General features: G+C 35.9%; 2 protein-coding genes across 2 annotated transcripts; both read left to right on the top strand.

The window, feature by feature from the left end:
* Nucleotides 1–15,275: 15,275 nt before the first annotated feature.
* Nucleotides 15,276–20,154, top strand: LOC135088198 (general transcriptional corepressor trfA-like). The gene is made up of 3 exons (XM_063983089.1): nt 15,276–15,363; nt 18,131–19,573; nt 20,141–20,154. The coding sequence occupies exons 1-3, from the start codon at nt 15,276–15,278 to the stop codon at nt 20,152–20,154; spliced, it is 1,545 nt and encodes a 514-aa protein (XP_063839159.1).
* Nucleotides 20,155–20,445: 291 nt separating this feature from the next.
* LOC135088395 (uncharacterized) lies at nt 20,446–21,714 on the top strand. The gene is made up of 3 exons (XM_063983243.1): nt 20,446–20,579; nt 20,849–20,928; nt 21,071–21,714. The coding sequence occupies exons 1-3, from the start codon at nt 20,492–20,494 to the stop codon at nt 21,668–21,670; spliced, it is 768 nt and encodes a 255-aa protein (XP_063839313.1). The 5' UTR covers nt 20,446–20,491; the 3' UTR covers nt 21,671–21,714.
* The last annotated feature ends 50,375 nt before the right edge of the window (nt 21,715–72,089 follow it).

Raw genomic sequence — 72,089 nt, 5'->3', positions numbered from 1 at the left:
AAGTTTCACAAGCCACACACGATGGTTCCGAGCCGAACACTTAGCAATTATTGTTCTTTAGAGCTGTCTTGCACAAAATCGATATAAAATATAGGTCACGCACAAATTAATAAAGACACGTCTGTCTCAGCGTAGGCGCAAATTAGGAAGGGACGATGTCCACCGTATGCGTTGCACATTCGTAGATCGCGGTGACAGACGAAGACGGCAACAGCAAAAGTGCACATGTTGGAAAGGGATGGGAGATGGTAGGATTTAAAATATTTGCAAGCTTACCCTACAATAATTTTATTTTTGCAAACCGCAAAAATACGAAATCCAACAACAACAGTGATAGATAGACAGGCTTGATCGTGCCCTTTTAAATAACCAACAAGACATATTTTATGATGCACTTAACTAAAAATATTTTAGGAGAAAGGCGGTTATGGCGGTTATCACACTGCGCCGCGCTCCGCTGCGGAGCGCGTGATTTCATATAAAAAATGTGTGTTGTGCCGCGCGTGTTTTCTATACAAACTGAGGTACTTGCATACAATGATTAAATCTGTCATCTCGCGTACCGCGGCGGAGCGCGGCGCAGTGTGATAACCGCCAAAAGGGATAAGCGCGGTCTTTGTTTATTTTCGAGATCTAGCAGGTGACGTTACTGATGCGTTTCACAACGTAAGTAAATGTAAACAAACCTACTTATCTAAGCTGCTTTACCGCTATCTACCAACTATCTATTTCCCATTATAGTCAACAGCTTACTCCGATACCTCCCCAAACAATAAAAACATCGTGAGATAGTCGGGAGCCGTCGGCGATGAACCTCGTGTTCCCGCAGAGGTCGCTGTAGTGACGCACGCTCCTGGCTGAGTAAACCGTGTGTTTGCTTCCATTTCTATTGAATATTTACCGACGCACCGCTCTTATAAACAAGCCTGGCCAAAACAGACACGCCATGCGAAAGTGGAGCGATTGCCGTGAGCGCAGAACGATCGCGAGTGAGCGAGCCTTTCTGCTGACGGGATTTTGAAGGTTCGTTCGTTTCAGCCAAATGACGTCCACTGCTGGACAAAGGCCTCCCCCAAGGTTTTCCACAATGAACGGTCTTGCGTTGCCTGCATCCAGGTTCTTCCCGCGACCTTTACCAGATCGTCGGTCCACCTAGTAGGAAGCCTGGCCACGCTACGTCTTCCAGCCCGTGCCCGTGGTCGCCACTCGAAAACTTTTCTGTCCCAAAACGGCCATATTCGTGACGATGACGTTTGTCAATTTTTCTACAGAAAGAAAGTAGATAGAAATCTATTGGAAATTGGATAATGCTGCTTAATGTGTAGTAATTTAAGAATAAAAATGTAAAAACTAAATTAAGTAGATATTCTTGTTACATATTTCGTTCTTCGTTACCTTTATTTGTATAATTGTTATAATCGTTGTTTTCTAAATGGCTGGCTGACTTCGTTGGGCCGTGCCAAATCTCAGAAGCTTTGCGACCAAATGTTGTATTTACGCGTGTTACTTATAGATCCCGGGTACTGTACATACAAAACACTTATCTTTTTCTTGGGAGATATAAGATATGACAGTACAAGCGAGATATTTTATGGCACTCATGGAGTTTGTTATTTGGAAAAGTTATCTTTGACATGGAGAGATGGTTTTAATAACTTCGCGTAAAATCATTTTGTTATGATTTTCTTATAAGGTATTACAATTATTATTAGAAAAGATTACAGCGTAACATGTTAAGTAGAGGTTTTTTAAATTGGGTCTATGACTTAACATTCTCCAATACCCCATACAGTCCCAAACTAAGCAAGACTTGTAACTATGGCTACCAGGAAACGGATATAAATACACTAAAATACTATTTTTACAAACATATTATACATAGAGCAAAATGGAACCAATAATTTATGTTCATCGACACAATTGTTTTTACTGTGCGGAGATCGAACCCGTGATCCCCAGCATAGAAGTCCACTAAGGCCCGGTTTTTTGATTCGTAGTTAAAATAACCAATAGTCAAATTTGACAGAAGTCAAATGACAAGTGGTTAAATATCAGAAGAAAATGTTTTTCGAACAATGGTTAGCTTGACTTTTAGTACATTTTTTAACTATTAGTTAACATTTTGTTAATATTTAACCATTAGTAGCAAAAGTTAACAAGTAGTTATTTTAACTATGAATCAAAAAACTGGGCCTAAGCAAACTACTAGATCAGGCAGCCGTGGCAAAAATACTGAGATAAAATTACAAACTCTTCTACCTACAACATTTTTAATAGAGTGTAATCGCTACCGACCTGAAAAATATCAGCTAAGTAAACTTAAAGTGAGCAAGTAACTAAGTTGGAGAATGCTCTATTAACATCGCAGATTAAACTGCGGGGCGATAACAACTCGGATATAGGTCAGGGTAGCGGGTTCGATACCGCCCGGGGCCGTGGTCCTGCTCGGCGGACCGCGCCATGCACCCATGTGAAGCTCCTAGTTGATTGGTTTAGTTTTTATTTAGATGGCTTTTGCAGCAGTGTTATAGAGTTTTTAAAAGAGCTAAAAGAACGATATTGTACTTGTATTATACGAGTAATTGTCGACAAACTAGACTTAAAATATATTTTTATATCGTGTTAAAATATTGAAATCTTGCTTGAATTGAACCATCTGTTAGAGCTCGATTCTAAGGAAATCCAGTTTTGTAGGATCCAGTAATGCATGATCCCGCATCTTGTGAACACATATTTTATTACCTATCTTTGTTTGAAATTCGAATTAAAAATTTGAACGGATCTGTATTTTCCGGGACACTGAAAACGGGATGTTTGTGTGAACGTTAATATTAAATTAACACGTAAACGATAATATTATGAGTACTACTAAACGGAATCCTGCAAAAAAACGGGATACCTCCATGGAAACAATTAAGCCCTTATGGTTAAACAATAATACAGATGGTATTACAAATCTAAACTTTATAATATGGACTATAAATTGTAATAAAACTACAAAACGTAAACGTAACAAGCCATAAATGTTTTACGAGTATTTGCTAACCATTAACCTCAAATATCAAATGTGTATTTTAATATTATTATTATTAATTGATCAACAAATTGACATAATATTATTAATGGATCTATCGATGCATTAGCCTCCGACCTGCAGTAACCAAATTCGATACTAATGCAACAATCCCCCGGGGCTTTGGCTTTACACCGCGCCATTATGTAGATAGGGTTATGCAACATCTGCTAACGCCAAGTTTGATTTATTTTGTTATATCAAGTTTATATGAGATTTTAAACTTTCGCGTTCCATTTCAATTAAAATAGTAAGACACGGGTCTTAACGCGACGACCGCCAGTCTGCTTGTGTGTGACCACGGCTGCAGCATCGCAGCCGAAACGTCAAGCCGTGAGTACATAATGTAACTCATTAATAAACATCGTGTTAAGACCCGTGTCTTACTATTTTAATATCAAATTTAATTTTTAGATCATATTAGTTTAATGTTGAGTTCTTTCTTGGTTCTAAAAGGTGCAATTCCCTTATGGAATCGGATTGCTCTCATTATAATTATGCTTTATAAGTAAGAAACAGATAATGTTATATAGATTTTAAAACATTAACAGCCTTTTTATTTATTTATTTATTTATTTATTTAAGGACAGCTAACAAGACATACACAATTAACAGGAAAAAAAAACATTGAAAACAATACATGTTTATAGTGTAGCCTTAATTAAAAGCTGCCACGACATGTGCATAGATTGCGTGGAAGCGTAGTATCGACTAAATTAAAAAACACAAAAATTTAATTGAACTACATTCAATTAAATTTTTGTGTTAATATATAAGAATTAAATTCAAGCCAGGAATCCAGCATATCAACTGCATGTCTTAGATAATAGTGACTGAAGGTAGAATATAGAATATAATATTTAAATGCAGTTTGATATCAGACCGCTGACTGAAATGTAAAAACCAGAAAGTAAACCAGTAAACCCAGAAAAGAAAGCATAAACACCAGCAAAGATGACAATATGCACAGCTATGAATGTAGATAGCGAAATATTACGAACATTTTACGAAAATGAGGAACCACAACTATGATTATTTAGAACATCATTAACACAAGTTTTAAAAGTACTAAACTTTGTGTATATATTCAAATCACTACACTTAGCTAATACTCCGAATTGATCCTGAAGTCTGTCCATAGGTGAATAGTGTCCTAGATTACTCCTGTAAGGCTTAGGAGAAAAAGGTTTAATAAATCGCGTGCTTCTAATATGCTTACGCGTAATTGTAAAATTAATTTGTTCCAAGAGAAAGGGACAGTCAAAGGAGGCATGAATAATTTTGTGTAAGAAGTACAGATCCAGCAACTGTCTTCTTTTCTGAAGATTTTGAATTTTGAAGTGTGACAGACGATCCGTATAAGAAGGCAGTTTTTTAGCCAAGTTATGTTGAAAGGATAGGTGCCAGAGAAATCTTTTTTGAATAGATTCAATGCGCTTGATATGTACCTCGTACCGAGGGGACCATATAACACTACAGTATTCCAGAGAAGATCTTATTAAAGCGTTAAAAATAAGAATTTTACTAAATGAATTATTAAAAGTTTTGGTATTTCTAATAACAAATCCAAGCATTTTAAAACATTTATTTACTAGTTTGTCTATGTGAATGTTAAAACTTAATTTTTTATCGAAATAAACACCAAGATCGCGAATTTCTGTAACTTCATTTATGGGTTCGTTATGAATTTTATATATGTAGTTAGAAGGAACTTTCTTTTTAGAGAAACGAATAAAATTGCATTTTTTAATTTTTAAAACCATAAGATTACTATTGCACCAGACATCAAACCGATCAATATCCTCCTGTAAACGCATACAATCCGAAACATCATCTACACGCCTAACAATTTTTAAATCATCCGCATATAAATAAAATGTGCTATATCTGAAACATTGTGATACGTCATTAACAAATAAATTAAAGAAGAGAGGTCCCAAATGAGATCCTTGCGGTACACCCGAAGAAACGTCAAAGGCATCAGAAGATTCCCCATTGATAACAACTCTAGATTTACGATCTGTCAGATATGACTGACACCATTGGAGGAATTTGCCATGGAAGCCAAATTGTGATGATAGCTTTGAAATGAGGATGCTGTGGTCAACCTTATCAAATGCCTTGCTGAAATCGGTGTAGATCACATCAGCACAGGCGCGAGAGTCGACAGCGGCAACTAGATCACTTACATAGCAAGCAAGGTTGGTAGCAGTGGAGCGGGAACCGACGAATCCGTGTTGTTGGGGTATAATATGCGATTTGACATGCCAATATATAACAGGGTATACAAGCGTCTCAAGGACCTTCCCAAAAATAGGAAGGATTGAGATCGGCCTATAATTGCTTATATCAGATCTATTGCCCTCCTTAAACAGTGGTAAGACGAGAGCCTCTTTCCAAGCTGAGGGGAATAAACCCGTTGATAAGCTCTTGTTGTAAATTAAGGTAAGAGGTAATGCCAAAACGTCAGCACATTTTAACACAAAAATAGCTGGGATTCCGTCCGAACCAGGGCCCTTTCTCCAGTCCAGAACCTTTAAAGCTCTTTCAACATCGTTTTCAGTTAAGAAAATATCATGTAAAGTAGCTGCAATATTGTGACTGATACATAAGCTAGACTTAGCATCCGATTTATTGCTGTTGAAAGTTGAAGAAAAGCAAGACGCGAAGAGATTACATATTACATCGTTGCTAGTGCCAGTAGAATTATTATAAAACATCTTAGAAGGATAAGAACTAATAAATTTTCTTTTTTGCTTTATGAATGACCAAAATATTTTAGGGTTGGATTTAATAGAGGTTTCAATAAGTGAAATATATGAGTGGTAGCAGGATTTTATTACATGTACAGCTCTCTGTTTAAATATATTATAGGAAATTTTGTCTAGAGGATTTTTGTATTTATTATAAAGAATTCTATATTTATTTTTTTGCTTGAGCAGTCGTTTTAAATCTCGATTGAACCAAACGGGATACCTTTGACTACGATAACAGGACATAGGCACATGAGATTTAATGATATCTTGTAGGGTACTGTAAAATATGTCTACCATGTCATTTATGTTGTCAATGTTATGGAATCTCTCGTGCCAATTTGTACCTCTAAGACAGTTAACAATACTATTATAGTCGGCTTTAAAGAAATTATATCTGTTGATTGTTTCACAACAAGAAGAATTAGAAGACCCAATATCACCATTAAATATAAATTGTAATGGAGGATGATGCAAATCAATGCCTGTAAGCGGAGTGTTACATTGTTTCAATTCGCTCAGTGCAACACTAGAAAGCACTAAGTCCAACATTTTATCATTCTGGTTGCTAACACAATTGAACTGTTTGAAGTTGGTGAATGATATAAAGTCTAGGAAAATGTTAATAAACATTCGTGAAATATAGATTAAGAAGAAAGATAACTTTATCTCAAGCATAGATTTTCAAGATATAAAAGTGCTCTTTAAAAGCCTTCTTACAGAAAATAAAATGAATTTGAGTGGTGATTGCGCGTTGTTTATTTTTAACCGACTCAAAAAAGGAGGAGGTTATTGCGCAAATAGTCAAGAAGTTGGTGAAAATTCAAGTATCGATCCTTGTAACTGCTTTATACCAGTGAAGTGGGATATTAGCGCGCACTTCACTTGCGCGCACACTTGACCTGCGCGGAGCCTTCAAAGAAAATATGATTTATGTTGGCTTTTTATCGCGCTCAATAATGACGGCATTAGGCAGTAACTTTGAGGGATGAGTGCGAATTTTTTACCCTCTTACAGGGAATTAAGTTGCCTCTGAGTATCTTCGGGTAATATCATTTAGATGAAATGATTGACGGCATCTTACGGCTTTCGACGCTTTAAATTCAGGTTGAAATGTTTTTATATTTTATTTTGAATGACATAAATATAAAAGTTACTTTGATATTTTATACCTTTTGATTATAACGTTGGTAACTATGCAAACAGAATATGTTGAAAGTTTGGATGGAGATTTGGTTTATAAACATTTTTTTTTATGTGACAGGAGGCAAACGAGCAGACCGATAGATATAGATAGAGATAGATATCCTAAACCGTATTATTTGGCTAAACACTAAAAACAAGAAATAATACAAACTATTTTAATTACTTGTGCACTCCTCGATGAACCTATCGGATCAATATATCATATCAAGTGAACAAATAATTGCAGCATGTAAAATAAGTTATCCGATCCAGTTTGGAATTAATCCAGATAATAGTTCGCGGTGAGTTTTGAACAAACGCAATCCAGTCTGCTGCTCTATGCTCCAAAGTCCAAAGTATACAGCAAATAAAACAAACAGTGCAATCCTAACATTCTGATCGGCGATCACATATGAGTTTACCATCGTAGTCTAGCGAAGAGTGAACTACCTAGTTCGATCCAGTGTGTATCTCTCGTAAACTCTACTAACGTATATAACAAGAGTTTTGTCGGTATATTCCTTTCTTTTGCGATTTGAGTAGTTTAAGTAGGTTTTAGGTGGCAAATATAATTTAAGTCTAACAATATTAACATTGAGATAAAATAAAAAGAATAGACAACTAAGAAAAAAATCTTTATATTTTGCTATGGTTGACATTTTTCCATGGTATAAGTATGTAAAATTCAATGAACTTCCAACAGTATACAGTTAGTAGAACGATTGCATTAAAATGGAAACATAGTAAAAGTCAAAATGGACAGTCCCATCGACAATTTGTTTCATAGGAGTTGCTGTTTTATTCAATCTACGTCATAACGTGTTCCAAAAGTCACGGGATATTTATGGGGTTCGCGCGGAGATTAAAACTATAGTCATTTGTGCCGCCATGCCGGGCCGGGGCGCGCCGTAATCCGTTTTTATTTCATGCGAGTTGTGTTCACTTTAACTCTATAGCCATTTGTTTAGAGATCCGACTTTCAATTGATATTTTCCATTTGTGGACTATTTATTTGTATTTTATTTTTCAAAGGATAACTTTTTCATAGATTTTCAATTTCAGATATATTTTAGTTTTTTTACTTATCCCAGTTAACGTAGTTATTAGTTAATATACTTACGCCCGTGCTCACAAGCGTTACTATGAGGTCTCACAGTGCGCTTGGACGCACAGGGTGACACATTAACCAATAACAGAGGTCTATTTTACGCTGTGCGTTCTATTTGCTGCTTCTCTTAAGCAAGCATCGTTTGGTAATACGGCTGTTAATCATTAAGATACACATACTTAATTGTCTAATTAATTTGATCCTTAAGATTATAGATAGATACCGCGTATTTTAGGCATAATGAAGGCATTGAGCACGTGAAACACTAACGCCTAGCTAATTGCTGGTAGGTAGGTAGGTAGGCTGGTAGGTGGAGCTAGAAATAAAGGGAATGGGATTATAATTTCATAATTAAAACAAATTACCAGGTCTTCTAGATTTCTACCATTTCAAGGTAACAACGAAATTTTTGTTATTAAAAAATATCTATCATTTTATTCACCGTATTTTTGCATGAACTCGTCCGAACCCACCTTTGTATCGTTTTTTTTTGCGCAATTTGGGTATGAAAAAGCAAATATAATTTACGCCGGTGTTTTAGCTGATTGCACTTTTTGTGGCAACTTTTGAAATATGAAACTGGCTCAAAAGCTTTTACTAACACCAAAAACGCGAATCTTACATAAAAGTCATCTAATGTGTAATAATGCCACGGCCGTTTGGCTGAAAAACGCAATGATCCATATTTTCGAAGTTTGCATTGTATGAATGTCCGATCGATGGGGACTTCAATTCATTTATAATAGTGTTCCAAACATTCGTATCAGTTTTCAGCTCTATGCGAATTATTTTGCATTTCTAATTTGAGCGGACTAATTTCTGTTTCACTATTGCATGACATCATCAAATCTAGAGGCTGCGAGTACGGCTAGACAGGTTCTCATCAATCCCATAACTGTAGGAGCGATAGCCTACACTTAGCCGTTGTTGCTTGGATGGACACGCAGCCTCGGTAATATGATGCGCACTAATGGTTCAATATAAATACAGAACCACCAAAATAATCCACGTATGGATTTTGAACACTCTGTCTTTGCTATAAGGTAAACAAATCCTTCGTTAATCTAGTAACGGTGTAATTTTGTGTCTTTTTGAGATGGTTTAGTTTAGCACCCGAGGTGTGCTAAGTTTAGTAGTCCTTTTACAAGCATAGCAAGTTTTTAAGCTTAAAGATTATTCAATAAGGTTTAAATATTATGGTAGGAAAGGAACCATGTTTGCATATTCTATTTATCGTTAGAAAGGGATTATAAATTATACGAAGACTTAGCCAAAAGCTATCAATATAATATACCCATGTATGCTCCATAAGAGCTACGGTGTCTGACTGCGGCGCCGGCTGCATAATCCGAAGCCCGAATATTACCGAATCCATTAGCCCGTCGGCCGTGCTGTGTAATCTCGGCAGCCACGGATCATCCCGGCATTGGCAGCGTATCGCACGGGAAGGTATATCCACAATATAGATAGGAGCAGAAGACAAACTACATACAAACGCCATTCATAAACGATGCTTGCTTAAGTGAAGCAGAAAATCGAACGCAAAGGGTTGAATAGAGCTCTGTGATTCGTTTATGTGTCATCCTGTGCGTCCACGCGCACTGTGAGACATCATAGTAATGTTTGTGAATACGGGCGAAAGTGCGCTCGGGCAACGCAAACTATAGACAATGCTCACGGATGCGATATCGCCAATATCTCGCGAAGTGTCGCGATCGCAAACCAGTCTAAACCAGTGCGAGCGCGAATGCCACTCGCTTGAGATACGCATCTGTGTGCGTATTTATGCAAAATGAAATACCTAGACATACAGGTGAATGTCTTCTGACACTATATATTTTGTGGTATGGGTATACGTTACTCGCAGCTAGAATTGGGTAGCAATGAATGCCTTTTAATGAAGTTTAGGTAGCCTATTAGTCCTTGGTGTACGAGTAATAGTCAAAAGGGCAACAGTATTCCTTTTTAGCCCTTAACCACCTAGCACCTATTTCTGTCCTTTAACCACCTACGTGCGGTCACAGAGACCGCTAATAAATTATTGCGATTATTTTGGGATCTGTCATAAGAAATTAAAGTTCGATTAAATAAAATGCATGTCTATACCTATTTGCTTTACTTAAGCGTCACAAATTAGCAAAAGTAATATAAAAGTTTTATAAAAATGGAATAATATCTATGAAATAAGGAATATGGCACCAAAAATAACTATACTAAGAAAATGAGATCTTTATTCTAAAATACTTAAAATTTTCACTTCTTTTTCTTATTTCTAATAATTTAAATAAACTAAACATAAAATCAAATAAAAAAACTAAACAAAAAATAAAAAAAATAACAAAATTGCAAAGCCTCAACTTATGCATTTTTTCGCGGCAGTAACAACTCATTTTTTGCGAACACTCCAAACAAATAGGTACTTTACACACGAAAGATAGGTAAGCCGTGTTGCGTTTCTTTTTTGGATGACACGTAAAGCATGTTTTACGAACTTCAAGTCATCATCATCATCATTTTCGTCGTCGTCACCCTCAATTTCAGATTTAGATCCACTCTCTTCAGCCTGCTCTTGATCAACGCTTACATCAGGTTTGACGTGGATGCAATCGTCGCCAGAAAGGTCATCTTCGTCCGAGATTTCTTGCTGAAGCCATTTTATAATATTTTCGTCATTTTTACTCATTTTGATTCTAAAACAGTAATAATAAAAAGTCACACAACCACCTACGTGCGGTCACGGAGACCGCTGGCGAATTTATTTTACTTACCCCGGCCAAACGCGTGCACGTACACACTCGCCGAGCACTAGCGCGACACCGAATGGTGTGTAGAAAAGGTACATGAACGCGCTTTGTTGCACGCCACTCACACGCAGAAATATTTGAATTTGAAAAATCGCTGCGGTCTCTGAGACCGCAGGTAGGTGGTTAAGGGTTAGAGTACGTCACCGCATCAAAAGGTGTGCTTCGGGGAATAATTTACGTGCGATTCGTTAGGCGCTTCGAAGAAATACCTCATACATCTAATAAACGTTTAAACAGTCTTTTTAGTAAGAAACTACCTCTATGGTAACCGGGACAAACTTGACCTTTACTGGTTTGGGTTTTTATTGGCGGTCAAGCTGTAGATCCTGGCTACACAGGAGTTGCAGTGGTGGGAACGAGAGGTGGGAATAGTCCCGTTACCTCTATGGTAAGAGTAATTAGAGTAACTTCATAGTTCATCAAATAAATTAATTCACTCCAAATATCTCATTCAACTTAGGTATAAATAGATTAAAACGATATCTACTGCTAACATCTTTAATAACTATTACCCGGGAATTCATTGTCGACTGTCTATAGTTTGCTTAAGAGAGACATACGAGTACCTAATATTACCTATTGTGGATAGAACGGTAATTGACACACACTGCTGTATACCCTGACCATAGCAGATTCTATTAGCCCTTTCGGGCGTGAAGTGTAATCTCAGGAACCACGGCAGAGCTGGCCCCGACGTTGCTTGGCGGCGTGTAGTGCCTTGGGCAATAATAATTATGGTCGATATGCATTAGTGTAAGGCCCAGAACAGACGGTGAAACGCAACTGCAACGAAACTGCAACTGCTAATTACTTTTGAGTTGCATCTAATTTTCTGCCATAGCGTCCGTTGAGAGACCACACATGACGCGACCAGTTTGAAACTTTCAGTTTCAGTTTCATTTATCAGAATCATCAGAAAGTTGCAGTTTCATTGCAGTTGCGTTTCACCGTCTGTTCTGGGCCTAAGACTTTGTGGAGATGTCAGTCTCACCGACGATAATTTACGTCGAACATATTGACATAGTCAAGTATTTTGGTAACATTGCTTACATTAGAGCAATCTGACATAATTGGTAGCGTCATATTTAGGTACTAGATACAGTAAAAATTAGTATGAATCAGTTTTTTTTTTTTTCAATGGCAATGTTAAGTCATTCGGAATTGCTACTGATTTATAAAATGCATATTATTTGGTTTATCTAAAAATGATACGGTGAAATAGACTTCTATTGTATTCTGCAAACAATGGGTATAAATAAAGCATAAGGCCTTAAGACGATCAAACGCTTGAACTTGTGCTCGAAGTCAAGCTTGACAACAAGTTGAATTATCTGTATTTAATGGTAAAAACTAAAATAATCATCAAAACTTTTATCAGATTAACGACAAATTCAATTGATGTCAGATGTAATTAATTGTACTCAAATAATAAATTCTTGTAAACTTCAATAATCTACTTATTTTAGTCCTTCCCTCCGTTAACATGCCATTATATGACTAAGATGTTATTTATACAGGGTGTCCCGTAATGTAACGTCAAGCCGGAACTGGGTGTTGAGGCAAGTTGTGCTGGTTATCAGAAAAATATAAAAAAAATCTATGTAACATATTTTCAAAATAATAGGCATTTAAAAAAAAATCTAAAAATTCTACTTCAGGTGACGGTCCTTTTACTCGTGTTGCCACAAATATTCACTATTTCCAAATTTTTTTTTGTTATGTAACCCTGAATAATGCTTCTCTAAATTGTTATCAAAATTACAAAACCAGCTGGTCCAGCTTGGATGAAAATAATACATTATTCCCAAAAAAAATTCAAAATAAAAATTTTGCCTAGTTTAAACTGACTGTACTGAAAAAAAAATGTACTACGCGAGTGTGGCAAGTGACATCATAATTTGGCGCAATTAGTAAGGATTCCAAAATGGTATAACACTTGGTAAATTTTTGCTGTAATTGTCGACAATTTTTGGTTTTTTGGAAATAGTCCCGTTTTTAACTTTATCTACCTTGGTTAAAAATTATTATTCTAATGTGCCCAAAATTCAAGTTTTTGTGACTGACTACCGTGCAGTCAGTCACAGAAATTTTTGTCACCATGACAGCAATTAGTAGTTGACATACTGTGACAAAAGTCACCCGTGCGCGCGCGCCTTTACTACCTGCTCTGCCAGCACTTGTACTTGGTAACAGGGATAATAAGGATATGAAGTTTCGGTTATGGATACGGTTACGGATATTAGAATAATATTATACCGGTTTCGGTTACGGTCACGGATATGAAATCATTTCAGATTATCCGAAAGTTTCGGATAATTTCGGTTACGGAATTATTAGAATTTCAAAAATGTAGGTATAATACAAATAGCAAGATGCTGCGTGAGCGTGACCCACATAGCTACTTATGTACCAACTAAGACGACACCTATGTATGATAAAGGTAAAACAGGCTGGCATATTAGATGGTGCCAGCGAATGCCAGACAAGTTGGTAACAAATATTAAGATTTAAGGTACAATTCCAAGACGGGCCGCAGACCGCAAACTGCAACCGCAAACTGCAAAACTATGAAATCGGCAGCGCGGCATTGCAGCTGCGGCGTATATACTGCAGATTTCATAGAGTTTTGCAGTTTGGAATGGTACCCTTAGACTCCGCCTTTATCCGAAACTATCCGTAACTTTTGAATCAGTTTTGGTTACGGTTATGGATATTTTTTTATTTCGGATATCCGATAGTTTCGGTTACGGTTACGGATATCCATAACATCCCTGCTTGGTAAGATGGCCCTCTCCGTCCCGCTCATACCTTTTAAAATGGCTTCTCCACCTCACTTAAGCCAGAAACTTGAATTTTGAGCACATTAGAATAATATTTTTAACCAAGATAGATAAAGTTAAAAACGGGATTATTTCCAATAAACAAAAATTGTCGACAATCACAGCAAGATTTTACAAAGTGTTATACCATTTTGGATTCCTTACTAAATGCGCCAAATTATGACGTCACTTGCCACAGTCGCGTAGTACAATTTTTTTTCAGTACAGGCAGTTTAAACTAGGCAAAATTTTTATTTTGATATTTTTTTTGGGAATAATGTATTTTTTTCATCCAAGTTGGAGCAGCTGGTTTTGTAATTTTGATAACAATATAGAGAAGCATTACTCAGGGTTACATAACAAAAAAAAATTTGGAAAAAGTGAAGATTTGTGGCAACACGAGTAAAAAGACCGTCACCGGAAGTAGAATTTTTTGATTTTTTTTAAATGCCTATTATTTTGACAAAATGCCACATAGATTTTTTTTTATATTTTTCTGATAACTAGCATAACTTGCCTCAACACCCAGTTTCGGCTTGACGTTACATTACGGGACATCCTGTATATCTACGAATACCCTTATCTGGCACCCTTTAATCCAAATCATTAAAACTACCCCTACGGTAGTGGTGAATTTGTTTCATTATTGAAGTCCTTCTGAAATACTGAATTTCATCACCACTCGCACCATTTTAAAAAGGTATTTACTCTGATTAAAATACAAAATGATGTAAGGTTTAAAATATGTATTTCCACCGATAAAATGGTGATTAATACCTTTTAATTTAATTTGATACGCTCTAATTGCCATTAATTTCTGTACGATTATGCTCTTAGTACAATGTCAAGACTAAAGTTATTTAGAGAGTTATGACGCATTAAGGCTAGCTTGCACGATCCGTTGATGCATGGTGCAAAACCATAATACCATATTAAGAGTTTCTATCAAAACTATCCATGAAAATCGCTCGAATCTGTGTTCGCAAACCACACTACACATTGTAACCAAAATTCTTACTTCAAGCTAAGTATAGGCTTTCTAACTATGGTGACTTGATAAAAATAAATCAGTCAATCCATTACAAATATGTTCGTTCTCAACCAACCTAACATTTGAGCAATATGATGTAGCACCCTTAGCTAATCGTGGACTTCATATTAAAGCATATTAAACGTCGTTGAGATTGTGACCAAGAGAAAACAATACAAGGCACATACGTTTAGGATGTGAAAGAAGGTGGAATACATGATTTTACTGAATTCACGACCTCAAATCATACATATTTACCAAATAAATACAATTTAAAAATTCCGGTTTCGCAAAGCTAATGATTCGGTTCTTTCCAAGAAATACTCTTTTTCATATTGAGCATGTTTATCTTAGTTCTAATTATTACTATCCAATTAATATGCATATTTAGCTATTAAAGTATGAAGTTTATGGTGTATTGTAGTTTCATTTGATTTACCACACAATAAGTATAAATAATGTATTGAACCAAAGCTTATGCTCAGAACTCGGGCAGTTTCAACATGACGCGTCGCACCACGCTTGGTGTGGCGATATTAGTGACACTCCTGACGGAAATTACTAGTGAATACTGCAATCAAGACTTTTATGGTAAGTGTGCAAATCAAATCAAATCAAAATTCATTTATTTGCTTGATAAGCGGCACGCAAATTTCCTTTAGTACATACATATGTCTAAATTAGGAAAACATAGTTTTTAGATAAAACAGACTATCCAAATCTTTTCAAACACTTAAATGGGAAAAAAATTACAAAGTTCACAAATAGAAATTGATAGAGGAGATCCTTAAACGAACTGAAGTTGCTGACATAGCCCGATGATTAGCAAACTAAAGTGGTAATGGGCAGGGCACATAGTACGCAGAACTGACGGCCGATGGGGTAGCAAGGTTCTGGAGTGGAGGCCGCGTACCGGAAAATGCAGCGTGGGACGTCCACCCTCAAGGTGGACCGACGACATCATAAAGGTAGCAGGAAAGCGCTGGACGCAGGCCGCTACCAACCGGGTAACATGGAAAGCATTGGGGGAGACCTATGTTCAGCAGTGGACGTCCTATGGCTGAGATGATGATGATGATGATGATGATGATGAAATAGTTATTATTATTTAAAACCGTCAAAATCTGCCCAGCCACACGTTTTGTTTAGTTTTCATTTGGACCTAAAACAATTGTTTGCGACTCAATCAAAACATAATAATAAAGGTTATCCTATATTTTGTACTTTTACAGGATATGCTCAGGGTGAACTAGATGAGCAAACCGCTTTCATTACTTTTCAAGAAAAAGATTCTTATAAAGAAATTCCCCTCGTAAGTGTAATTATTATGAGTAAAATGTCTTATAAACTATTTAAGATTACAAGCTATGAAATTCTAATGTTCTGTTTTTAAATCTACAGGTTTGTGGATATGCCCCAGCTGTGGGCGTTCAGGCATCAGGCTGTGACAAAAATCCCTGGATTTTGGAAATAACGGACTTAACTTCAATATACGTTCACCGGCAAGTTCCCCAAGGGGTGGTGAATGTTAAAATTGTAGTATTTTGCGCGTTGCCGTTTTATCGCGCTCGCATTCATCCTATAAATGAAAACGAAACATCAAGTGACCACAATCGCCCCAAGGTTCATGGTTTTGCAAATTATGTATCTTCAGAAAATGTTACATCAGAAAATATGACTTCAGAATATTATTCTTTTAGAAATGTTAGTTTCAGAGCTCAACGAGCTACATTTAATGTAACTTCTGATAATGTGACGTCAGAAAGTGGGAGTTCAGAAGATAATTTTAACAAATATTACAATTCAAAAGCCCATCGTGCTACAAGATATAACTCTTCAGATGACGTCGAAGTAAAACAAAATTATCACGATGGTTCCAGAAGAAAACGAGCATTGGAATCAGTTCTAAAACAGTTATATTACAATCGTAGAAGTAGACGTTCAACAAGTAAAAAAAAAAAACCCAAAGTTAAAACTGGGGCTTCAGAAAACATAACTTCAGTAAATGCTACATCAGAAAAAGTGACTTCACAACATGATTTTTACAATAAAAATTATTCCAGAGCTCAACGTGCTGTGAGTAATGAAACATCTGAAGAACTGACATCAGTAAATGTGGCTTCACAATATTATTCTTATAGAAATGAGAGTACCAACTCTCAACGTGAGAAAGAAAGTGATCGCCCGAAAGCACAAAGTGCTACAGGTGACGTGACTTCAGAAAATGACACTTCAAAAGAATATCTTTCTCAGAATGTAAGTTCCAGAGCTCAACGTTCTGTGAGTAATGAAACATCTAAGGAATTGACGTCAGAAAATGTGACTTCACAATATTATTCTTACAGAAATGAGAGTTGGAACTCTCAACGTGAGAAAGAAAGTGATCGCCCTAAAGCACGAAATGCTACGGGTGACGTGACTCAGAATGTAAGTTCCAGAGCTCAACGTTCTGTAAGTAATGAAACATCTAAGGAATTGACGTCAGAAAATGTGACTTCACAATATTATTCTTACAGAAATGAGAGTTGGAACTCTCAACGTGAGAAAGAAAGTGATCGCCCTAAAGCACAAAATGCTACGGGTGACGTGACTCAGAATGTAAGTTCCAGAGCTCAACGTTCTGTGAGTAATGAAACATCTAAGGAATTGACGTCAGAAAATGTGACTTCACAATATTATTCTTACAGAAATGAGAGTTGGAACTCTCAACGTGAGAAAGAAAGTGATCGCCCTAAAGCACAAAATGCTACGGGTGACGTGACTCAGAATGTAAGTTCCAGAGCTCAACGTTCTGTGAGTAATGAAACATCTAAGGAATTGACGTCAGAAAATGTGACTTCACAATATTATTCTTACAGAAATGAGAGTTGGAACTCTCAACGTGAGAAAGAAAGTGATCGCCCTAAAGCACAAAATGCTACGGGTGACGTGACTCAGAATGTAAGTTCCAGAGCTCAACGTTCTGTGAGTAATGAAACATCTAAAGAATTGACGTCAGAAAATGTAACTTCACAATATTATTCTTACAGAAATGAGAGTTGGAACTCTTCAGAAGCAGATTATTCTAAGAATTTCAGTTCTAGATCTCAACGTGCTGCAAGTAATGTAACTTTAGAAAATGTGACATCAGAAAACGTGACTTCAGAAGAATATATTTCTCAGAATGTAAGTTTCAGAGCTCAACGCGCTGTAAATAATGTGTCTCCGGATGATGACGTCGAAGTAAAACAAAATGACCATAATGTCTCTAGAAAAAAACGATCAATGCAATCAGCTTTCAAAAATAATCATAACAATCATAGAAGTAAACGTTCATCAAGTAAAAAAAATAAAAGTAAAGCTAAGCCTGTGGCTTCAGAAAAAGTATCCTCAGAAAATGTTACAACAGAAAACGTCACTTCAGAAAATGCAACATCAGAAATTGCAACATCAGAAAATGCAACATCAGAAAACTCAACTTCTGCAAATAATACTTCAGAGGATGTGTCAGAAAAAAAATCTAAGAAGGTAAAAAAAAGTGAAAACAAAAATTCGAAAAGGGTCAAGCGGTATCAAAAACATATCGGCAAAGGTTCAGTCACATCAGAAAATGAGACTTCAGAAAACGTGACGTCAGAAAACGTGACGTCAGAAAACGTGGCGTCAGAAAACGTGACGTCAGTAAACGTGACGTCAGTAAACTTGACGTCAGTAAACGTGACGTCAGAAAACGTGACTTCAGAAGAATATCTTTCTCAGAATGTAAGTTTCAGAGCTCAACGCGCTGTAAATAACGTGTCTTCGGATGATGATGTCGAAATAAAACAAAATGACCACAATGGCTCTAGAAAAAAACGATCAATGAAATCTGCTTTAGAAAATGATCATTATAATCATAGAAGTAGGCGTTCTTCAAGTAAAAAAACTAAAAGCAAAGCTAAACCTGTGGCTTCAGAAAACGTAACCTTAGAAGATGTCACATCAGAAAATATTACATCAGAAAACGCTACTTCAGAAAATGCAACATCAGAAAACTTGACGGCAGAAAATGAATCATCAGAAAACTCAACTTCTGAAAATAATACTTCCGAGGATGTGACCTCAGAAAAAACATCTAAAAAGGTAAGAAAAAGTAAAAACAAAAATTTGAAAAGAGCCAAGCAGTATCAAAAACATGTCGGCAAAGGTTCAGTCACTTCAGAAAATGTTACATCGGAGAATGTGACCTTTGAGAATGTGACATCTGAGAATGTGACGTCTGAGAATGTGACCTCAGAGAATGTGACCTCTGAGAATGTGATCTCTGAGAATGTGACTTTCGAGAATGTGACCTCCGCGAATATGACTTCCGCGAATGTAACATCCGCGAATGTGACATCTGCGAATGTGACCTCCGCGAATGTGACCTCCGAAAATGTGACCTCCGAGAATGTGAACTCTGAGAATGTGACCTCTGAGAATGTGACCTCTACGAATGTGACTTCTGAGAATGTGACCTCTGAGAATGTCACCTCTGAAAATGTGACCTCTGAAAATGTAACCTCTGAGAATGTGACCTCTGAGAACGTAACCTCCGAGAATGTGACCTCCGAGAATGTGACCACTGAGAATGTGACCTCTGAAAAAGTGCCCTCTGAAAAAGATGAATCTAAAAAAACAAAACAAATTGAAAAGCAAAAATTAAAATCTTCGGAAAACGATAAACAACCTGAAAAAGAGGCAAAGAAGGAGGACAAACAAAAATTTAAACAAGCAAAGCAAATTGTAAAAAGCTCAATTAAGACTTCGGAGAACGTTAAAATAAAAAAGTCTAAGAAAAAAGGTAAGGGAAAGAAATCCAAAAAAGTAAAGATTGTCAGTCAAAATGTTGTTATGAATGGAAGAAGAAAACGTGCAGCTGAACGAGTTGACTTATCATTTGCCTCAAGTTCCAGCTCAAGTTCAGAAGAATTTGATAACAATGATCCGTACTCTGTAAATAATGTTACGAATCAGAAGTGGAACTAGTCCTGTCCATTAATTATACTATAGTTATCACTCCTAGAACAATAAACAACGGCGAAACAAACAAGAAACAGGCAAGGTTAAACCGAACCAGCAACTTAGTGTTAGAGATTAGATATAGGTAATACTCAAAGTAAAAATGAAAAAAAAAAGTGAGTTTGGAAGCAAAACTCCCATCGATTTGCAAATAAAATAATTGCAATGTCTAAAGCATCGTTTTATTTATACTTTATCATTAAAACATACTACAACCTCAAAAATCCCCCTTTAATATAGGCTTGAACACGCTAATCTCCAGGAACTACTTGTCCGATTTGAAAAAAATATTTTGTGTTGGATAGCCCATCGAGTCCATTAGGATATAACATCACCCTTCAGCCAACAGGGGCGGAGCAGTAAAAGAAGATGTTGAAAAAACAGGAATATTATTCAAACTATTATATTTACACGCATTCGCAGTCGCGAGCTCAGCTAGTATTCTATAGACAGAGTAATTGCGTATTTTATTCAAGACAATGTAAACCAGTCCTTACTGATAACATACGAGTATTATTATCTCGATTTCGATTCATTACGATCCAATTAACTATGCATACGCGATTTAAGTGTGAAAAGCCCACATTATTGGCTTGTTAGGGTCTCATTGTGTGCAAGAACAAAGGATATAAATTGAGTGAGAATCTTAGCTCAGAGCTCGGAGAGAACATCGGCTATCGCTCGGGACAAGTTTGCTAACATGTTGGGTCGCGTCATCCTTCACGCGATGACTCTAACTGCGGTTGTAGTAACAGCAGATAGTGATTACTGCATTGAAGATTCTTACGGTGAGTCAGCTCTTTCGTATGTAATGATAAACATTAAAAAATACCATGTATAATAGGTAATAAATTCTTAGCTGTGGTTTAGTCGAGAGAGTTGGACACTCGATACATTCAGCTATGATTTACTTCTTCTAAGAAATAAGCTGTAAATATTCAATAACGTCAATGAAAAAATGTCTAGTAATTTTCTTCTCGCCATAATTACTCTTGTAATTACTTCAAGCTTAATTTAAAGCAGTGTGTTTATTATAACAATTATTTCAATTTTCCAGGAACTGAAACATCTGATAAAGTTTCGCGTATGATTGTCGTTAATCTCTATGATACTGATAGTGACGTAGAAGTTCCTGCTGTAAGTAAATTAACTCCCTTAAAACTGAATTATGTTTCGGGACTCTGTATTAATATTTAAGATCCAAATGTTGCAACATGATGCAATAGGTAAACGTTTATGACTATGACTAAAATTGTTAATATTTCATTTTTATTTACAGGATGCATGTCTAAGCCTGTTGCACGAAAGACACGTTGTGGGCGTAAAAGCATCTGCTTGCAGCACGCATCCATGGACTTTGAAAATAACAAATCTAACCACAATCCACGTCCATCATCAATTCTTTGACTTGATCGCACTAAACGTGACAATATCTTGCTTATTTGAACCCAAACCTGATCAAAACGAAACGATTATAGGTACTACAAAAAAGAATCCCCATAAGATTGGTAGACGTTCAGCGAGTAATATAAAATATGGAGATGTAACTTCAGAATATGATACTGTAGAAGATGTAAATAAAGAAGATGAGACTGCACAAAATGCAAATGTAGTAAAAGTTGCTCCCAAATATAATAAACCAAGTAAGCCAAGTATTGCTAAAGTCATAGTCAAAAAATCAAAGCACGGCAAATCTAAAAAACATTCGAGGAAGGTCAAATTTGTGAACCAAAATGCTGGTAAGAATGAAAGGAGAAAACGTTCAGTCGAACTAGACTCAAATTCGAGCTCTATCTCTAGCTCAAGTTCCGAAGAAGTTAATGACATGACGAATAGTCAGCAATACAAATTTCCTAATAACGCTACAAATGTGAACTGAAATTCGTCAATTATGTTATTGTCGAAAATTGTTGTAACTGGTGAAATAAAATAAACAATAATTTATATAATTTGAAACAAGTGCACTATTTATTTATCCATCCCGCTCCCTAAAATCCCATTAAACGAGAATGTAATGAACCGCTAGCATTGTGGCATTCAATCGCCTTGAACGAAAGGAGGCCCAGGTTCAATTCCTGGTCGGCTGTATCAAAAAAAATATTATTATTATTGAGGTTTGCTAAAAGACACAAAGGGATAAACTTGACCTTCACTGGTTGAGTTTTTATTGGCGATCAAGCTGTTGATCCTGGCTACACAGGAGTTGCAGCGATGGGAACGAGAGGTGGGAATAGTCACTTAAACTGTCACTGAAAAACTCTGATTAATAAATTAGTTTTATGTTACTAACTTACCTAGAGATTTTGTTTGTTTTTCTCACACACGCAAGAATACTCGTAAAAAGATAAGATAATAAAATGTTATAGAACAACAAAATCTTTATTTGAATACTTGTAGGAAACTCGTATAGTTGTTATTGCTCAGACGATTAAAGATAATATTATGTTGTGGTACATATTTTTTATATCCCTTTTGAATCAGACTTGAAGCTATGATTTTGAGGCTAGATGGCGCAAAATGTCCAAGGTTTATTCATTTCGTGGAATAATACTGTAATATGAATTAAATTAATCTGCAAAGTTCTGGCAAAACATAAGAATGTTAGTAGGTAAGTATTGTATAATACAATCGTAGTTTTGTCGGACTAACATCATATAGCTACTTAAACTAGGAAGTGCGGATGAATAAAATATTTTGTAGACTACATATCCCCAAACAATACGAGGTGTAGCGTTTGTATCATAACAGGGTTGAAGATACAAGTTGTTATGTAGTATCATATTTAATCCTTCAAGCTCCGCGAATCTAGACACAATAGATAATCAATTGTTATGACATTAATTAATGTCGTCTGGGACTCAATCGGTTAAGCCACGATAGCCGAATGGCGAAGAGTTCGGACTGGCCGACTCGTGATCGGAGAAACGTGGGTTCGAATCCCGCTGCGATACGCTAGACTATTGTGGTGACACTCGTAACACAAGCATATTCAGTGTACCACGAGGGGCTAACGGGGTTATTAGTAATTTTGTATTTACATACATTCTGTATTTATAAAAATACTAGCTTTTGCCCGCGGCTTCACCTGCGTGAAATTTAGTATGTCACAGATCGTCATAAATTATAGCCTATATGTTAATCTGGGTTATAAACAGTAATACTGCAAAGTTTCAACAAAATCCGTTCAGTAGTTTTTCCGTGAAAGAGTAACAAACATCCAGACATCCAAACATCCAGACATCATGACATCCAAACTTTCGCATTTATAATATTAGTAGGATTATGTATAGAATATCATGCATTAAATTCGAGGGAAATAAGTGAAACCAATTATTATAGTTTCCACATTACAAACTGTAAGAGACTTACAAAATATACTTTACCATGGAACAGTAACCGCTTAATTAATTCCTAAGTAGCTTTACAGTTTACACGCAATCTACAAACACGTGTACACAAAAGGATTACGTAAAGTTGAAGAAAACATCATTTCCCTGATAACATGTTCCGTGTGTTTCGAAACAATAAAAACCTTTCACGTTAATAAGTCACATTGATATCCAAAAGGCTGAGTTGCACCACCTAACTTTGACCGTAACTATAACGATAACCGGCGTTTTTTGTATGAAGTTTGTCAGATTTTTGACGTTTGTCAAAGTTAAAGTAAGATGGTGCTACCAAGCCTTAATCATGTACTACGTGTGTAATGAAGAATGTTCACTAATTTTGTTTTTTAGCTTTCTGTATTCTCTGTTAAAAATAAAAAATACACGTGAAAGAATTATTTCGATACGTCAATTAGTTTCCAAGATATTCAATTTTAAAAGTGCGGGCGGCGGCCGGCCCGCCATTTTATGCGCGTGACGTCATATTACAACGACTGGCTCATATTTGTATGGGTGGAATCTTGCAAACTGAATTAAGACCCACTTCCAGGCAACCGATTAAGCTGAAATTTCGCAAACACATGTGATTTGGATGACCATGCAATATTATGATGACATGGAGCTGATCTGATGATGGAGCTGGAAGGTGGCCATAGGAACTCTATAATAAAACGACTTAAATGCATCGAGTTTGGGCTCGTTCGTTTTGTATTGATGAGTATTTTAATTCTATATAGTAATCGGGGTCTAATGATGGAGCTGGAAGGTAATTCGCAATAAAACGACACAATCGCATCAAGTTTGGGTTTGGTTCAATTTTAATTTCTGTGATGGGTCTGGGTGTTAATATGTATAATAAGTTTGTATTTACAAAAAAAAATTATTTAAGTATGTTTATATCCGTTTTCTAGTGAGCGGACGCTGTGAATGTACGTCACACGGGGTCACGTGACCGTCGGCGGGACTCAATATTTAAGCGAACTTTGAATGCCTATAAAATCATAACTACTGGGTATTTTTGAATGAAATAAAAACTAATGTATTTGTAAATGTAAAAGCTTAACTGTAACATAGGTTTCAAGTGATTTTGCATACCTAGTAACATTCTCAATTATGTAAACATCATTACAGAATTACAGCTACAAGGATTTTCGCAGGTGACCTAGTGATAAACAAAGTGAAGTCATTAAATAAATTGGTGTGGCATCAATCTTGCATGCTTTCTTTTGTTCGAGAACATCTATTGGTATAAATGGTTTGTCCAGTGGACTTGTACAATCTGTCAGGCTTCCGTGACAAGTACGACAAGTCGCAGGATCAGTTGGGCAACATGGCACTCAACCGCTACCTGTTCGGCGCTGCGTTTATTGCAAGCGCTTTGTTAAATGTGACGAGCTTTGGTCAGAAATGCGTATCAGACTCATTTGGTAAGTCCATATTGTATTCATTTTACTTTTAATTTTTGAAATTAAAAACCATCAAAAAAGAACAAAATGTTAACTAAAAGTTAACTATAAATAATTACACAAGAATAGTAGGTACTTAGATAACATTTAATGCATTAGACATAAAATTCAGTCTACATTCTTTTTCAGTTCGTTATGAACATCACAATTTGATAAATCAAGCATTATGTGAGCTTATAAAACCTAATTGGGGTGTGAACTCAGTTGTTACAGCCCACACAATGTAAAGAGCTTATGAGTACTAACAGCTCTAGCAACGTCCAGTATAATTTGTGGTCCACGCAAAAAACCCAAATGAAAATTGTCCCACTAATGCTATGAAAAATATCGCTACATTTTCTTCATCAGATAATACTAGTACTGATATGAACTGTTTCAGGAACTTTGGACGGACGGATAGTAGAATTACAAGCAACCACTCAAGAAAGTGTAGTGGCCGTTCCACAGGTAAAACTAATGTGTTTTTTATTTAGAAAGAAAGAAAAAAAGAAAAACATTTCTTTTGGTTCGTACATAAAATTAACACACACAGTTTGATGAATATTAAAGGGAGTTAGAACCAATAATGGCCACCGCTCAGCATGTGTCATGCTCATATGTCTGCTTTTAAGTTAATATCTACTGTGTCTCACATAAGTTGGCCCATATCAAGGCTTTAGTTTATAACTAAGCACCTACTTTATTTATACCATCACGCAGGTGTGCGACGTCGTCGGCGTAGCCGCAGAAGTATGCAATGACGAAGATGACCTGAACGTGGTCGTGCCAAACCTGACCCAAGTGTTAGTGACTTCGAACCAAACCGTCACTGTCAGCCTAAAGGTGTACTGCAACGACGGCACAGTAAGCCAGCAAGCACAAGTCTACGACCCAATACAGCCCTACGCTGCAAAGATCCTCCAAGAAGTAGTTCAAGTCAAAGATGGTGCTAGCAGAGCTCAAGAAGGCATCAACCGAGCCAATGCAGGAGCAGCCAAAGTACAAGCTGACGTTAACAGGGCCCAACTCAGCGTAGAAAAAGCCAAGAGAGGCGTAGCCAAAGCTTTTTTTGGAGGAGAAAAAGCACAGCTTGACGTGCTCAAAGCTGACTACTCGCTGTCGAAAGCTCAGAGGCGCATCTACAAAGCACAACGTCGCATCCACGATGCTCATAAGCGCGCAAACAAAGCTCAGCATAATGTCAATAAAGCTCAAAAGCGCGCAGAAAAAGCAAAGCAACGTTTAAGCCATGTTCAAAGTATACAATATTAATTTAGTTATTTTCAAAAGCATCTAGATGTGGGACTAGCGGCTGCAGTGCTCTTATGGTTGTGTTAAGTCATTGAGTTTGTGGGATGCTGCGACGAGCACATTATAATAGATAACCATAACAATTTTACTCCATTGAAACGTAACTTATAGATAAAGACATTAAAGGCAATTGCAATGCTATGGATTTCGATTCTAACCTTGAAAGTTTTGATTTGGAATACTTGGTATGTTTACACTGGGTTTTGTTGATTTTTAAGCTGAAGATCCTGTAAGATAAACAGATTTGCAATAGAGATAGCGTGAAGTGGACATTGTTTAGTGCCAAAATTATTTTAGTTATTATTTATGTATTATGTTATTTTCTCGTGGTTTGCTTTGATGTCGTTATCCATAGAGATACTAAATAAATATGTATTTCTGTGGACTAAAACTGAACTGCGCTACGGTTTAATTTTTGTCTTTCATTATTAACTATCTTGAATGAGGCTTCAGTAAAATTAGCTAACGATACTATTTAGGGTATTAAAGTGGATTATCATGGATAATATACCCCAGACATAGTTACAGTAATTAAAACGATTCGCGGGACAATTCGGGAACACGGTCCTTTTGATACGGCCTTTGTATTTCAGCAGTAATCTGAAGCCATTGTCTAATTGTAATAATCCTGTGAGCGCGGGCGGCGACGGGAATTATATTATGCCAAGGCGCAGGCCAAGTGAGTGGGCTCATTTCATACAAGTTATTTTAGTTTCTGGTTCTATTCTAGACGCTATTTTTGAAGAGATTACGGTGGGGATAACTATTGCATATTTTTTTATAATTTTAGCTTTTTAATCTTTGTTTGCGATGGTGGTTATATTATTACGATGCATTACATTTCACTAATAGAGACTAACTCATGTAAATCTAATCAGATAAATCACGAATATATCTCAAACCAATATACTTAAGCTTTATTATTTTTACATTCATGAAAATTCTAATAAGCGAGGTTAAAGACTAGCAATGAAAACAGAAGTTGAGTGCCTTAAGCTGTCATCACCGTGTAAATCTTGCAGAAGTTAGCTTGCCGCAGCTATTTGCACAGTAGTAAACAGCTTGTGGAAGTCATCTTCTGCAAGTTTTATTGCTATTCTAAACCTCGCTATAGACATTTTTCTACTGCGAGATTCAAATTACTCGTAAAACCATAACCTTAAAGCAAATTGTATAACATCTGGGGGCGTAAGCACTGATCCTACTTATTTCATTTTTATTGTGATTATGCATTTAATGGACCGGATCACCGTTTGAGGGCGTCTGCGAATAATAGAGAGCTCCGTTAAGATTTACTGTGGGTCTCTTACTGAATTCGGCATTAGTATTTTTAAAATTACGCAGATAGGGCTGTTCAGCTTTTCATTGCAAGTATTTTGGAAGAAAGTTTGATTCGAGTGAGTATTTTGTCGTTGCACTCTCGACAAAATAATTTCTCACCTTACTTGGCTTGCAATCCCACCTTAAGCGATGTTACCAACCCACTCTTTATCATTTAGGCTGAGTTGCACCACCTAACTTTGACCGTAACTATGACGATAACCGGTGCTTTTTGTATGGAGTTTGACAGATTTTTGACGTTTGTCAAAGTTAAAATAAGATGGTGCAACCCACCCTCAATGTAGTTACATACCTACTATTTATTGCATGTTTGTTCTTTTTGTGATTTTAATTGTTGTAGACCTACAAAATCGTTAATCTATTATTAATAATACCGACCACTTTTTCTATCTTACCTCTCTATTGTTATCCTTTACCTTCAAATTTCTTTAAAAGTAGATTGAACAGGTGCTATATTAAAATATTAATTTTTCAAAATATTGCTACCTATTTTCGAGATCGTTTTCAGAACAGACAGTTGCATCATTGTAGAATACAAGCATATGTAATATTATTTTTATTTAATTTGAAAGCACACGTGCAATTTAAAATTATTATCGCTAATATAATTCAAAGCAACCGCACTTCTCCATTGTACGCCAGTCAATTCAGAACAGACAGTTGCATCATTAATGCAGCTGCAGCGATATCAAAATGTCCTGTCGATGCGATTGCGACGCTCAATAGATGAAGGACACGCCGCTCTGTGCTTGCAAAAGCGAGGACAGAGCTCAGGAAGAAAACACAGGTAACTTTGAAATTTTGCTTGATTCACGAAAATAAAAAATCACACTGGTTTTTGTCACTGTCTTGTTGTTAGTATCTTTAGCTCTAGCAAGTAATATAGGTAAGTAGTTGTTTTATTTAGAAAGGCTGCGAAAATACATGTGATTATTTTCGCAGCCCTTCTAAATATAATGTATGCCTTGTTTGTTTGCCACATTTATTCTAATTTTTGCTGTATGTTACTGAAAAAAAAAACACGTTTACACTTGTAATTAATTAAAACATCATCATTTTAATTTTGGGCAATTTCTATTAAATTTTGAAATATAAAACACTATTTTTATTTTAACCAAAATGAAACCTGATGTTGCTTATTATTTTGTAAAATTATTTTGAAAACTCTACCCATTTCTACCTACTGGCTGTTCTCGTTGCACTGTATCCAAACAGACAAACTACGATAGTTGCTGCAACATCACAATACGAGATAGCAGCCAGCTCCTCCGATGGGCCGACTGGGGCTGATATGGAATCGATTAAGATGTTCTAAGGCACTCCAGCTGTGCAGTGGCTTTTGTGCAGCTGTTGTAAAGGTATTTCAAATGAAACAATAGACTATAAGGCATAAGCTTTTCATGGATTCTACGTTCGATGATTCGTTGAACGCATAAAAAACGTGAGTTATAAGCTTTTGAGGCGTTCTACTACGTTCGATAATTCGTTGAAAGTATAAAAAACGTCAATTTATGATTAAAGACATAAATAAATTGCTTCATTCAACTCAGTAGGTACATAAGAAAAAAACAATTTTTAAATCCGGAATATTACCTACGCAGTCTTCAAATAGCTTATTGTGTAAACAGCAGCAGTTTTTGTTTTAACCAATGGCGTTTTCTGTATAGTAAGTAAGTCACTAATTTTAGCCTTCCGGAAAAAATATATGAATGAAACATATACGGCCTTCAATTTCCGAGAAAAAAAGTCAGTTTTCACATGAATGAGAAAACTTTTAGAATATACCATCTGCGTCTGTCTTAAGTGTTAGACTTATTGCCCAACTGTCCATTACAGACGTTATTTTTATTATTTCTAGATTCCGATATTCGTACTTACAACATAATATGTTGTCGTGTTTGAGCAGAACTATAAACCCTTTTCAATGTAGCATTTATTGTAAGGGAGAGTCTGCTAATTTGGACCAGTTTTTTTCAATCCCATTTTACACATAGTTTTCTTTTGTTTTTGCTAATGTCCATGGTATATAATAAAAGATACATTATTCAACTTACTATTTCATAAGTATTAATTAAATAGATTGTTGTATATTTAGCACAAATCAACAAAGTACGAGTTCAGAGCTTCGGTCCAATTTAGCCAACCGGTTCGATAATTTGTACCACAGGGTTACTAAATTGGATTTCAATAAATTTCAAGCCTTTAAAAAAACTATGGCAAAATATTATACGATACATTCTTAACAAATTAGGAAACGAAGAGGAACAGTAGTTAATAACATAGACAATCGATATTGTTTTACACGTTATCACGATTTTGAGTACAAGTTTTGTAATTCCAATTATCGTAACGCACACTTGTACCTAATCTACTTTGCCAGTCTTTTGCTTTCATTTATTGTTAGTCAAACATAACTACCCTATTATAACTTCAAAATATGATTTACTAAAAAAAATTTCAAAATCCTTTGGCAAAGTTCCATACAACTTGATGTGGTACAATTTAGCCAACTAGGTGATAGTGCTTTTAAAAAATCGGTAAAAAATACAGCTTATAAATACCGAAAAATGTTTCAAATAATTGTAATCCACACTAATTTACGCTTCTAAATAATATAGGTATTAGAAACACCCTGTGATTAAATTTAACAAAATTACAATCTAAACATGTATTGTCAAAAGTTACTTGAAAACAATGAAAAAATACTTTTCAAAATAAAACACACGTGTTAGTTGTCACGGCAAAAACCACATGGCCGATATTAATTGATTTTAGTTGTGTATCGCTGAGTGTTGCAATTAAAGACATTCAATAAATACTTTACGAAATATGAGGGTGGTACAATTTACCCGGCGGTACAATATACCGAACTCTCCCCTATTATTATTAATAGTTGTAACTATTTAGTGCCTACTTAGTATTCTATACAAGATACCCACTCGACCATTACGTTTATTTAATATTCGTACGTATAGTATAATTATTAGATACCACTTCATTTTAAGTAGACGGCTACCAGTCGAGCTCACATTTAAATACGGTTTATGAATATTGTATGCACTCATTGCACCTGCGCTTCATTTTCATAATTCGCGTTAGAGCTATTCAAATTGGGCAAATATAATTTTCTATTTGGCAGGTACTAATCTTGTACTCTAGTTGAGGATCCTGGACCTTCTCTTTAGTGACCTGACCTAATGTGTGTCACTATCGAGGTCATCATCTTTGCTAAAAAAAATATAATGATACTTAACTTAACTTTTTATGTTGTTTAAAAACCATTACTTCGTTAAATGCCAACATGAGTAAGAAATTCCGCATATGTATTAGAATAAAAAATATCTCTGAAAATTCATGAAGCCATTCCTAGATTGTGGATCAAGAACTGTCAATAATAAAACGATATACATAGAAAATATCTGCTTTTATTTTTGCTACCTACTGACTTTATGTCATTTTTTTTATCTACTTTTATCTACTATATAAAAATAAGTCGGGTTTTCCTCCCTGACGCTATAACTCCAGAACGCACGAACCCATTTCCACGGTTTTGCATTCGTTGGAAAGGTCTCGGGCTCCGTGAGGTTTATAGCAAAGAAAATTCGAGAAAAGGGGGTAAAACAGGATCCACGCGTACGAAGTCGCGGGCGGCCGCTAGTTATCTATATTACTTCGCTATCCTAACTGAACATTTCGATCAATATAGCTCTGAACCGCCAATAAGTGCATTCTAGTTCCCCTGGGAGCCAACATAAATAATAAATAATAATAAATAAAAAAATAAAAACAACAACACGAACAAACGTTTGAGACGCTCTCGTGGGACGCACTCAGTATTGCTAGACTCTACTATCGTATAAATTCTACAAGAATGACGTAAAGTAGGTTTTTGCTGTGAAAAAGAGCACACAGAAAATATCACGCGCTATCAACTGAAATAAACGACATAAAAATCTTTGTCTGTATAAAAATACTTTACAATGAAATACACATTTACAACATGAAAAAATCCTGTAAAACATGCAAGCTTATAATATCACTTACCGGACCACCAATTGCATCTGGAAAAAAGAAAGACACTTTTATTACTCTTTCAAAGTTGTGATTCTTATGTTTAGTTTTACTACAATGCTAAATGAATTTCATGAATGTGGAATAAGGATATCTATTAAATTCACACATCAAAACATAATAAAGCATAACATAAGCATTCTGAGAAGATTTTTATGAAACCTTTCTGAAAACGGATAACATTCATTCCATAAAACCGGGTCGTCATCGAAAACAGTGAGGAATTTACAATCCAACGTCGTTTTACATAGCTCTCCTAATTTTCAATGGTAAGTTTGGTTTTCAGATCCATATACCTTCCCGAACGCTTTTCTCCCATTAGGCAGGCACTGGCCAGGCCTCCCACTAGGTGGACCGACGATCTGGTGAATGTCGCGGGAAAAACCTGGATGCGGGCAGCCTAAGACCGGTCGTTATGGAAATCCTTGGGGAGGCCTTTGTCCAGCAATGGACACTGCGTCATTTGGCTAAAACAAACGAACGAACGAAGTTTGGTTTTTAATTATAATATTTTTTAAGTGTGTACAATCTCTTAACCCTGTTGTGTGATGTCGTTGTCAAACCCCGTTAATTTCCCCGAGTGCGGCTCCATAAACACGAGGAAAGCCCCGTCCCCCGAGGCCGGAGTCTCAAGGCCTCTCCTCGTGAATTCGCCGAACTAACATAAATTCAGATGCAATTCTGTCTCGATGAATTGCTCCGGCGGGCCCTTGCACATTTGCATGACTTGTGTTCGAATTGTTGTTTATTTTAATAGGTTACAGACAGCGCACTCTGGAAGACAATTTGATATAATATTAGCTTGTATGAAATACACAAGTCGCGGCGTCTAATCGCCGCGATTGTCGCCCAGTGTGCGCTGTCGCTTAAAAATAGGTACTGTCTGTATATCGGGTCTAAGGAGTGGTAACTACGGTTATTAAAGCAAAGGTTTGTGTTTGTGGATGGATGGACGAGCGTTTGTTATTTAATCACATTAAAACTACTGGCCAGGTTTTTGATGAAACTTTACAGTGCCTGTAGCTCAGACTATATACTTTTCTTTAATTTCTCCCCTCATAAGTATTAAAACTTAACTTGTACAAAAATTGCTGGATGATAATGATAATGTTCTAGCTCTAACTACCTAGGTCTTTAATATTCCAATGAGAATACTATGTTGGTAATATCACAGATTACTAATAAGTTACTTCTAAATTGTATGTATGTAGTTGTAAGTTTCAACGCCTCGACGGTGCAGTCCTGTTGTCCCCCCTGGTTGGCCCCCCTGGGGGAGCCAACAGGATTTCGAAATCCTGTTGTCCCCCCTGGCTAGGGGAGACAACAGGACTGGATTTTCAATCAATGATTTGAGGACTGTTGTCCCCCCTGGCAAATAGTGAGTATTTAGAAGCCATATATTTTTATAACTTTTAAGATGAACTGAAAATGGAGTACCTGACTGAATGCCATACTTATTGCCAAACTAAATACCTAAGGGCATTTCTACGGGGACGACCGATCGACCTACTGGGGCGAAAAAAGTACCTTTAAAATTGAAGTACGGACTTGAAAAAAATCACACGTATTTATAGGACTCTTGGCTTGATGGAGAGCATATTTAGAAGACCGCCAGGTTTTACATCTCGCTTTGAAAAAATCCGAAAGTTCAAAAACGGGAGAAATTTGGCCTAAAATGGAGTGTCCGGTTTCCAGAATTTACTCGTTTTTGCTTCATAACTTTTGAAATAATAACTTCCCCATTATGAAACCCACATTCACAGAACAAGGGATAGTTAATAAAGCTATATAAATGAGTTTCTTTATTGCAAGTCCTTGGGTTTTAATACAGTAACACATTTAAATTTTGTCCGACGTGTGTGCCTCAATTCCGTGATTTTTACTTTTGTGCTCCTATATAACTAACAACGCACAATACGAACACCCACGCCTGATTCCCATAAACTAGCAGTTGCACTCGAGTGGCCGAGCAGTACAAAAGAGGGATCAGTCGCTTTGAGGAGCATTTTTCAGAGGTTTGAAATCACTCAGAATTTTTGGTCACTGGTCATTTCTCAAACCGGTGTGCGACATCAATAATGTTCATGAAGTATTTAATGAGATTACTGCTGAATTAATTAAGTATTTAACTGATATCTGCCATTACGTTTGGTAGAAATCGTTGTAATTTATAATATTTTCGAGTAATTTGATGAAATTTGATTTTTCCTCAATTCCGTGGATCTCAATTCCGCGGAATATGGGGCATCGAATTGAGAAAACACGTACACCGAATTGATATTAAATGAAAATAGATACTTTTATTGTGCTATAAATTGTTTGTGTAACTTAAAATAATAATGAAATCAATAGAGCATAATAATAGGGTGAACTACCAATCATTGGACCGTACCAGTCATTGGACAGAAGACAATAAAACTAATTTTATGAGGTTTCATTAAAAAAAATACACTGCTATTGCTATCTTATTAAAATAATTCTTCCAGGTTCTTCCCTCGACCTTCACCAGATCGTCGGTCTACCTAGTGGGGGCCTGCTCACTGGTCCGTGGTTTCCACTCGACAATTTTTCAGTCCCAACAGCCATTATCTGTACGAGCTATGTGCCCCGCCCACTGCTACTTGATTTATGCGATTTTACGGGCTATGCCGGTCACTTTGGTTCTCTTGCCGATATTCACATTTCTGATTCTTATTAGGCTCATAGTAAGCGACCAAGTTTCACATCCATACACCATCACTAGCAACACACACTGATAGAAGACTTTTGTCTTAAGACGCTGCGGTACTTCAGACGTAATAGCGAAGCTTCCCGATCGATGCTTAGCTGAGTTGAATTCAGCGATAGACCTCTTTCTCAAAGTTGGACCTAACTATCTGGACTCTTGTCCCAGGTATACACAATTGTCAACAACTTCGAGTGTAGTCTCCAACCTTCAGAGGAGTGGGTGCAACACGGACATTTGACATGATTTTTGTCTTGTCCATGTTCATTTTGAGACCCACTTGTTGAAAGGCTCTACGGAGGCCATGACTCCGATATCATCCCCGATATCGCGACTCCTTGGTCTTCTGTATAATCTGCCGTAGCGTACCTGTGTGTGTACCATAATACCACAGATAATATAATAATACTAAAGCCTTTTCGGAAACAAGCTTGTTCGGAAGACTGAAAGTCGTCGAGTCTGCGAGCGAGATGATTCGTAAGGACTCTCGAAAACAGCTTGTAAACACACCTCATAAGTGAGATGAGTCTATAATGCTATCACCACACTTCTGTGCCATGCCGGAGGCATTTTTTCTTCGAGAATGATGGAATTGAACTGCTTCTGTAGAGCCTTTAGTACCGGCGAAGCTCAGCTATAATGCCGTAACACCTGGTGCCTTGTTGTATTTCAGCTATTTGAGTGCCATTTTAATCGTGTACAAACTGACGTCCTAATAATATAATATTTGTTTTATGTTTAAGGTGTGTTATGTATTTTATTTGTTTTATTTAAATAAAATTAAAATAATATATAAAAATTAAGAATTTATTATAGTTCCTTATTCAAAAATTAAACATATTGATTAGGATTTTTGTTTCATTCCATTGGTATTTCAGACACATAAACCTAAAATGAACCATCTAACTAATAGACCAGCAATCAGATATCAAAACGTTTTAAGTATTTATTATATTAATTATTGAAATACATTAGGTATTTCTTCATAATGTCATCAATTCTAAGTTTGCGGAGCGATTTTTATATTTGGAGATTCATTTCTCAATTCCGTGATTCATTTTCTCAATTCGGTGCTCTCTCAATTCGATGCTTAACATTTCTCATAAACCACTTCACAATATTTAGTGACAATGCTATTTTTACATTCAGAATGGAGTAACATTTATTTTTTTGTATTGAAACTACTTAAAAAACTAAATATAAATTTTAGCACCGAATTGAGAAAAAATACACCGTACAGTAGAAATGCCCCTAAACGTATGTCAAATAATAATTAACATTTTGTTAACGAAAAAAATATAAGTAGTTGGTACCGGTACTATTTCTGACTATTCCAAAATCTGATTTACTTGCTTTTAAAAAAATCTTAATGAATTATCCCTACTAAATAATATTAAGTAAATGCGAAAAACTTTATCTGTCTGTCTGTTACGAATTCACGCCTAAACCATTGAACCGATTTTGATATTTGGTAAAGAGATAGTTTTGAGTCCCGGGAAAGGACGTGGGATAGTTTTTATGCCAGTTATTGAAACAGGAAGGCGCTCTTATATTTTTTTCTGTGACAGACAAAATTTTACGCAGACAAAACCGTGCGCAAAAGCTAAGTTAAAGGTATGCTATTCACATGTATAAAAAATATTATCTTCTGTAAAGTTTACTAAAAATCCGTTTAGTAGTTTTTATATCGTGAAAGAGTATCAAACATACTCACAAACTTTGACATTTATAATATTAGTAGATAGGACGCTAAAACTGCATAATTTTAAATTAATCATAATATTCAACACTTGCTCAGTGATTCAACTAGCGGCAGCCCGCGACTTCGTATGCGTGGAGTCCGTTTTACCCCATTATGTGTGGAATTTCGTAAAATCCTATTATATCCTTCGTATTATTTCATATCCTTAAATAAATAGTTAAATAAAATCCGTTCTTGGCAGATGTCTACACTCTGTAAGGAACCTACCTGCCATATTTCAAGTTTGTAGGTGTCAGTATCGGCACCAACACCTTATTTTTTTCGTTATCAAAATGGTAATTATTATTTAACAAACGGTTATTCAGTTTGGCAATTTGGCATTCAGTCAAGTACTTCCAGTATTTCAAAAATTAAGGTATAAAAATATATGGCTTTTAAATCATGTTTGCCAGGGGGGACAACAGTCCTCAAATCATTGATTAAAAATCTAGTCCTGTTGTCTCCCCTAGCCAGGGGGGACAACAAGATTTCGAAATCCTGTTGGCTCCCCCAGGGGGGCCAACCAGGGGGGACAACAGGACTGCACCGCCTCGACTACTACTACCACACTGTAAAGAACCCATTTATATCGATCTCCAAATAAATATTGAAATCTCCCAAACTCTATCATCTCCATGTTGTCCGAAACGTACCTAAGTGCACTTGAGGCTTCCCGAGGGAGTCGGCCGAAGTCGGGCTAACTCGGACTAACTCGTACTATCTCGGACTATCTCGCGCGACCCGGCCCAACCCGAAGCTGCGTAATTCGGTTACCTTTTCCGTTTAAGGAAATATGTTTATCATGAGATATGCCCGCTGTAGGGCTTTTGAATGCTCCATGTTTTGATGTTGCGGAATAAAATTCTCGGTGATTTGATTTTCACAATTGAGAATTCGTTTTCGGGAATTATACGCAACTTAATATTAAGTCGTCTAGGTAATATTTGATTTAAATATACTTATGTATAACTTGACTTATCGTCATAGCGACGCACTTTTACTTTTTGACGTAAATAAATTTATTTCTAGCTTTAAGTTGACTGTAGATACAATGTATCTCTCTACAAAATTTAAGAATAAATTAGCCTCATTGTTTGCATACAATATTAAATGTAATTATACTCATAAAACTGATCATAGTCAGGGTACTAATAATTTGATATCTCAGTATGTAAATAGTAACAATATTATGACTGTACCTACTACTAGTTGTTTAAACTGAGGCACTCGACAAAGGCCAAGCCCGGAACATTCAAGATTGTTCATCAAAATATTCAAGGCTTGGCCAGCAAAGTCTTAGAAATAGAGCTATTCTTAAAAAGTTTTGATATTAATGTAATGTGTATTACCGAACACTGGCTAAAGAAATATGAAAGCTTTTTTCATATAGATAATTATCAGCTAAGTAGCGCGTTTTTCAGGAAGTCTGCCATTCACGGAGGCTCCTTAATATTTGTGAATAATAATATTAAATATAAAGAACGCAAAGATGTAGTAGGGCTATCAGTTGAGCGTGTTGTCGAAATTTCATGTGTCGAGCTTGAGAGTTACATCATTGTATGTGTGTATAGACCCCCTTCTGGGGACTTTGGTATTTTTGAGGCGGCTATTGAGGATGCTCTTAATAAAACTTGTAACAGCAACAAAAAGGTCTTAGTTTGTGGAGATTTTAACGTCAATTTACTAGATAGCTCATCATCATATTCTGTAAGACTACTTTCCCTTTTTCAGTCATTTAACTTGTTTAGTCAATTTAAGGAACCAACTAGAATTACGGAAACCACAGCTACTTGTCTAGATAATATTTTCTCTAGCTGTGTCCCTGACAATAAAGCTGTCATACACAATCTTACGTCAGATCACTGTGGTATTAAAGTAGAATTTATTTGTAATAATTTGAATAATAAAAGTAAAAAAAATGCCGTATGTAGACCTGTAACCATTAGTCGTCTAGAACGTTTTAAAAATAATCTTGAAAATAAATTGCATTTAGTCCCGTATGTGCAGGGAGACCCAGATGCTCTTTACAATAACCTTTTCGAATGTATTAAAACCGAACATGACAAAGTTTTTACGGTAAAGCCATTAAAACCAAATACCAAATCAAAGTTTAGTGACTGGGCTACCAAGGGAATATACAAAAGTCGAAATACGTTATATGAACTTTATGGCATGAAAAAGTATAATAATAGTATATCTTTTCTTGAGCATGTAAAAAAGTATTCAAAAATTTTTAAGAAAGTTTGCTTCATGGCTAAGTCTTTTTATATTCGGGACAAGATAGGGAACGCCAGTAATAAAATAAAAGAAACTTGGAATGTTATCAACCGAGAGACTGGTAAACTAAAACCAAAAGATAATGACTTTTCTCTCAAAGTTCACGATAATTTGATTTCTGCAGATAAAGATGTAGCGGAAGCTTTTGACAAATTTTTTGGTAATATAGCTTCAGCAACAACTGCCAACTTAAAGTCATCTCCCTCCGAGGCCGAAGAAATATTGAAAGCCCACGTGACACCCTGTGACTCGCACTTCTCTTTTAAACATATTACTCCATTAGATATCACTAAAACTTTTAATCTTTTAAACGTAAAGAGTACAACTGATATCTGGGGCATCTCTGTCAAGATAGTCAAACACATTATTGATAATTCCGTACCGCGCGGGAATAACTTGACATCTCGACCTGCACTTTTATTTTTTTATTAGCTTAAACGTTTCCTCTACCTTATACCCTTCTGGTATAAAAAACTCAACTCGAAATATCCAAAAATACTTGAAATACAGCTCTTGTTCACAAGTAAATATCTCCAATTTAGGCAATAAATATTTGACATAACGATATATCCAATTAATATTATTCGTACAAACATTTATATTTCGATTTATCAATGTATGTCAGAACATGTATTTGTTAATATCTCGACTTATACATTTATGGATTTTTGTTTTTAATTTGACAAAAACAGTTATCAAGTTATGATCCCCTCTGAGTACTAAACACATCCATGATATGTGCAGTTGTCTAGTTATGCACACTGTCAAGAGTTTGGATATTTGGAGTTATCCAGCTATTACATTCGTATAATCATATTTTTATATGTGTTTTAGCAGTTGTTAAAATATAACATTGGCAGGATTTCGAGCGTCTTTAAATATTTTTTTATTTTGCAACCCCTGAAAATATTTTTTAATATATTTAAGCGTTAATTATTACTTTTATTACTATTTTCAATAGTTTAAAATTAAATTAACGTTTAAATAGCAAGTTGAAAGTAGAAGGATAAGTTTAGTCAATAGATAGGTACTATCTACTTATGTTTTTTCATAACAGACTAAGATTTCGTTTGACAACCGAATATAAGTAAAAAATCTAATAATAAACTTTTAGGTCAACTTTAAGTTCCGGATATTTTTTATAGTCTATTGACTTCAATGACATTAATTAGGAATAATGATGAGGTAAGTAGGGTCGATACGCCAGATCTCGTCTATTTAGTGAGTTGGTAGATTTGAGGAATAAAAATAATATTCAATTTTTCGTAATCATTTTGAACGAAAAATTGTTGTCATTATGCTCCCTTTAGTCTTTATAAGTATAGTATTAAACTTGCTCTAAACCATTAGAAGTTTTAATATCTTTGTAATATTAATATTATAGAAAAAATGCATTCAAAATCACTAATAATTAATAACAGCATGGAAATAAAAAAATATAGATAAAATCTTACTAATTGGTATTCAAAATATTTAGGTATCACACTTAATAATTATAAACATTCATATATTTTAGTTTATTTCATTTTTTTAAATTTCAATAGCATGGCTCAATTTGCAATATGGTCTCCTCTCTAGGCACAGTTTGCTTTTTAATATTATTTACAACGTCTGTACTCTGTATTTAAAAAAATGTCGTGATAATGTGGACGCAAATTGGCTATCACAAAGGGTAAGCTACATTTGGAGCGTGTATTAGCGTCCAGGAAAAGGCCTAAGTACTGAAAAAATCTTTGTGTTCGATAGGTCATGTAAATAACGTTTTAAATAAATACAACATGCATTGTTTTGTATATTTTAATATCTTAGACCCAGTTAGACCAGACCGCGATCACTTCTGACGCAAAGTGGAAATTTCATTGTAGTAAATTCGCATCCACCTTATTTTAAGTGTCATTTAATAAAGTACAATCACCGATATCATTATCCGTATTGTATGGTTCATGGTTAAGGCTTAGAGACTGCGGTAAATCCCAAACTAGACCTAAATATATTAAAAACTTACCTTGAAACGCGCACCTGCTCACGTGGGATTTATTTTTGGCAAAAACGGTAGCATGCTATAAGATTTTTTTAATGTGGGTTTACCTGTCATACATTCAGGGAATCATAGCAATAGCTTTCGTTCTAGAGTGATCCGTCATTTGGACGTGAAGTGGACGGTGGACGCGAAAGGGCGTGTCGACCTTACGCAAAAATATTTCAGTTAATTTTAATTATTTGTAAGCCTAAAATAATTAAAATTAATTGTGCTTGTTATGAAGCATGGCTTTTGTTCTTTTATTTGTCTTTTTTTTTAATTTTAAGTAAACGTACAATTATCTAATCAAAAGCAATCATAATCTGCGATTATATTTGATTTTTTTAATAAATTTGTTACTATTTCATTGCAAGAGTGATTAAAATATGTTCTATTTTTATGTTTTGTTTTTTTACTTAAACTTCATTCAAAATAATTAACTTAAATCCAATTTTTACACCTTAAATGTTTGTTTTTCTTTGGTGAATAACTTGACAAGTCGTCGGTACACAACTTGACAAGTCTTTTTTTTAATAGATTAAGAAGATAATTTAATCAAATTCTTACGCCAATCGAAAGATACGCATCAAATTAGCTTATTTCAATCATAAAAATATCAATTATCATTAATTCAGATTTACCAGAGAACTCTAAACTTTAAAATCGCTCCCCTGAAAAGTACGCAAAAATGACATGTCAAGTTATTCCCGCGCGGTACGGAATATAATTTCCCCACAGTTAGCGATAATATTCAATAATTGCATAGAGAAGGGAATCTTCCCCGACCTCATGAAACATAGTAGACTAATGCCATTATTTAAGTCTGGTAGCAAAACCGACCCTGGCAATTATAGACCCATTTCTATCTTGCCCGCTCTGAGCAAGATTTTTGAAAAAATCATACAGGAGCAACTTATGATTCACTTTGGCTCTAATAAACTATTTCATAGTGAACAATATGGTTTCACCAAGGGTCGTTCCACCACCGATGCTGGGGTTGCACTACTTAAACATATCTTCGAGGCTTGGGAGAATTCTCAAAATGCACTAGGGGTCTTCTGTGATCTCTCAAAAGCTTTTGACTGCGTAGAACATCAAACGCTAATTCGCAAACTGCACTATTATGGGGTAAAGGACTCGGCTTTGGATTTAATACAATCCTATTTAAACTTTAGAGTTCAAAAAGTTGACATAAATGGTGTTTTGTCTTCTGGGTCACCTGTGAAAATGGGAGTTCCGCAGGGGTCCATTCTGGGTCCATTCTTGTTTCTTATATACATTAATGATCTACCATATTTTGTTAAGGACTCTTGCGAAATCGTGTTATTTGCTGATGACACGTCTTTGATTTTTAATATCGACAGAAGTAAAAATAACTTTGACGATGTAAATAATGCACTAACAAGAGTTTTAAGTTGGTTCACTACAAATAATTTACAACTCAATGCAAAGAAAACAAAATGTATAAAATTCTCTTTGCCTAACGTAAAAACAGTTAGTACTCAAATAGAACTTAATAATAATGCAATCGATCTGGTAGACTCTACTGTATTTCTGGGAATTACCCTGGATTCAAAACTCCAGTGGGGCCCCCATATAGAAACTCGGGCGGGAAAGCTCAGCTCAGCGGCTTTTGCAATAAAAAGGATACGGTCATTAACCGATGTTTCAACAGCTCGCTTAGTCTACTTTAGCTACTTTCATAGCCTAATGTCATATGGAATCATGCTATGGGGTAAAGCTGCAGATTTTGAAACAATATTTTTTTTGCAAAAACGTGCGATAAGATACTTGTATAAAATGAAAGCAAGAGCATCCCTTAGAGAATTGTTTAAAGAAATTGGCATTCTCACGGCCGCTTCACAATACATCTTAAACTGTATTCTATTTATTCAAAAAAATATTACTGAATTCAAAAAGAAAAGTGATATTCACCAAATTAACACTAGAAATAAAAATAAATTGGCTATACCCGCTTTTAGACTTAATAAAGTGTTTGCCTCTTTTATGGGACAAGGTATCCATTTTTATAACAAAGTCCCTGATAAATATAAAGAGCTACCGTATAATAAATTTAAAGATATAGTTAAAGATCACATGCTTAAAAAAGCCTATTATACAACTCGAGATTTTCTTAATGATAAGTCATCCTGGGAGTAGGATTATGGTCCTCTCATGCTCGCACTAAAAATAATTAAAATGAAAAGTAATGTATAAACTCATAATAATTTCTCAAATGTTATAGTGTCATGCTTCTCAATCTGGACTGTTACTTAGCTTTATTATTAGTTTTTTATTTTAAAGAGATAACTTGGAATTGTCATTCTCACTAAAATGTCTCTGGGGTGGTGGCGTAGTGAGGCGGGTCGTTACATTCCCTCTAATATGGTCGAGTGAAGCGATGGCTGGTTCACTCGTCATGTCTGTGAACAGGCGCTGCTTTCGGGGACTGGTCAATCCAAGTTATTCAAATTTATGTATGCGAGTCATTTCTACTAGTATCTTAATATGTAAGTCTAGATATTAGCACGTCACTACCTTGTTTAATATACCACGCAATCTTGTATACCCATTCTTATAAGATACACCATACAAGAATGCATGGTAAATTCAGTGAACTGCTCCTGAATCGAATGTACCTACTACTACTATTTCTATTTATTTATATTAACCGGCAGACAGTGGTGACTGAGTTTGTTGCGGCGCTTCTTCTCAGCACTTGCCAAATGTTGGTCTCGAAGCGCTGGTAGGGTAAAAAGATTATGAGACATGTAGAGGCTCCTTAAGAGCAAAATGACGATTTGTAAGAACTATTTATTAGTCCAAACAAATAAAGAAATTTTGACTTTGACTTTGACTTTGACTTTAATAATAATTAATTAATTGAACATGAAATGAATTTAACTGATTACATTGATTCCCAGTCTCAAGTCAGTAGAGCTTTGTACTTATCGGCACAGATTAGCCAAATGGTTTATCGTCTGTACAATTCGAACTCGCGCTAAAACGCAATCTGAAATAGCCCTTTACTGGTTTTTACTCCACAACTCATTTACCTACCGAGTATTTAATACCAGTGTAGTCCATAGACTATTCTGTCTTCTATGCTGATGCAGTAAGCAGTATGTACGTACACTGTCCAGGAAATCCCAGCTTCTAGTAATTTCCCAGCTGGGTCGTCTTTTTGTCCTGGCATGAAACTTTAACAATGCCCCGGTTTACTAGATTTTTCTAGGACACATAGGACACAAGCGTCGTTACAACGAGTTTGTTTGTATACCTTTACATCAACACAGATACGGTTCTGGAATGAAATAAAAGCAAGAAGTATTTCCTGAATGCATGCAAATTGCAATGGAGTAAAAATTTTCTTAGAATTGGGATGAAGTTTTCCTGCCCTCGAGAAGTTCTGCTATACCCGGATGTCGGAAAATTGTGAGCAAATACCTGGTTAAATATCGTGAGTCGAATCACGAAAAGACGTAACTGATTTTTATCAATTTTACAGGAGCAACATTTAAAGAAAGTTTGAAATAAGTATGGAAAAATGCATTTCGGGCCCTTTTTAACTGTCAATATTGGCTTCTTGACAAATAATTCAGTTACAATCTTTTGTGAGGTTATGATAAGTTTTTTAATAACATGATGTGTTTAACTCAATATCGCCATTTTGTTAGATACCTACACCATTTCGTGATTCGACCCACGATGTGACTTTGCGATTTAAATTGTAAAGTTTATTACTTTCTTACAGTCGTTAGAGACGTAGCGATATTCATGCCTAAGAAAACCCACATTAAACAGGGGAAGTAGGTTCATCCTAATATTTAAACTCCAGCAGACTAGACTTTTAGTTGGCCGATAGTTGGGCCCGATTCTAATTTGTATGAAGAATTGGCCGATAATAATCGGTGTAATGGTTTCAAACAAGTCCATACTGATTAACAGTCCGACAAAGAGTGTGTTATCTATGGCTAGGCTTAGCTAAACTTCATTAACGACTGTCTAGACTAGTTTTTGAAGTGGTGTGGATTTAAATCTCACGAGAGACAATCGAGAGTAACAGTCGTTATTTATAGCAGATTATTTTTAAAAGGTACGCTTATCTAATAATCTTATCTCATTGACTGAATATAAAATCAGTTTGGGACAAGGTGCTTTAGGACAATCAATTCATTGGCTGACCAGTTTACCAAAGTTTACTCAGTGGTAAATGCACTCGGTGCTGAAAGTAGATGCTCGGGATATCATGGACAGAGTTCCGTACTAATGTGTACATATTGCAATAATTCGGACATGTCTCAAGGCGGGATGACAACTCCAATAGAACGACTGGTCGTCCAAAGAAAAGTTGAAGGAACCGGATCGCATGGCAGGTCACCAATGCGCTGGACCGACCAAGTGCAATCGGTAGTGGGAGATGGCGTATGTGACTGCACCAGACAGTCTGCCAACAGAGGGATGGCGGGAGATCGTGCGGAGAGTTGTATCCGCCTCTACAACCGGTGTGAACAACTCCTCAACGTGACCACGACCGCTTTGCCAAGAGCGAAAGGAATAAGAAGAAGAAATTCACTCGCCTGTTTAATATACTAATTCAGGAAATCATCGTTATCTATTTTATTTAGCATTCCAAAGTTTCATTAGCTGTGTCAATTTTGATCGCAAAAAGCACAATATTAAGCCTGCTGGGCCTTTCTACTTTACAACAAGGGTCAAAAGGTTGTCGCAACGATCAAAATGGGCTGCAATCATATTATTATCGGTCGTTAATTCGCGCATTAAATCCAACCGACCGGTTAACGGACGCCGTAAACATTTAACGAGGGCCCTATCAACATTCTTTCGAGTGACGATTGCGAGCGGTTTCCGAATTGGACCCCGGCTTACAGATGATTGTGGCGAATTTTGTCGTTTGTTTTTTTTAACGGTAAATAAAGTCCAATAAAACCAAAATAACTCTTTCTTTTTAAATAATCACAAATACGAGTAGGTCCTACATATTGCATAGAAAAAATACAAAAAATAGCCCAAATAGCCCTTTTTCAGGAGGCAATATCAAATCAAATCAAATCAAATATATTTATTTTGCGAACATGGGTAAATGTAGGTATTACAAGTATTTTAGTATCTCCATCTTCCACCTTTTGGCATGCAAAATTATAAATATGATACTTTTTATTAGTAAAGACTACGAATTTTCAAATAAAGACACGTAATTTCAATACTGATTACTAAAGAGAGGTTTTGAGCCTAAAATTATATTAAAATGAGTTTAAAATGCCAGTCAAGTGTAAATAATAACTTATCATCGTGATTAAAAGCCAATTACTTCATAAAGTTGATCAGCGAATAAATCAATACAAATAATGAGTCCATCCATTACCTACGGCGACTTTGACAAATGACTGCCGTTATAAAGAGACGAAGGCTCTGATCACCGTATTGACAACCACGTTTTTAGATCTCCTGGGTACTATTTTGATCTATGATCCAAAAATTTTCTTTGTTCTATTCTCAGATGGGAGATAACGTTAAGTAAAATCTCCAGTTTAGTTAAGACATTAACAGATTTAAATATCAGATGCCAAAATGTGGCACATAAAGTCTGATATTAAGGTAATTCTCCCATCGGTAGGGCAAGCTATATTTGGGACGTTTATACATGCCCTGGAAGGGACCTATGTTCTGAAGAAACTATTTGATTTGAATGGCCTAATTTTTACCTCCCTATACAGTATATGATGTATAGGATGATTCATATCGAAGGTTTCCAAAACTGTGTCCATGAAAACTATAGATACAATTTGTTGCGTAAACCCACGGGCACGTTCCCATTGTATAATTCACTCGCACCTGGCGCCGGGACAATAACAAATAAATATTGTTAGTTCGCATGCGCCGGCAATTGTGCATTTTCAGCGTAAGTAGGTTTATTTGTTCAGTTAGGTATCTATTTCATTATTTGCATTATGCTTGAACAGTCAAATCGTTGCGTATGAAAACTTTGAAATCATAATATTTCAAAAACATTTGTTCCTCTCACAGAACATAGAAAGAGGTTTATAATATAAACCTCAAATTTTGGGACATCCTGTATGTTCTGTGGTTCCGCTATTCATGTGCAGGTAAATGTACTTATTAGTAGGTAATTAGTCCCACTAGACGAAGTAACATTGAGACAGATTCGATATTTTGTTATTAAAGTCATTTTTGAAGTAGAAAAATAGCGCCCCTAACCATTTTCAAAGCGTGGTTCAAATAAGCGATGTGATACGAAAAAATCAAACCACCCAGCAACGTAGATCTCACTTTAACTCTGTTAAAGAAACAAAAGAAAGCTACAAAACAAAATATGTAAAAATAAAAGCTATAGCAGCTTTAAAGCTGAGCCGTGTGCGCTTCGTATTCACTAAACTGGCGCCACAAAGGCATTTTCTATCAAAAACCTTTGCTAAAACCACGCGTTACTACAGACCATAACCGCGAATTGCTGTGACACGGGCTTATACAGGCTGTTACTGAAAATAATAAATAAAATACCCTGATAAGTACATGGTGATGGTGACTAACTTGGTCACCGATATTTTTCAACTTTGTTTTATACAAGACTCATAGGTATGCAGTATGCACTAATGTAAAATTACATGTGAAATTTTCTTTAAAATCTATTAAGCAATACTTGATAGTTCAATTTTTTGCTTGGTTAATAAAAGAGATAGCATCTCATAAAATCTAACAGCGACGTTGGCACAACACAACTCACAAGAGGCGATGATTATTTGCAAATTGACATTCATTTTCAATTTCAAAGTTTTGTAAGCTAGAGTTATACTGGTTTAAAGCACACCCTGTATACCAGTTTGCATGCCCGCCACAGGTTACAAGCTCTTTGTCAATGTGGCGCAGAAAATAAAGGCCGTTTTCGGCACAAACATGAAGTGCAATTGAAAAAAAATCCTTTTAGAGGCTCCTCACGCGAGTGGAGGCTGCAACTCGCAAGCCCATCGACTGTAGAATCGCATAACCGGATTTTTGAACACATTTTGACTTTCAGCCGTTGCCAAATCCTTTGAGAATTACTTTGGTTGAAAAACCTATTCTTCAATTACACTTCTTGCTATACAAGTTTTTTTCAGATTTAACGGACAGATTCAAGTCCAGAGGTGGAATTGTGTAAAGCAATCGTTATCATTTGACAGTTCTTAACGTACGATTATTCAGTCAAACGCTTTGTTTAACTGACTTTATCGTACGTTATGAACTGTCAACTGATTACGATTGCTTTACATAACTGATTACATTATCCCTATACCTAACCCATATTATTATGGCTGCTCTCGATTGATTAAGGTGGACGAAATAAGTTGTAAAAAAATAACCATAAGTTATATAGCAATAATACCTCAGTGGTGGTCAGTACAATACTAACTAAACATAAGAGTTTAGATTCTTGACAAAATAAAATGTACCTTTCTATGAAAACAGTGCTTTCTTAATCAGACAGGTTTTTTAAACTCACGAAAATGTTGCTCTTGAAGCTGTTAACACGTCATTTTCAGGTTATATCTCTCCGTGAACGTTTGTCTTTTTACTGCCGTTTTTGTATAAATCCTGTTTAACCCTTCGCACGCCGGGATCAGCGTTATACTCGGAGGATTGCCAACAATCCAAAGACAATAAAAGGGTCGTAAAGAGTCCCGATTAGCGCATCATAAACACGCCTTAATTGCTTTATTTCACTTTCTCGCTTTGCACAGTATTGTCACAATTTAAAGCTGCTGCTTATTTAAGCAAATACACTGAAAATCATAATGAAAGTAGGTAGGTACTCGTAATACACCATTATTATTCAAGGAAACGGTTGTTTGATCTGTAGACGATAAATAACAAATATAATTATCTCTTACCTATTTGTTATAAATTGCAATGAGAATAATATCAAAGAAATTATATCACCCGTATTCCATTTGCTTAAGTGAAGCAGCAAATCGAACGCACGGCGTTAAATAGAGCTCTGTGATTGGTTCGTGCGTCACCCTGTGCGTCCACGCGCACTGTGAGACCTCATAGTAACGTTTGTGAATACGGGCGTATTTGTCCTACCAATTACACTTTAGAAGATTATTATAATAGAATTCAGAATTATGATTTTCGAAATCCTGCAACCTAAAAGCAGTGTTGTTTTATACTTCGGTAAAAGTCAATGTTTGAATTGCTATTTCACACTCCCCAACTTTAACCGCATCGTTAACTAGTTCAAGGTTCGATCAGAAACTAGTTGCAGAACGCCAGAGCCCCGTCAAGTTGGCAAAATAACGTGGCATAAGCTGGATAACAACATAAAGTTAAAGCTAGAGTCAACATAGCTAAAGTTAATCCGTGTAAAATAATCCAAGTACCTTACATTGTGGGGGCTGGACTAAGCACAAATATGCTTGTGATCAATGGAACCAGTTAAATGGTAATTCATTCACTATAGACTTAAGAGCTAGTAAACGCCAGACCTACGTCATTTTATAAAAGCTGAAAGTTTGTCGGCGTATGCTTCCAATATAAGGTAGAATGTTGGTGCATCATGAAGTTTGGGTCATTGTGGCTTTGGCAGCTATCCTAAACAAACTGTCTGGCAAGGAGTTGGAACGGTCAAAACTGTCTGGCTGATGAGAAAACTATTTCTAATTATTGCCCAAATATTATAAATTAAAATCTACTTTTATGGTATAACCATGGACGCAAACTATCACGCTGCAAGCACCGTAATCTAATTAAAGCTTAATCTATGGAGACTAAATGGTCATATTCATCACAGTAAATACAATTTTTCCCTTGCCGGTATTCAAATCCCGACAATCATCTAGCATTAGGCTAGGCGTCGCACATAAGCACATAAAGGTGTTTCAATCCATTACCCAGGTAATATAATTCACCCATCACATGGCTACAAATATGAAACTCCACAGTTCCAAACACTAGCTCATTTCAAATCCGGTGCGCGGAGCTGCGAACATCTATGTACAGCGACGGCATATCAAATTGTAATTTTTTGTTGCAAAATAGCATGTATTCCAACGAGATAAGATGCCAGTGGGTTGAGCTTGAAGTGCTATCGTCCGTGAAATGTTCGTCGGATATACATTACGCTCGATGGAAGGCTCTTTGTGAACCAAATGAACTGGTCGTGCACGAGCTGGCCTAAAAGTAATCGCCAAAATGCATATTTTTACATAGAAAAATGCATGCCTGACTGCAACCGCAACTACTTTTGCATAGATCCTTATATTATGTATAATGTATAATTTTTTCAACAGTTTTTTTTTTGAATAAATTTTTATGCGCGGTATCCTCTAAACTCTGTGGTCCGAAAGTTTTCCGAGTCAATGCCATACGTCACTAATTCTATCTGTTTTGATGTGCAATAAATAAATTAAATAAAAACTTCTACTGTGTAGTAGGGCTTGTTCTAAGTCCGCCTGGCTAGCTACCACCATCTTACCTAAGTATGTCGCCATAACAACAATGTTAACAGCATTGTTGTATTCCGGCAGTTAGAGGTAAGATAGCCAGTTCCTCCGTGGTTGAGGATTCCGGGTGAAGCTCGCTTCCACCTTCGGCCTGATCATCACTTACCATCAGGTGAGATACAGGCCAAGAGCTTCCTCGTTGTGGATAAGAAAAAACTTCTACTAAACTATTTTTATCCCAAAGAAGAGTGTCTACACATGTAAGGTAATTAAAACATTAGTCCTATTATTCAGAGTCAATCAAGAGTCCTAAATACTGCAATTTTCAATTTCTAATCACGTCCAGGAATAAACCAGCAGGGTAATTTTTCACCTACAAGCCGCCTCATTACCGGCCACCGCATAATGCGACTAGTCCAGCGCACGTAACGCAGCCGGACGAGTAATCGCGCTCGGACATGACTGTCCGGCACAGTACGGGTTGATGCGGTAAGTCCAAAGGGACGGGGATATTTCCACCTCTCGTTCCTACCGATTCCACTCCTAAGTAGCCAGGATCTACAAATTGATCGCCTAAATGAAGGCCGAGTTTATCCCAGGGAAGAGTCACTACCATTGGACGAAATTAATCAGAAGAATCGTGAAGGCCAAGTGTGTTTCAAGGCAAAGTCCCTGTCACTGAACAAAACTAAGAGGAGTTGGAAGTTAAGGATCGACTCCCAGAACAGGATACGACTACTATTTAGGTCTACGTCCGAAAATCAGGCCACAACTACCTGTCACTAATGCGACCTCATGTGGTGAGAGCTGCCAATTTCAGACCACCCGGGCTGCAACAAGTTCTGGACAATATTGTTATACGTATTTGTGGCTTTGGTAGTGTGGTTAAACGTCAAAAATATGTACAAAAGCTCTGTATAAAGTGTAAAAGATATTATTTTGTACTTGTGCGGTGGCTGTACGCGTTATAAGTTTTATTTATTTATTTGTTACAATCAGATATGACACCATATGTCTTAAATCTCCAGCACACAGTCAGTGTGACTGCACAGAAAACCATTTTTCGAGACTTCACGAAAAAACCCAGGTTACAACAGCACCTGACAAACTTTTCTCGCTTCCACGACATTACTGTATCAATGTTGAGTGTGTTAAACGGGCAAGCCAGTCGTCCGGCGTCCGGCGACCGCTGTCCGGATGCAATTTTAATAAACAACGCGCCTTGTGGAACCCGTTTTGATATGCGCGAGTTTCGGGCCAGCGCTGTCGAGTACAATCGAATGCATAATCGATTTGCGGTCGTCCGTGTCGGGCTTTGGAAATGTTCTAAACTTAAATCGAATACCGATGCCGCGTGTTATTTGTTTAATGCAATCGCGATATGCACTGACAGCGCGATTGTTGACCTATTTTGATATTTGAATTAATGAAAATTACAAATTGTAACACTCTATACTAAGCATTAATATAACTACGGCATCTGAATAAATTGATTCAATTAACACTTGAATAATATATCTCAAAATGTGTGTTTTTAACTGATTCCAAGTCCTTCACTGGTTGGGATTTTATTGGCAGTCATACTGTAGATCCTGGCTACTCAGGAGTTACAGTGGAGGGAACGAGAGTCTTGTTACTGATTCCAATTATTCGTAACAGAACAATATAACAAGCCTTTTTCTTTTCAAGGCACATAGACACACTTTGGGACAACAAATAGGCTGAGTTTTTTTATGTGACAGGAGGCAAACGAGCAGACGGATCACCTGATGGTAAGTGATTACCGTCGCCCATAAACACCCGCAGTCCCAGGGGCGTTACAAGTGCGTTGCCGGCCTTTAAGAAAGTTGGTAGGTACTAAGAAGTGGTGAAAGGAACTCAATCAGCTTAGCACTCTATTTGCATTCGGTGTATCTAAAACCGCTGACGGATATAAACTCTCCAAAAGCTTCATATAACCAAATCCTTGCAAGCAGACTGTGTATTTATCGAATATAAAAGTTGCGGCAAGTTTTCAGAGGCACGCGAATTATGCACGAGTCTAAGTCGACAAAGACCAACTCCCTCACTCCGGCACGTAGTTGGAGACTTGACAACTTACAGTTTGTTAAAGGATATGAACTTTATAACGCTATTAGGAGACAGTTTTGCGCATATTTTATGACAAAGCATATTTTTAAACTAGCTTCGGTAAATAGAGCGCTGCTTCAGAATAGATTATACTTATAACATCGCATCACAACAGTTTAGTTCTCAGATGTTGAGTTAGATAGTACCGAGTCATGTCATTTTGTTTAGTCCGGTCTGTTTAAATATTTTAAATAGCAAAAATTCGCAGAGAACTAAAGGTAAAAAAGCCTGGAATACCATCACGAATTTTACAAGGTGTTTATCATTTATACAGAACGAAAGTATATTAAACCATTGTTAAGTCTCACATAGTAACTTAGGTACGACATGATCTTGAAAGCATGAAATCAAATTATAATAATTGACTAGCTTTTATATAACCTAAGATGACACTGAGCAATAATGTGGCTTACTATTGGTAAAAGTATTTTTAAAATCGGTTCAGTAGATCCCGAGATTACCCCTTACAATTTAACAAATATACAAATACACAAACTTTACCTCTTTATAATATTAGTATAGAAGTATAGATTGCAATACATAGATGGATTCTAATTTTAAGTACATAATGGATGCAATAAAATATTGAGTACTAGCTTTCCGCCCGCGGCTTCGCGTGCGTGGACTAGGTACATTATCTACATATTTTACAGAACCCTATTATTTTCCAAAATAAAATTTAGCCTATGTTACTCGTGGATAATGTAGCTTTCGAATGGTGAAAGAATTTTTAAAAACGGTCCAGTAGTTTTTGAGCCTATTCAACCAAACAAACAAACAAAGTTTTCCTCTTTATAATATTAGTGTAGATTGAGTATTGAGTATTGGATCGGAAGCATAGAACCGACTTAGGCTGAGTTGCACCACCTTATTTTAACCGTAACAATGACAATAACCGGTGCTTTTTGTATGGAGTTTGACAGATTTTTGACGTTTGTCAAAGTTAAAGTAAGATGGTGCAACCCACCCTAAGTCTTCTGCCTCTCGAACTAGTCTCTTAATAATTCCAATAACAATCAAACTCTATGAATATAGGTCAAGAACCTTGACAACTAACTGCATAGTATTGGTATGAACTAGTCGAATCAGCGCGGACCGGTGCATACGGCGCGTCGTTAACGGCTCACCGACTTGTTACGTGCGCTCCAGGGGATGGGTCCCCTTCAGGGTAGGGTTGACAGTTACAAAGTTTTCTTTAAAAAAAAACGATGGCTAAAGAGACAAGGTCCGTCGAACTATCGACGTAGCCCAGTTAGAACACCCGCCCGAATAGCACATGCATTTTAGCACCTAGCCTAGTCTACGAATAGCACCCACAACACAGCAGTCTAGTGCTGGCTGCTAATGTTAGACAGGATGTTATCAAATGTAATTTTATCAAAATACATTAACAGCCAGCTCAGTGTTGCTGTTGCAGCACAGTGGGTGCTGTTCGTAGACTAGGCTAGGTGCTATTCAGACGGGTGCTCTAACTGGACTACGTCGAACTATCGGCCTCGTCCAGTTTCTTATTTAAACGCAGATAATATAAGTGGCCTAAATCTTTTATCGTCGCCTTACATGGTTCTATTACCTCTCAAATCATCTCGAATCGTATTAAGTAAAGCAACTCAACTGTTTAACTTGGCACATGCAAACAATAATGCAATGATAATTGCAGAAATTAATGTGTAGATACTTTTATGTTAATCCTAGAATAAAAAGTCGAGCATTTCAGCCTTAAGGCAACCTAGCAATTCTACATATACGGGACTATTCCCACCTCTCGTTCCCACACCGCTGCAATTCCTGTGTCTGGCTACACAGAAATCTACAGCTTGACCGCCAATAAAAACACAACCAATGAAGATCAATTTTGTCCCGGGGGAAAGATAAATTGTCATTGCACCCGCAACGAAATTAATCAGAAGAACATAGGAGTTAGAATAGACTTCCCTCCATTGCAAAGCGGATGACAGGCGACAAACAAAAGTTTAGTAACCCGGACAATAAACATCAATATTAAGGGGACCTATCTTTTACAAATACAAAACAATTCTACACATACCTAAAGTGGCCACTGAAGCCATAATTAAAGTCTTTATACGTCCTAGTAAAACCAAGAAATATAATTATTTCTTTGCTCGATAGTGCTAAAGAATATTTCCAGAACTTTTAAGGCAGCCCTAGTTGGGATTCCGTCGCCGGCGAGCAGCGGCCCTTAAAGCGGACTTATCCTCACGCGTCCCCTCCAGTCCGTAAGTGGCGCGATCCGGCCCCACTCGGGAGGTGCAAAGATTTAGGATGCCCCCAATATTCACTTTTCACGTGCATTTGGTAATAGTGCAGTATTTTCCATTATTACAAAACCAAATGTTCAATTTAAGAAATTTCGTAGGGGTAAGTTATAAAACCATTGAATGATTGAATGTAAGTACCTACTCGTAACAAAGAAGACAACGAGTAGAGAGTCAAATTACCTGCCTTGTTCTGCATTAAAAAAGTCTCTATTAAAATAAATTAGTTATTAATATCGTTAGGAAATAATCGCAAACACTATTTCTCTTTCATTGATTGTACCTACAATCAACAGCAAACCATCTGCCATAAGTAATTAAATTGCCGTGCTGGTGACAACAGCGTAATTTCTTTATTCTGCGTATATTCAAGATGCCCGATAGCTATTATTCGATGCAATTACGTCTAATCTTAACCAAACACAGACTCCATTACACTGCAAGATTGAATCACATTCTAAAGCTACTATGTCTCTACCTACTGCCATTTCATTTAATAAATCCATTCCAATCCTCCATACAAGCACGTCTGAAAACTTTTGCAGTTTTGATGACTTCTTTCCAGACGCGACGAGTCGCGAAAATCCCGATTCAGACACATTTTCAATTTTGAGAAGAATTCCAGGGATTAAGAGAAAAAGATAGTGTTGGTCCGACGTAGAGCACCGCGTTTTTATAAGAGATACGTCTGGTATTACACCCAGTCAGGATCGATCTCAGGTACAATTTTCAACCTTACTGCATTCACCCAGGGATAGTTTTAACGGTTCCTGAAGGTGTGGGAGTTAACGAGTCAAACAAGGATTTGATTCCGGAACATGTGGCCGCAAAAAGACGCAGGGGGTGAAGCGGCAAAAAGACGGACGAACACACGGCAGTAAGTTTGGAGAAAAACGCTGCGTTTAGAGGTCCGTAGGGAGCATAGGTTGGGTAAATTGAAGATGATTAGATTTAAACTTTTTATTTTATGGGACAGGAGGCAAACGAGCAAACGGATCACCTGACGGTAAGTGACTACCGTTGTAGACACCCGCAACCCCGGGGGAGTTACAAGTGCGTTGCTGGCCTTTAAGATGTGTAAACTCTAAAGTATTCTTCGTTTTTATAGCAGCTGATTTTCGAAAAATACTAGGTACATTATATTAAACTACCTACAAGTGCTAATGTTCTTCACATAGTGATATTATTGAGGAAGCATTTTACCTAAACTATTGATCTGATCTAATTCATTTCTAAAATCTGACCATACAAAAGTTTCACAATCAAGCTTCCAATACAGGATTTTACGAACTTTCAAACAAATAACAAAGCTATAAAAATATTGGAATAACTTTTTATGGCATCGCCACTTTTATTAGCTAATCCCAGCTCGTGTGTTTCCAGCTGCTAACCCGCGCTTGACTGCAGCGCTCAGATTATTCGGAAACCATTGCAGTGTCGGAAAAACTTGACCGACAACCATTACACGGGAAAGAGGGTATTTCACGGTTTAGTAACGCTTCGGTTCTCAGTTTTGTGGAATAGTTTACATTATTATCCTAACTGACAAGGTAATTTTAGCTTTAACTGAAGCGACAATAGCTCAATTATGGTGTCTGTATCGGACTGACCGAATAGAGCTCCGAGGAAAGCGGGTTCAAACCCTGTGGCTACTATTCTGGTCTACCCACTTGAAAAATAAGATTGTTAACTTAGCTGCCTACGTGGAGATAACGGGACCACTTTTCTTTTAAAACATGCCATAAAATATAAATTATTAGATACAAGCCATGAAAAGTAATTTCGCAATTTTCTATTTTACATAGGAATCATAGGGATTGAGCGAGTTGTAAACACTATCATACCAAGGCTTGGTACTGTTGTTATTTACCTACAGATTTTTCTTAGCTCACACAACACAAACATAATTCAGTTGTTTATCCTTGTTCTTCTCTACAACGCTGTGTATTTTGTTATTTACCTTCGTCTGTTGTTTGTACAATAAAGTATGTTTTTTTCAAGGTAATACCTACCACAATCCTACATGCCTTACCTAAATCACATGTGATATTTCACATTGCTTTCCTCAATTCAATAACACAATCTCTGCACGTGTCATATCTGTGTGGATGTAGATATATTGAAATAATTTTTGTTTAACGTTACATTGAGAGCAACAATGAACTGATCCAGCACAATAGCGAACTTGAAATCTTACCTAACTTACTTAAACCTTATTATTCCAAACTAATACAAGAAAACCAACCTCTCTGCTTGCAAACTAGTTATTCGACACACCGCAAAATTCAAAAGATTCTAAGCAAAAGCACCTAGCAAGAAAGCGTCACTCCGCTCAACACTACCCTCACAAAATAAGGAGTTTCTTCTTTGTCCGATGAAAGAGGATGATTTGAGAAATTCGATTTTCTCAAGTGTCCGCCGTTCGCTTTGTATTTTCACCTTGTTTAAAGGAATGTGGACGGTGAGAGGAGACCATTACTTTGCGACTTTCAACGTGTGGATGACAGAAAATCAGGTATGTTGAAAGGGGAATAAACTCGAGAAGGACATATCCTGAGTAGTCTTTTGAATTGTTCATAGCGAAAAACGTGTTGAAAACGAAACCTAATGAGATAAAACAATGCATTTTTAAAAACTTTAATTTCTAATTTTTTAAAAGACGAAGTTTTTTTTAAAAGAGATTCCGTTAACCCCCCATAGCAAGCTAAAATATATGTAACGTAACTATTGGGTTCACCATAGTCCAGCGGTTTCGGAGCTCGAACCCCCGTTTCTCCGACTCCAGCACCATTGGGCTATCGTCACTTCTTATGGTAACATAAAAATATAACTGTCACATTATATACTCCCTACTGTCCAAATTTAGAGCCACTTCGTCAGCATCAGCAGGCACCCGGCCAGATTCCTGCCGCGCTTCAGCGGCGGCTAAACGGGGGCCTCATTAAGTGTTTAGCGCTGAGCCGCTGCCAAGCGACTGTCCAGCGGCAAGTAGCACTCGTCCGTTAATTTGGCAGCGGCCAAGCTTAGCTAGGTCTTTAGGGTAGCGATAAGTAAGACGTTTTTGTTAAGTGTGCTAAAAACTCTTACGGATAATCGTCGAAAAAGTACGTTGGTAATAGCAATAAAACATAGGAGAACCATTCACATATTGAAATACACTTGTAGAATCGCATCAACAACAGACATAAATCATAATAAGAATGGATGAAAAACCTACTGTGCCAATGTGATGCGTTAGCTAGAACAATCTACGTATCGATAGGGGCATTTTGGGGTCAAGAAAAAGGGAAGCACAAAAGATCCCAGTGGGTCGATGTGCACTAAGGTCCTATTGACTCCTTTTACAATAAATATAGGGCATGTATTTAAATGATCTTTTTAAATTAGCAAAAACGGCAAATAAAAAAATCTAAATGGTCATCTATTTTAATGATTGATCCTCTTTCTTTGAGACATAAAATAAATGAAATCGATCGATATTTTAACCTCTTTTGAACTACGCAAAAAAATTTTGAGATGTAAAAATTATATCTGATCGTTACTTGTTGGTCCTCAAAAATAAAAGAAATGAGCACCAAATATTCAATATTGTGATACTTTTTTAAATAATTCGATTTGTATAAATTATTTTTTGTCTATATCAAATAATCTTCAAAATAATTATGTTATGGTACTTATTTTTATTAAGTTGTAGTCAAAGGATGGAAACTATTTAAAGGCACTTGATGTTCAAAGATTTATTTTTTACTAGTGGCCGCCCGCGACTTCGTACGCGTGGATCCCGTTTTACCCCCTTCATCTATCTTACGCGGTTTAGATTTTTTCATACAAATGTTTTTTCCCGCTAACTCCCGTTCCCGTTGGAATTTCGCAATATCCTGTTGTAACTAAGCTTTAAGTTTACTAAGGGGCCTGCATGCCTCAAGCGTCTAACTTAAGCGGTTTAGATTTTTCATACAAAAGGATTTTCCCGGTAATTCCTGTTCCTGTGGGAATTTCGGGAATTCCTTTCTTAGTGCACCTCTTCGGTAGGTACCTAAGCTACGTCCCTTATAAATTTCAAGTGCCTACGTTTAGCCGTTTAGGCTGTGCGTGGGTATGTCAGTGAGTCAGTCATACAAAAGGAATTTCCCGCTAATTCCAGTTCCCGTGGGAATTTTGCAATATCCTGTTGTAACTAAGCTTTAAGTTGACTAAGGTACCTGCATGCCAAATTTTAAGCGTCTAACTTACGCGGTTTAGATTTTTTCATACAAATGTTTTTTCCCGCTAACTCCCGTTCCCGTGAGAATTTTGCAATATCCTGTTGTAACTAAGCTTTAAACTTACTAAGGTACCTGCATGCCAAATTTCAAGCGTCTATCTTACGTGGCTTAGATTTTTTCATACAAATGTTTTTTCTCGCTAATTCCCGTTCCCGTAGGAATTTTGCAATATCCTGTTATAACTAAGCTTTAAGTTTACTAAGGTACCTGCTTGCCAAATTTCAAGCGTCTAACTTAAGTGGTTTAGATTTTTCATACAAAAGGATTTTCCCGCTAATGCCCGTTCCCGTGGGAATTCCTAAGTATCCTATAACCTGCCCAGGAGTATGAAGAATAATTGTACCAAGTTTCGTTAAAATCCGTCGAGTAGTTTTTGTTTCTATAAGGAACATACAGACAGACAGACAGACAGACAGACAGACAAAAATTTTACTGATTGCATTTTTGGCATCAGTATCGATCACTAATCACCCCCTGATAGTTATTTTGAAAATATATTTCATGTACAGAATTGACCTTATATAAGTATAGATTAAAAAGCATATTTAACACGTTCACACTGCGTTATCGGGTCGAATTGACCTTAGGTGCTGGATGCGTTGGTGCGGGATGGATATATTGTCTTTTCAGTAGTACGAAAGATACATATTGTTTCGCAATTGTTTCGTAAAACACAGTAAATATTTGGAAAAAAAAAAACTTATCAGGTCCTTACGACCGGGCGACCCGATGTCGCACTAAAAGTAAACAAATATCGTTTAGTACTTTTATCGTGTCTAATCGACCCGTTGACAGATGACTTTATGGTCACTGATCACGGTCGAGATCGGTATACTAAGAGAAAATCTACCTTGCGATTTGAAAAAAAATAAAGAGGTAAAAATTATGATGTCGGGTTCAGGGATTACAGAAGTAAGAAATTATTTTACATAGCGCCTCTAGTCCCAAACTAAGCAAAGCTTGTAATTTAAACAAACATGGCAATGTACCATTCTGCTTGCTTATTGGCCGCTAAGCCCTTGGCCAACTCAGTAACCAATGACGGACGATTGTCACTCAACCACAAAGTACCGCGTAAATTAAAAGATATTTTTTAATTAAAAATATTAACCAATAATATTTTTAGTTAGATCAAATATATTTTAAAGTTAAGTTATACATAGATCGAAATGTATTTATTAGGTGATCAATATTAAAAGGCAAACTTGATTAAAAATCATCAAATTAACAAAATTAAAGATCAATAACTAAAAAAGAGGATCAAATATTATTTTTGTTTACAAAATATTAAAAGAGTATGTTAAACATAAATATTATGTTACCTTAAATGAAGATCATTCATAATTTATCGGTAGATCAACTAATATAGACCCAATAATTAATATAAAGATAAAATATAATAAAATACATCATTTATTTTTAAAAGTGCACATACAAAAAAGATCAATTAGTTTTTAGAGGATCAAATAATATTGTCCCTAAATATAGCAACGTAGCCATGCTGCTGTAATGTAGTAAGTACCTATTTGAAAGCCAATAATAAGTCTACGTCATTTATCCCTTCAATAAATTAATAAACCCATTATAAATTGCACCAATCGATTTGTTCTAAGCCGCGTTAATAAATAAGCAGCTGGTAAATCTAAAAAGGGTTTTGTTGACCTTCCAGAAGTCCGAGCAAACACACCCTTTTAGCGGTCACTCGGAAAAATGGCGCTCGGGAATATGTTGCTGGAATAATTGAATTTATTATTTACTAAAAGAAAAAGAATCGGGATCAGTTGAGATGGATTTTTAGAACACAGTACAATCAGCTTATAAATACATCGAGGGGAATAACAAAAAGCTTCTAACGAACTCAACGTAAACCAACTCCACGATATACAGAATTATAAAGATTAACAATTTGGTGTGTTATGTCAATGCAAATGTGACTAATCGAAAGAATAGTCACGTCTTTTTCATATTCAAAACGAAACACTAGAGAGGCGATTTTCATACGTGTAATTTATTATTTCAAATCAATTCATTTTCCTTTAAACACATCGAATTAGTGAAAGTACGAACGACGGCATAACAAACTAAACATTGTGGCATCTCATACAAGTAATTACAATAGGTACTACTTTACAACAAAGATGTTAATTCTAAAATACTAACTACCGCACGTTGAAAATAAATGTAGCGACCGCACGTTCATCTCAATATAAAATAATATGCAAACAAATCCTAACTGAATATCCACTTTGAATTAATTGCTTCATCAAAATGTAGTCTGCATCACGTTGAGTTCACTGCAAAAGCTTTGTAATTAAAAGATAATCTGGGCACTAGCAGCCTGAGCTTTTAAGCTCCAAAAAGGAATAAGGAAACAGCCAATTAATGCACTGGATAAACTTATAGCAGCGCTTAAATTAAACTATCCGAGGATAAAATAAATATTAGTATCGAATGGATGGTTTTTTATTTTTTGTGTTTTTAATATCATTAGGTGCTTTTGTTTGGCATGACAGTAAGAAAATATGCGGCCGATAATACTAGCGGCCGCCCGCGACTCCGTTCGCGTGGATCCCGTTTTACCCCCTTAGGGGTGGAGTTTCGTAAAATCCTTTCTTAGCGGATGCCTACGTCATAACAAATTACAGCCCGATTCGTCCAGTGGTTTGGGCTGTGCGTTGATAGATCACTATCTCAGTCAGTCAGTCAGTCACCTTTGAGTTTTATATATATTACATATTCATAGAAATTTGTGTTTGTAAATGAGTAAGAAGGTAACCTATAGCGAACCTAAGAGTCAAGGTACCTAAATCTTAAACTAAAGTTTAAAAAATCATTATAAGAAACATAAATGGCATGGAAACTTAAACTTCATCATTCATTTCTTCGAATACAGTCATAAAAACAATACGAAAAGATATTCTCTTGAAAAAAATGTTTCACAGTTACTGGCTTTGACGTTGCTCTTCTAATGTCCCTTTTGTTGAATAAAAACTAAACGAGAAGTATATCCACATACGAATCACGTAGAACTTTAAAATAATGAGAAACGTCGGTACATAAATAAGAACTCGCCGTACTAACCGCAAGGAACACGGGTGTAGAACGTCTAGTTCACTGAACAAAAACATTTTTTACATTCTTCTATGAATTTTGAAGGTTCAATTAACAATGAGCAAAGTTAGTAGGTATACAATTCCTGCTATGTCTTTTAAAAAAACTGTCGTCCTAAAATAATAGAAACTGAACTTCTTGTGTAGAGAAGTTGATAAAAGGTTGCTTTCTAAAATATCTAAGCAAGTACCTACCTAGATGCCACCATTTATACAGATCCGTTGGTTATAAAACTGTTTAAAAACAATAAAAAATCCAGACTGCTCTACTGTCCCTCTTTTATTTATGGTTCCGCCCGAGTTAATGTTTTAGAATTAGAGTGGGTAACCTAATGTACAGTTGGCTTCGAAAAGATCCCCGCACTTGGCTCTTAAGTCAATGGGGTAGAGTCTAGATTCAAATGGTTTTTATTATGTAGAATTGTACGGAACCTCTCAGAGGGATAAATCTGTGTTATTCAGATTGCAGTGAGGAGGGAGTCATGAGTGCTGCGAATTTATAGTAGCTTAAGTCGGGAACAGAGATCCTGGAGTGTATTTGATTTTGAGGTACTGGGTCATGAGGTAATACAGCTCAATTTTGGTGTTAAGTACATTAGAATTTGATTATGCCTTAAGAGCCATTTCACAAAAATATTCCGCGCGAATTTAGGTAAAAACTGTCAACGCAACGTCAAAAGAGTAAAAAGAACGCCGAAATGGACAAAAAAATCTTGAGCCGTGACCGTATTAAGAATTGATATAAGTTATTAATTTTAAGGTAGAATACGGTATTAAAACTTGATAAATTAATTTAAAATTTTAATAGAGTTTATTTAGTCTTTTAAAGATTTTTATACTTATTTCGATTAATAATGAAACACGAGTAGGTATAATAATTATGTAAAATATATTATATTAAGTACAAAATAAAGACAGTCACATAGTGAAAAAAAATCTGCCCCCTTACAGCTCCATCATCGGACCCTGGATATCATTTACCTAGACGAAGTATTCGTCAAGGCGAATTACACAAGCCCAAACTCCATAGGGTTCTATTGTTTTTTTATGGATTTGCAATGGAGGTGGCCATTGCAACTCCTTCAGATCCATTATCAGACAGAGCTAAGAAAGAAAGAAATAAATATTATTATTATTTAACAAATAACTAAAATAATTCATCTTACTATCTTTCTTATTACTAGTCTTACTAATATTATAAATACGAAAGTTTGAGTGGATGTTTTGAAGTTTGTTACTCTTTCACGCAAAAACTACTGAACAAATTTTGATGAAACTTTACAGTACAGTACAGCAGTACTAGGCAGTCTGTGCTCAACTATCATTCGGGTCGGACGTTCCTATCGCAAGACCGTTGGTTCACTCAGTTCCGATACGACTCTAGTGCTGTGTGTAATTATTCTCGTAAATACACTGAGTTTATTAATTTCTATGAGTGGATTTCATTTTGCCTGAGAACTACGTCATGAACCCTTAACCAGAAGACCCTGTCACCAGCGACAGCGACGCTCATCCATCCCTAGCGTCGACCAGAATAAAAAAATATTTATGACGATCTGTGGCAAACTAAATTTCACGCTGGTAAAGCCGCGGGCAATACTACATATTTCATACTAGCTTTTTACCCGCGACTTTTTCCGCGAAGAAGTGGAAAATGGTTCTAATAGAATTAAATTATTCTAAAAAATTATAAATTTTGTTAAATTATTATATTTTTTAATATAAAACCTACAAAATATTACGTTTCAATATTTGAATACTTACAAAATTATGATATCTTTCTACAACAAAATTGAAACACTACACCTACCGCAGATTTCTTTGTAAACAATGTTTTTTGTTTTTCCTTTGGGTGCTAAAACCACCAGGCTATTGTGTGCGCATACTCTGGAGCATGCCACATACAACTAACCGTCGGAGAAACATAGATTTCCCTTAAGTCTACTCCCGCTACCACATGGAAATCCGCTAAAACTCGTGAGGGCGCCAACACTTGCTTTTGTATCGAAAATTGGTATGAGCAGCGCACGCGGTTGCCCGTTGCAGGCTCTATGCAACCACGCTATTTTAAACCGTGGCCCCTAAGCATGAGATGGGAAACTGCACTCTCTAGAATTCTCTTGAATTTGATGGTGTTAGGCTAGGGGAATCCTAGGAATGAATACAGACTTTCCAATGGAATCTCCTCATCAATATTGAAACATTGCAAGTTGCAATGCAATGTTACGTTTTCATTTGTTATTTTATTGTAATCTGACCTTGATTTTTCAAACACGTGACAAAATAAAAAAATAATTGAAATCAAAAGCACTAAGGAATATTTAATTGATATCAACTTCGAAGCAAGCACAGATCACATAAACTAAAGGGAAATGTGACAAGGGGGCGGAACCGGTGTCGCAACAATATGCCCAAAAACAGAACATATTGCTTGTGAAAGCAATGATGACAGCAGCGACGTTATAATGTAAACAGTTTACATTGCTTGCATACTACTAAAGATTATTCGAACGTTGAATACTGATACCGCAGTGGATAATGAGCACATATTTTGATTTCTTTGACACTGAGTTTCGAACTCAGCGCATTACTTAGCATCTTTCTATATCTCTATGAAAGCAAGTTATCTCCGAAATAACATTCTACACCTTTTTAACCAAATACGAAGCACGTCATCTATCAATAGGGAATATATTTTACAAGTTAATAAATTATGCATAAAATAACACTTTTGTTAAATCATAGAATTTTTAAAAACTAGCACTGAAATCGTACTAGAAACAAAAAAATATTATTAATATGTTATCTAATTTATTTATTAAACGTCCAATTATCAAAGATTTTGGACTAAAGTTTTTGAAAATATTTTATAGCCTACATAGGAAACATTTAGTGAAAGAATTTCTTTTCGGAGCGTATTGCCTTCAAACAAACAAATAATCAAATCTTTCCTCTTTTATTAGTATAGATTTAACAACAAAACTTCCCTCTCGAAACAAAACAGTTCTTTTTCTTCTTCACGAAACAAAACTGAAAGCGGATAAATAAATAAACAAATCTTTGGACAATTTCACAGCGCCATCTAGTCCCAAAATAAGCAACTAATATGCTTGTGTTAAGGGTGCTAGCTTAATGGATATACTACTTACAACCTTTTTTATAATTTATGTATTAAATTAAATTCATACATAATATGTATACATAGTTAATGAAATTAAAATTCATCATTTCAATTTCTGCTCGGCCGGGAATCGAACCCGGGACCTTTCGGCATATTAGTCCGTTTCGAACCACCAAACGGCCGACTCAAAACGGACCTCTGGGCATAGTATCAAATGTATTTGGTCGCCGTATAAATCACCGGTTCATGACACGAACGCACGTAAACGTCATGGCGGGAAAAATGACACAGGTCCTGCCTTGACGGGCGCTCGCGCCATACTAATCGATGTCGGCTTCCGCATTGTAATTTATACTGATATTCACATCAATATTTTGACAAAGTAGTAACTAATATTTAAACAATAACTGTAGAAATCAGTTCTCCAATGAATATTCTTTAATTTGGGATACTTTTATTGTGTTATTGCTGTGTATTAAAACCAAAAATCACGATCAAAATGTGACGTAAATCTTAAAAATTTGCCAATTTATTTTAAGATTTTACTCAATATTGGTAATGAAATTCAAGAATCCGTTTGATTATTGGACTACAAGAATATATGTCCGATGATTACTATATTTTTTTAAGTTTATTATACGAGCATAAATAATAGATACAGGACTTTGAAAATGAGTCTGGCGCAATTTTTCCGTAAAATGGTTGTGGGAGATGGGGCACTGCGAATTAAGTAAAAGAGTTTTAGTAAATCCGTTACATTATTGGTCAACAACAAGGATTGACCTATCTTTCGCAGTTAATAAATAATCTCTGGGTGTTGCTTAAGATAGTAATTCATGCTTCCGAAATCTTAGAAATTCGCACGAAAATGTAAAATGGCTCTTAATATGTAGTAATGGATATTTAGTTAGTTCTACGAAACCTCACACGTGCAAATTATTTCTATTAAAACCTAGGCTTATCTCAGACTCGAGTATAAATGCCAAGTAAGCGTGATTGATCCCTACTTCTGAATTTCTTATGTAGGAAAGTTATATTCAGGGCTAAATAAAACAATTTCTCAATAATAAAAAACTCAATAAAACTCATTTATTTCTGTAAATAGGCTTAAAAAAAGCACTTTTACACGTCCCAGTATTAACCCTACCACTGCTTCAGGACAATAAATGGGCCAGTGCTGAGAAGAAGCAGCGCAAGAAACTCAGTCACTATTGTCAGCCTCTTTTTCAAAGGTTTACATGCTTTAAAATGTACAAAGTTATAAATATTTATTTATGCGAGCTAGGCAGTAAAGTATCCCAAACATTTTTATCTTTTAAATAATCATCGACTTTATAGTAGCCCTTTTTCATTAAGGTACTTTTAATATGTGCTTTGAATTTATGAATGGGTAGTTCTACAACAGTTTGTGGTAATTTATTAAAGAATTTAATACATTTTCCCATAAATGAATTACCAATCTTATGCAATCTGAAATTTGGAACGGCAAGTTTATTTTTGTTTCTTGTATTAAAGTTATGCAAATCGCTCTTTTTCGTGAATTGCTCTATATTTTTGCGGACATATAAAAGGTTTTCATAAATGAACTGTGAAGCTACTGTCAGTATGTTAATTTCCTTAAAAAAATCTTTCAAGGAAAATCGGGGTCCAAGGTTATAAATGGCCCGCACTGCTCTCTTCTGCAGAACAAACACAGTTTCAATGTCCGCGGCTGAGCCCCACAACAATATGCCGTATGACATTATACTATGAAAATAGCTAAAATATACTAGCCTTGCCGTTTCAATGTCAGTTAATTGCCTTATCTTTCTCACTGCAAAAGCAGCCGAACTGAGCCTTTTTGACAAAGTTTCAATATGAGGACCCCATTGAAGTTTAGCATCTAAAGTGATTCCCAAGAATGTTGTGGAATTTATGCTATTTAATGGTTCATTCTTCACCATTAATTGCGTGGAAACCTGCCTCACATTAGGTAAGGTAAATTTAATGCACTTAGTTTTGTTTGCATTTAACAATAAGTTGTTAACAGTGAACCAATGTAGAACCTGTGAGAGTGTGTTATTAATATCGTCAAAATTTACTTTACCTCTATCAACTTTGAAAATGAGAGATGTGTCATCAGCAAATAACACAATATCACACAGATCTTTTACAAAGTAAGGAAGGTCATTAATATAAATAAGAAATAGCAAAGGTCCTAATATTGATCCCTGCGGCACACCCATAGTAAGAGGTGCTCCAGAAGACTCAGTTCCGTTAATACAAACTTTTTGTTTTCTGCCTGTGAGATACGAGTTCAGCAGATCAAGTGACTTATTCGAAACACCATAATGTCGCAATTTGTTTAGTAAGGTTTGGTGGTCTACACAATCAAACGCTTTTGAAAGATCACAGAAAATACCAACAGCGTCCTTTTTACTCTCCCAAGCATCAAAGACGTGTTTCAATAGTGCTACCCCAGCGTCAGTAGTACTTCTACCTTTCGTAAAACCAAATTGCTTATTGTGTAATAATTTGTTAAAAATGAAGTGAGATAGAAGTTGGTGGAAAATAATTTTCTCAAAAATTTTGCTAAGTACTGGTAGAATAGAAATCGGTCGAAAATTAGAGGGGTCACATTTGTCACCAGCCTTGAACAATGGAATTATTTTACTTAACTTCATTAAGCTAGGAAAGCAACCTTGATCAATACATGTATTAAAAATGAATGCAAGGTGAGGAGCTATGGTGTCAATAATTGTTCCAATTATACTGACTGAGATTCCCCAAAGGTCCTCGGTTTTTTTCATATTTAATTCTCTAAAGGTTTTAATTATTGTATTACAATCTATATGCCTGAACTGGAGCAGACACTGGCACTCGGTGACATTAGATTTTAAAAGAGACTCTGCAAGAACTGGTGATGAATTCAGTTCTTTAGTTGTTTCAGACGCAATATTGGAGAAGAATGTCTCAAATGTGGTTGCAACTTCTGCTGTATCGGAATTTATAATTTCGTTTCCGATTTTCAGTGAAAAAGTGTTATCCTTCGATTTATTTTTACATGTTTGTTTATTTATTATGTTCCACGTAGCCTTAGCTTTATTATTAGAATTTAAAATCATGTTTCGAAGATGATTTGATTTAGCAGCCAAACAAACCCTTTTAAATATTTTTGAGTAATTTTTAACATATTCTATAACATTCAGATCTTGCGTATCGGCTTTAAGACTATATAATTCATACATTTTATTTCTACTCTTGTGAATGCCGGTTGTAGCCCAGTCGTCAAATTTACATTTAACAGAATTTATTCGGATCTTTTTCTGTGGGAATGTGGTTTTGAATTCCTCACTCACAACACTGAATAGATCCTCATAAATGTGATCAACATTATTGTCATCTAATATAAGTTTATCAATACCATCACAAATATTTTTCTTAAATTTGTCAATTCGGTTAGTTGTTATTGGCCTACAAACAACATCCACTGTACTAGCGACATGATGGTGTTCAAATGTGGCCAATTGTCCACTATGATCTGAACTAAGGCAATTAATTATTGATTTACTTTGAATATTACAGTTACAAAAAATGTTATCTAAGCAAGTAGCTGATGTTGGAGTGATTCTAGTAGGCTCATTGAAAAGATTTGATAAATTAAAAGATTTAAAAAGGTTTAAGAATCTTATTTTATATTGAGTATTATCTAATAAATCTATATTAAAATCTCCACATACAACTACTCTCTTATTTGATTTAAATACCTTTTTCAAGACCTCCTCCATAGTGGATTCGAATAATTGGTAATTTGCAGATGGGGGCTTGTACACACTTACAATTATATACTGCTCTAGCTCTGCACACGCAAGTTCTATAGTTCGTTCGATTGAGAGTGAAACAATGTCTTTTCTTTCCTTGTATTTAAATTGATTATTTATTATTATGAGTGACCCCCCTCTAATAGCAGACTCCCTGGTGAACGAACTACAAACTTTATAATTACCTACATAAAACATTAATTCATAATTTTTAAGCCAATGTTCTGTTAAGCATAATACATGAACATTGTATTTTTTTAAAAACAATTCTAGTTCTAATTCTTTGCCAGCCAGGCCTTGTAAATTTTGATGAACAATATTAAATCCTTTAATAGACCTGTCTGTTGTCGTCCCTCTCAGTTTAAATCAGAGGTCGTCACAGAAATATTAGTATTTCTACTAATAATATCAAAAGTTGAATTTACTTGTTTTGTGTTAATAACACAGTTAATATTATAAGCTAACAATGTAGCAACTTTTAATTTTATACTTTGAGGCAGGTGTAAAGAGCTGCCTGTCAATAAGAATTTATTATTAATAAATTTATTTGTGTCGAAAAACACAAACTTGTCGCTATGACGAACAGTCAAGTTACATAATAGAGTATTCAGTAAGTGAATACTTTTGTTATTATCTGAGGAGCCATTTTGACAGTATGGCAGGGCACACATAATTATTTTTTCAACATTAAGGCTGGCCAGCATGGAAAAATTATGCAAAATATTTTTCCTACTAATATTCTGACTGTTTCCTAACATTAAAATTAAAATGGATTTGCTATGTAATTGATTACATTTTTTTATGCCATTTATTATTTGACTAATGGATGCATCAGGCATACAATTATTTATTATTTTACAATCTAATTTTTTATTCAATATGGGGCCATAACCAACTCCTAGCCTATCTGAGAATAACACTACATTGTTTGATTTTTTTACATTTAAAAATTCAGTTTTTGCAGACATTGAAGGCTGCAAGCCGCCATCAGTTTGTTGCTGACTTTGCATTGTTATGTTTGGCAGAGATTTAAAATCCGTAGTAGGATTGCCTAGATCTAAGAGATTGTTTGCTGCCAGGATATGTTCGTTAATTTGTTCCCGGGCTGAATTATATTTAGCTGTTATGGATGCAAGCGAGTCATGCAAGTTTGTGATTTCAGCCTGCAACCTTTCAACGTCCAAGTTATGAGTGGACCTACTCTCTACTAGTTTACTGTGGTAAATTTCTAGACTGTCAACCAAATCTAGATTCTTTTTCCTTAACAGAATATTTTTGTGAAACTGTTCTTGCCCTTTTATTAATTTTTTTGTTTTAGAAATAAACCTATTAATTTTAACATACTTTTTTAATTTATTTCTACTAGAAAAAGTCAATGGCCGACTAACGTTCTCAAATGATTTAGTGTCGCAAGATACATTTAAGTCTGGTAGCACTGCACGTCCACCAGGACTCCCAATTAGCTCTTCGTATAAGTTCAGAGTGTGTGTGAACTCCTGCTGCTTTCGTTCCTCTTCGAAGTGCAGTATGGTCTTATTGGCGTCCCTCAGTTCAGCTTCTAACTCATTGTTGCGCATCAAGGTCTGCTGAAAGATATTGCTGCACTGGTCGAAGGTACTGATTGTATGCAGTAGTTCATCACGGTGCTCGGTTACCTCCTGGAGACGGACATGCAGTTCTGCCAATTCTTGTTTTAGTTCTGTATTCTTTCTTATTGTACAAGTAATTTCCTCCTCGCCCTCTTCTCTTTCCCTAATGAGTTGGTTACAGCTTTCTTGACTCTGTTTCAGTTCCTCGAGTGCCCGCCTAAGTTTCAGCTCAATGGCTTGTGCCGCTGCTCTGCGTGTGAGCATGTTGAATGTGGTTTTTGTCTGAAATTATCCAAAGGAAGTGTATATCGTCCAATTTCACAAGGGCTGGGAGCTTACTTTATTAGATAACCCTAGAAATCCCCAAAATGGTGGGCTCAAGTAGCTAATATTAAAACCTGTTAAGCTAAAGCACCGGATATTGCGAAAGAACAATCAAAATTCGTATAACCTTTAAAATAGCGATGTAACAAACAGAAACAGTACAAAGAACTGGAACATTAAACAACTAAAATTAAACTACCTGATACCTTTTATTATAACAGAGCTAAATTCAGAAGGGTCTATGTCCAAAGCACGAAATATATTGACGTGATAATAGTGAAAAAACACCGCTGTTGTGTCCTGGTCAGAGAATTTGATTCTCACAATCCCGAGGGAAAACTGCATGGTTCGATCTCAGATGAGACGCACAGAATAATTGGTAATGAGATAGTGAGTTTATACCTTCTAACTAAAAAGTGTGATTGTTAACATTTAGCTAGAACATCTCAAAATTCATAAATTCAGTGAAGTTACTGTGCAGGTAAAACTTTACGGTAGAGTAATTAGCAGTATTGAAAATTTGACAGTCGATAATAACCCTGTAAATTATTTATGAATATCCATAGTATTTATAATTACGGTTAAATTGATGGAGTCAATTATTTAACTATCAGACAATGTTTTTTTATAACAAGAACACCTTTTACCACTACATTATCGGTCAGTAACGGTATTTACTGAATACGCTAGGTACCTTCTACAGCACTGACAGAAGGATCACTTATGTAAATGTCCTATCACGTAAGTGATGCGAAAAATCAATATGAGGTATACCTACTATACGAGCTATCATGGCTTAGCGATAGATGTGTATCGATACTCAAGGCAGCCCTACTGCAATTTTAACGGGGTGAAAGCAATTTCAAACAATTCTAACTATCCGGTCACCTTTATATTGGCTCCGAGACAACTAAAACAACGGTTAATTTCATAATGATGTTCCGGACGGAGTGAGAGATCCGGTTCTCCGGGTCTGTGATCCGGATACGGCAATTATACACAAAGCGGGACTCCTTTGTGTCCACATAAAGGCTTACTTAGCAAATGGATATTCAATTGATTGTTTCTTGAACGTAAGAATGGATTCTGAATTAGCTGTCTTCGCTATTGTTCGGCGTTTTAATGTGTTATTATTACAAGCATGATGTAGCCTAATTAAATATTATTTTATTTAAATAAACGATATTTAGATTGTTACAGAGAATCTATCATAGTAGGTTTTCAATTTATCTGTAACAATAAAAATTAAGACAACTTGTATAGACTCTACCTATTTTTAGTGTTTTTTTAGGGTGGGTTGCACCAACTTACTTTAAGGCCGGGTAGCAGAGAAAATGGCAAAAATGAGGTTTTCATTTTTCATTTTTGAGGTACTAAACAGTAAAATTAAATTCTAAGATTTTTATTGGGCATAGTTGAGGATATTTTCTAGGGCTATTAACGGATGGAAACACGATTTGATGAAGTTGACTCGATAGAATAAATTCCCAAAGTTACCTCTATTCGTTTTCTATTTATGGTTTTATTTTTAAAATAAGCGATTTGAGATTCTAAATCTTTTACTAAACTAAAGTTCAGAAATATCTTGAGGGCTTTTAACGGATGAAATTTTTATATTGCGTCTTATTTAGTTACTATGTTAAAAAATGTGGAAAAAATCGTCCATGACGGCTTGGACAATCTCAATCAGTCGCGCGGTGGCGCTTACGGAGGACGGACGCGTGTCAGTTTTTTGGCCGTGACAGTTCGCGATTTGTCAATATTTTTGACAATGATGACTTTGATGAGTCACAGTATAATAATATCAGTGTTACTGGAGAAAGCTTAAATTTTTGATAATTAAAAATTATCCATTTTGTCTACCTATTGAAATTTAAATCGTTCGCATCCTTTTAAACGAAG

The sequence above is a fragment of the Ostrinia nubilalis genome, chromosome 3, assembly GCF_963855985.1.
Source record: "Ostrinia nubilalis chromosome 3, ilOstNubi1.1, whole genome shotgun sequence".
Lineage (NCBI taxonomy): Eukaryota > Metazoa > Arthropoda > Insecta > Lepidoptera > Crambidae > Ostrinia > Ostrinia nubilalis.
Note: the sequence above shows the minus strand (reverse complement) of the source record. Positions and strands in the feature narration are given on the sequence as shown.

Coding starts and splice junctions, on each gene's coding strand:
- LOC135088198 (XM_063983089.1), top strand. CDS start 15,276: ATGACGCGTCGCACCACGCTTGGTGTGGCGATATTAGTGACACTCCTG. Junction 15,364..18,130: donor CTGCAATCAAGACTTTTATG/GTAAGTGTGCAA, acceptor CTGTGGCTTCAG/AAAAAGTATCCTCAGAAAAT.
- LOC135088395 (XM_063983243.1), top strand. CDS start 20,492: ATGTTGGGTCGCGTCATCCTTCACGCGATGACTCTAACTGCGGTTGTA. Junction 20,580..20,848: donor CTGCATTGAAGATTCTTACG/GTGAGTCAGCTC, acceptor TCAATTTTCCAG/GAACTGAAACATCTGATAAA. Junction 20,929..21,070: donor GTGACGTAGAAGTTCCTGCT/GTAAGTAAATTA, acceptor TTTTATTTACAG/GATGCATGTCTAAGCCTGTT.